At 32.0% G+C, this 60,738-nt stretch overlaps 1 protein-coding gene and 5 long non-coding RNA genes across 7 annotated transcripts; 4 read left to right on the forward strand and 2 right to left on the reverse strand.

Moving 5' to 3' along the window:
• The first annotated feature begins 1,443 nt into the window (after positions 1–1,443).
• On the forward strand, positions 1,444–8,918 carry LOC136271189 (uncharacterized). The gene is made up of 6 exons (XR_010709054.1): positions 1,444–1,572; positions 5,874–6,005; positions 6,214–6,309; positions 7,110–7,241; positions 7,458–7,553; positions 7,659–8,918. It is a non-coding gene; the product is annotated as an uncharacterized lncRNA (long non-coding RNA).
• Positions 8,919–15,849: 6,931 nt separating this feature from the next.
• LOC136271289 (uncharacterized) lies at positions 15,850–16,766 on the forward strand. The gene is made up of 3 exons (XR_010709210.1): positions 15,850–15,990; positions 16,149–16,204; positions 16,661–16,766. It is a non-coding gene; the product is annotated as an uncharacterized lncRNA (long non-coding RNA).
• Positions 16,767–32,596: 15,830 nt separating this feature from the next.
• On the reverse strand, positions 32,597–33,886 carry LOC136271262 (uncharacterized). Its single transcript, XR_010709173.1, has 2 exons — positions 33,627–33,886; positions 32,597–33,128 (listed from the first exon to the last, which is right to left on the reverse strand). It is a non-coding gene; the product is annotated as an uncharacterized lncRNA (long non-coding RNA).
• Positions 33,887–37,701: 3,815 nt separating this feature from the next.
• On the reverse strand, positions 37,702–43,464 carry LOC117686144 (uncharacterized). 2 transcript variants are annotated; one of them, XM_066070888.1, is made up of 3 exons: positions 43,241–43,464; positions 38,397–42,742; positions 37,702–38,208 (listed from the first exon to the last, which is right to left on the reverse strand). In XM_066070888.1, coding segments are annotated over exons 2-3 (3,516 nt in total). In that variant the 5' UTR covers positions 41,912–42,742; positions 43,241–43,464; the 3' UTR covers positions 37,702–38,207. The 2 variants fall into 2 exon arrangements, with proteins under 2 accessions (XP_065926960.1, XP_065926961.1); XM_066070889.1 differs by having other exon boundaries at positions 38,397–43,136.
• Positions 43,465–51,003: 7,539 nt separating this feature from the next.
• On the forward strand, positions 51,004–53,623 carry LOC117691365 (uncharacterized). Its single transcript, XR_010708999.1, has 4 exons — positions 51,004–51,108; positions 51,432–51,563; positions 52,334–52,429; positions 52,659–53,623. It is a non-coding gene; the product is annotated as an uncharacterized lncRNA (long non-coding RNA).
• Positions 53,624–56,398: 2,775 nt separating this feature from the next.
• Positions 56,399–58,054, forward strand: LOC136271148 (uncharacterized). The gene is made up of 4 exons (XR_010708994.1): positions 56,399–56,698; positions 57,099–57,233; positions 57,386–57,475; positions 57,689–58,054. It is a non-coding gene; the product is annotated as an uncharacterized lncRNA (long non-coding RNA).
• Positions 58,055–60,738: the final 2,684 nt, after the last annotated feature.

Raw genomic sequence — 60,738 nt, forward strand, 5'->3', positions numbered from 1 at the left:
TCCCTAAAAGTGTCTCTGTACTGGTCAGAGATATATCGATATTAAGACAGTTGAGAGTTTAGGACTTACCAAAAACAAATTTCGAGTTTTATCTGAATTATTTACACAAAAGCTACCTACCTAAGCTACCTTAATGTCAATTTCGTGCGATAGACTGGATCAAACTGAGCTGTTGATTGAATCATAGTACATGTATATGAAGTTTTTATATCAGTTTTATATATATTTATTTATATGGCTATTGATCATTGCATTTTCGCCGATTAAATCGAGTCATCTAGGTGGAGCCCTGGTCCATAATCAGGTAGGCTATAGATGTATAGAATTATATATTCTGTTTAACACATATATTTTTTAATGTGTACGTGGTCTGTTCATTATTGATTATTGTTATATATGGACGTGTAATACTATATCACTTTGATATAAGGAAGATAAGTCTTATTTTTATTTTGTATTTATTAAGTATATTCTCAACTGAAAACATTCAATTCATGTGTAATTCCATAAAGATAGCATTGTGTTGATTTGATAATATGTCTGTTTTTCTGATGTATGCTAATAACTATTGTTGACCTTTTTAAGGTTCTAAGAGATACATGGCAAAGTAGGCAACATTCCAGGAAAACTTCTTGTTGAAAATTCCTTTGTATATATTGTATATATATATATATATAAACAGATTTTTAAGTATTCCGTAAATCATTTATTATTGTTATCAAAAATGAATTTATTTTAGATATTAATACATTAAAGAAAAATCTGATAGAGCTTTAGACTTTGAAATATGTTTGAAGAAACAAAATATTTGAAGAAGTGGTTCATTTTATAAAGTATATACTTCTGGTTTTCAAGGTCCAAATTGCAGCCAGAAAGGTCGTTATTCAAGCTTTGGCATTAAATGCCAATCGAATTTTTGTGTAAACAACACCGCTACAGTCAAGTATCAGGATGCAGAGCAGTAAGTAATATTTTTCCTTCAGCTGAAACCCATCATATACTAGAAACCAGTACATTGAATTGAACCTTAGCCTTACGAGTGACATTTGTATCATGAATAAAAAAGATTTATTTTACATTAAATGTGATCAACAAATGTCAACAACGAAAAAAATCGTAATGTATTCAAAACATTTTCTATTTAATTCCTGACAATTTCGGGCATTTTATCATATTCAAATAAAAATAAGATATTATTTTGTGCATTACCTTGTTTAATTATGCATATTAAATGGCTAGCTACGTGTACTTTTGTAGTATTGCAAGTATATAGCAAACTTGACGTACTTCCACAAACTGGTGATACTCTAAATTAATTAATATTTGTGATATCCGTATGTTCGATAAAATTGATATTTAGGGAAGTTGGAAGAAATCAAATTGAACTCACTTAAATGTTTCCTTTTACAATAAAAAGGGAAACTAAATACATTTCCACACATACGCAAATCACCGACGGTTTTTAATTTTAAATCAGAGAATAGATTACAAAGATGAGATCTTCTGTTATGAATCTTTGGATAACATTATTGTTAATATCACTTGTGGATTTAGATGTGGTCTCTACAAACAGTGCGTATTGTAAAACAGAAAGATTTTAAATTTTTATTTGTATTATTTAAACTAATGGCTTTTCACATTAGTTGTTATCATTGGTTCTTCATAAGATAAACATAAATAAACAACATGTGTTTTTGTGCATGTCTTCCCTTTTGCCGTTGAATTAGTTTAGTTTAAGAAATATTTTATTCAAAAATTTACATATAAGTATATAAATGAATCTGGATTGAGCAGCAGGCAAAGATAGCCTATATTAGTTCTCTCCATCTGAGATCAAGGTATATATATTTATAATACTAATAGTATATACTTTCCAAAGATTTACGTGGATATTTACTAACTTATAAAGAATATAGCAATAAAGGATTTAGATGAATAATAAGATAATGATAGAAAAACAAAACAAAAGAGAAAATAGAGATAAATATACACATATATAGTAGTTATAATAAAATAGGCTCAGTAATTAGTATATGTAAAGTACATTTAGCACAGTGTTACTCATTGTTAATTTACATTTTAAAATCTTTTACTGTTTTTTTTTTATAAAATGATGAACTTGGTCAAAAAATGATATATTTTCTGCTAGAGATAGACAATCATAACTATGTAGTAAAATATTATTATCTTTTGATATGTCATGTTCACGCATGTATCTAAACAGAGAGTTTCTCTGAGGATTATAACATTGACAATAAAAGAAAACATGAAATGAATCTTCATAGGAGTACCCACATCTTAAACATTTTGATGATTCAACTAAATTATGATTATACAAGTCTGCATTAAATGTTACTTGAGAAATTTCTTAACTGGCAATGAAGTATATTTTAATGTCGTTGTCCATGGTTGTATAATTTAGATTTTATTTTATCTACAAGGTTATTGTTTTGCAAGCCTTGCTTAAATTTGGCTATACTTGTTGCAGATTTTAAATTGTTTGGCAAAGTGTTCCATAACTTAACTGTCGAGGGTAAAAAACTATTATAATATGCAACAATTCTGGTAATTGTAATGTGAAACAAGTTATTATTACGTAATGATTAATTGTGTGAGACTGGGAGACACTGTTCAACCATATCATACAAATATTTTGGTTTATAATTATTAAGTATTTTATACATGAGTGTAACTTTGTGTTTTTCCTTCTATCGCTTAACGTTTCCCACCCTAATTCATTATATAAGTTTTGTCTTGAGGAAGTGCGCCACAGTCCTGTAATGATGCGCCCAGCCTCTACTTGTACACTTTCTAACAGATTGCTCTGTTCATGTATACAACTATCCCATACTACATCACCATATTCTAAACAAGGACAAATAAAGAAAATGTAAATTTTGGTTAAAGACTCCCTGTTTAATTTATATTTAAAAGTACGAAGAATATTTAAACGTTGACATGCTTTATCAAAAATGTTTGTTATATGTTCAGACCAGGCTTGGGGTAATGCTAAATGTAATGGTAATGCATTGCAATGCATTACATGTTTTCAAGGTAATGCTAGTAATGTGTAATGCCACAAAATTAGCATTACAAGTAATGGTAATGTAATTCATTACTTTCCAAAATCTAATGTAATGCTGGTATTACATGGCATTACTTTGCATTACTATGCTTATTTATGCATGTTCACTTTAAAAAAATGTGATGAATAAATGAATAGTTGAAATTGAATTTGACTAAATTTATTTTTCAGAAGAAAGAAATAATTCTTGAGATAAAAATGTTTTAATTGTATTATTAAAAACAGATTTTTAAAATTCATTTTTGAATTGTTAATATTACTAAATATAACAGCACAATTTCATAACATTTTAAAGAGTGTTGTTATTAAGAGTTTTTAATCATTTAAACAATTTACTCCAATTAGTTTGCACTTCAAGAAGAAATGTGTTAACACTAGGATAATCTAAGTATCAAAACAATCTATTGTTATAAGAAGTGCTAAACACCCCAATCCCCTTCCCTTCGCTATGTCCCAATAGAATAGGAGACAGACATGCACTTTTGAAAGCAAAATGAATGCACTGTCCATCCATGATGAAAATCAATATCACTTCCAATATTACAACCCATTTGAAAATAATTTTACTTACTTATTCTCTCTCTCTCTCTCTCTCTTGTATATTAAGTACACTGTACATTAGTTTGGACTGATAGAAAATACAAGATTCATGTATTTGTTTCTATTATTGCACTTAATATATCCTAGTAAGATAAAGATCGTCAAACAGTACTTTTCAGTCCAAGCTTCGACTGCTCCTGTAAAACATTTATTTAGTATAACTGGGAAGATTTTCAAACTAACAGGATGCAGTTAAAAGATGAACCCTTTGAAACTTCAATCATAAAGTGCAACAGCAATCTTTTGTCTTAAAGTGTCCTCAGTAGAAAGAAATACGATTCAAATACAGTATCTTAGGAAATATAACCCGGAAAAACCATCTGTTTATGAATTAATACAATTAAGTGTCCAAAATTATAAAGATTTGTGTAATCTGGGGAAATATCTCTATTTAGCTTTTGATGACCGCAACATTATTCCATAAATAGTTTTTTGTTATGCATATATTTCTGTGTCTCTATTTCGTATCCTACATTGTATCATGCCAAATGTCTATAAATATCATTTTACTTATGTTATATGTTGTTCATAATGCCACAAGGAGATTATATATTGAGCAAATAAAGAATGACTCTTGTAAAGTCAGTGAATTTGAACCTGATACTGAGCATGAACCTGTAGATATGTTAAAGAGTGTTTTATATTTGAAACATTTGCAAGGACTCTTTATTAGCTTTACTTTTTAAAAACAAAGTACTGGTAATGGTAATGCATTACTTTACTCATGTAATGGTAATGTAATGCATTACTTCAAGACAATCAAGTAATTGTAATGGTAATTTAATGCCCAAATTCATGAAGTAATGGTAATGTAATGCATTATTTTACAATGTAATTCGCCCTAAGCCTGGTTCAGACCAACAAGCAAATGATTGGAGAATTAATCTGAGATGACAGTGATTTTGCTTAAAATCTAAATAGTTTATTGTATTACCAAAGAAGATATCTGGATGTGATTTATCTGACCGAGTAAAGTTAACATTTACAGTTTTGTAAGGGTTAAACTCCACCAGCCATTGTGTAGACCATTTAAAAAAAAAAATTCATGATCATTTGTTAAAGATATTGCAGGTCCTATTGTATCAGCGTCTACAATTACAAAAAGAGAAGTATCATCTGCAAATAACCGAATTTGATTTTCAAAATTAAGAGTGATATCATTTATATATACCAAAAAAATAATGGACCAAGTACAGAACCCTGCGGAACACCAGCATTTATACTTTGTTTAGTAGAAGAATATCTCTCTAACAATACTTTTTGTTCGCGGTCAGTAAGATAATTTTCAATCCAAAATAATATGTTCCCATTGATACCATTTGGTTTAGCTTATATAATAGTCCCTTATGCCAGACCTAATCAAATGCTTTTGCAATATCACAGAATATAAATCTAACATCTTTTCCTTCGTCTAGATAGCTAATGATAGTATTATATATTTCCAAAAGTTGATTCACGGTAGAATCTCTAGGTTGGAAACCCGACTGGTTTTTAGATAATAATTATGCTCTAACATGTAGTTGTAGAGATATTTAAAAATATTTTTTCCCATAATTTTGCATAAAATACTAGTTAAAGCGATTAATTCATAGTTTGCTGACTCTTTAGGGTTACCTTTGTTTTTATAAACTGGTGTGATATTAGAAACCCTCCACACATGAGGGAGTTGTTTATTACCTAATGATGAATTGAACAATTTTGTAAGGGGTCTAATAATGGAAGGGATAACATTTTAAAGTATATGTGGAGGAATATAATCGGGTCCTGGATGTTAAGATGGATTAATATTTCTTTGTTGATCTTCTACATCCTGGTCAGAGATGCAAAATATGTTCATAGAAAATAGGGGACCAGGTCCCGGGGTGGGGGTGGGGGGTAAAAGGGGTTCTGAACTATCATCAACTCGTGAAACATTTGCAAAATAATTGTTAAGTATATTAGCTTTTTCAATCGGATGAATAAATTTTTACATTGAATTGTTGAATTGCACTGCATTCATGAAAATGTGCATGAATATTGTATTTTTAAGATTAGTTACAAACTTATTATAACTTATACTTAAATCAAAAACTAGAAATATTCTGTTTTTTCAATGCGTATATCTTCTAAAAGCTAAATATAATCCGACAAAACCCCCAAAGAAATGCATTCAACGACTAGCTTTGTGTATTTCATATATAAATTAAAGATTGCTTGACGGGATACCAAGGACCCTTCTGTAACATTACATGCCGTTATCCAAACTATGGAGAAGACTGCCAGTCAAAATGCGTGTGTGGGGAAGAACAGTGCAATCATATCACTGGATGCCTTTGGAATAGTAATGTTTTTGATATGTTAACTATTTCAATCACAGTTAAATAAACTATCTATCTATCTATCTATCTATCTATCTATCTATCTATCTATCTATCTATCTATCTATCTATCTATCTATCTATCTATCGACACATCTATCCATTCATCCATCTAACCATCAGTAACAGTTTGTCTTTCTGATTGAATCAATTGATTATGTTTTGTTTCAGATGCAACGAATGGTATGCCTGTTAAAGACACGTCGCATTTTCTACTTAATTCAACATCTGTCAATAACTCTTCAGAGGAGGGTAATAATTCAACAGGTATGTTTTAATCCACTCATAAATATTTGTAAAATAAGTTTAGAAAACAAGTAGATAGTTTGTATTAGTCTTAACCCTTCACCGTTTAATAATTTGTTTTTTCGGGTATGCAGCCGAGCTGTTCATTGCATAAAGACAAAGGAGTGTTAATCAGTATTTGCATTTTGGCAGCTGTTTTCTTTGTCATTATGACCACTTATCTAAAAATACAAAAAACGCACTATCATAAAATTAAATACATACAACATTATAGTGAACAAATGTCAATACAAGAAATGAAAATTCGGTTCTTTGAAATGATAGCATATGTATGTACCGTCGTTTCGTAAATCAAAGTGTCGTTGCTAACAAACCATTAAATATCCCATGAAATATATGGGATGTAACTTTGTATAAGTCAAGTACTAAATCTAATAAAACCCTCTATACTTTTTTTGGACATAGAAATCCGCCTAGATAAGATGTCGTAACAAAATTAGCTCAGCAATTGTTGCAAGAATTTAATTAAAGAAGAAAGCAATACAACAGTGTTCGACAAGACAACATATCTTATTTGAAATGCTACAAACGTCCAAATATGACTGTATATTGTTGAATTGCATTGCATTAATGAAAATGTGCATGAATATTGTATTTTTAAGATTAGTTACAAACTTATCATAACTTATACTTAAATCAAAAACTAGAAATATTCTGTTTTTTCAATGCGTCTATCTTCTAAAAGCTAAATATAATCCGACAAAACCCCCAAAGAAATGCATTCAACGACTAGCTTTGTGTATTTCATATATAAATTAAAGATTGCTTGACGGGATACCAAGGACCCTTCTGTAACATTACATGCCGTTATCCAAACTATGGAGAAGACTGCCAGTCAAAATGCGTGTGTGGGGAAGAACAGTGCAATCATATCACTGGATGCCTTTGGAATAGTAATGTTTTTGATATGTTAACTATTTCAATCACAGTTAAATAAACTATCTATCTATCTATCTATCTATCTATCTATCTATCTATCTATCTATCTATCTATCTATCTATCTATCTATCTATCTATCAACCCATCGACACATCTATCCATTCATCCATCTAACCATCAGTAACAGTTTGTCTTTCTGATTGAATCAATTGATTATGTTTTGTTTCAGATGCAACGAATGGTATGCCTGTTAAAGACACGTCGCATTTTCTACTTAATTCAACATCTGTCAATAACTCTTCAGAGGAGGGTAATAATTCAACAGGTATGTTTTAATCCACTCATAAATATTTGTAAAATAAGTTTAGAAAACAAGTAGATAGTTTGTATTAGTCTTAACCCTTCACCGTTTAATAATTTGTTTTTTCAGGTATGCAGCCGAGCTGTTCATTGCATAAAGACAAAGGAATGTTAATCAGTATTTGCATTTTGGCAGCTGTTTTCTTTGTCATTATGACCACTTATCTAAAAATACAAAAAACGCACTATCATAAAATTAAATACATACAATATTATAGAGAACAAAATGTCAATACAAGAAATGAAAATTCGGTTCTTTGAAATGATAGCATATGTATGTACCATCGTTTCGTAAATCAAAGTGTCGTTGCTAACAAACCATTTAATATCCCATGAAATATATGGGATGTAATTTTGTATAAGTCAAGTACTAAATCTCATAAACCCTCCATACTTTTTTTTTGACATAGAAATCCGCCTAGATAAGATGTCGTAACAAAATTAGCTCAGCAATTGTTGCAAGAATTCAATTAAAGAAGAAAGCACTACAACAGTGTTCGACAAGACAACATATCTTATTTGAAATGCTACAAACGTCCAAATTTGACTGTGTATTCTATTTAGAGTTTTTTAAAAAAGAATACCAAATGCATCGCTACATGCCAAGCATATATTTTTAAGAATAGTCCATTCTGAAATATGCTAATTCAAATCTACGAAAACCTATAAGCATTTATAATGTAACTGAAAATAGGTTAAAATGCTCAATTACCCCCTTTTTAAATGTGTTATATCGCAAAAAGGGGTTATTACGCGCATAAAGGCATTATTTATGGAACCTTTTGGAAAAGGTTTTATAAAGCATAAAGACATTATTACGCCTTACTGTAATGCGTAATAACCGCTTTTTAAAAGGCGCAATAACGCAAATTAAAGCGCTATTACTTAATTTGAGAAGATTATAACACCTTTCTTAAAGGCATAATAACAATTTAAAAAAAAAACAACAAACAATATTTACATGAAAATGGAACAGGGGCGCACATTAATTTGTTGTGTTTCAAATTATTAAGAAGGGGGGAGGGGGTAGATAATCGTGTTATTTTAAACCCATTTAATTTCTTTTAAATGAAGAGCTTTTTGTAAAGACAGAGGAAATATTCAAGTTGTAAATCTAAAATATTTCACACTCAATAATAGTTTATGGCTGAGGAAATAATGTCACAATTTGAAAGGAATCCGATAATTACTTTGTTAACTTTCCAGCCTACTGAAAATGGTTTCCCATTGATAGGGCTCGTTTCATCCATCTGTTTCTAAACTCATATTGTTCGAACTCGAGCAATATAACTGGATAAAAACCCATCCTCACTTAAAATGTGATTGTTGTATTAGGATATAGATTTGTAACAGATTTTGAATGCTTAGTTATTAAAAGATATATTCATTTTTTACTGTTTGATTCCTTTATTGTGGATTAAACTTTGTAGGGCCCTTTTTCTTGAATTATTTTTTATATAGCTTAATTGGCAAAAAAAAATTTGGACCGGAGTTAATTGTATACATGTAATTACTGAGTCAACATTATTTCTTATAATTTCTGTTGGGATCTATGAGATTCATGATAATTGTGACAACAGGAATTCCAATGACTCAACAGTATGTGTTAATGTCAGCCTGCTGGCTAGAACTTGATTCAGAGGAAGATGGCGTACCATTAGAATACCACCATCCGCAGAATTAATTCGACAACGACATTTTTAAATATATCCAAAACATGAAATACGTTTATGTTGATATTTGTTATTCTGTTTCAAAATTTCTTTCTACGTGTATTAATGCTATACAGGGGGAATAAAATTACATTTTGCTTTAAATATTGGTAAGACGATACAAAGAATATCAAAGGATAATTTGTAACATAAAAAGGTATGCCCCTATACGCTTCCGTAGAAAAAAATTATTACACTTTAGAAAAGGCGTTATAATGCCTTTTGAAAAAATGTCATTTCGCATTTTGGAAAAGCGTACGCGTTATAGTGTCTTTTAGAAAGCGTTATTACGCCTTTCTAAAAAGCGTTATAATGCTTTTTTGAAAAGGCGTTTCCATGCCTTGCTAAAATGCGTTACAAGGCCTTTTTTTGCATTATGATGCCTTTTGAAAAGGCGTTATAACGCCTTTGATCGCTTATTTACCCTTTTTGAAAAGGTGTTGTACGCCTTTTAGAAGGATGATATAATGCCTTTTAGATGGCTTTAAAATACTTTGGAAAATGCATTATTACGCCTTTGCCTTTGGTTTTAAATTTCAGTTACATAAATGATATAAATAGGGTTGAAAAATCAACATAGTACACCCTCGATTTAGTACCACAATAGCTGTAAAGAGAATTCCCTCGTACTTTTGATAAAACAATCAAGCCATGAAGGATTTTACTGCTTTTATTGAAGTTAAAGTGAAAGAGCTATTGAGAACAGACATGCAAAGGATTTTTCAGAGGAATCGTACCGTAGAAAGAAGAATATTATGTTTTTCATTGGAAATTTTAGAGACAACTATTTATTTATATACGGAACAAAGAGGACCGAGTTGTTGAAAGTGGCGGAATTTACAGGGTACACTGCATTGTGAATGGACTAAACAAGAAATGTTGGAAATATTGTAATTTTGACCGGAATTTGCAAGAAAAGACAGATATGAACAGAGTGATCTTACTACTTTTGCAAATTTCGAATTTTAAATTTCCCAGTGACGCCTTGTTGTTACGATGTTGACCCGTACACAGGATATTTCTTAAATTTTAATCGTAAAGAAAAAGAAAGAATCAAATTTTATATGGGTATTTTATAGTTAATTTAACAGTTCCTTACTTTATTTTAATAATTATACTACAAATCGTTATTTCAATACCGTGCTATATCATCACATTTCAAATTTCTCGCTATATATTTTGAAAGCTTTAAAAGCACTTTAAAGTTAGGTTGTAATTGTAATTATCAAATTGCAATTATAAATATCAACATTTGTTATATGACATTGACGCTCGAATAAAAGGTTAGTTCTGCTATGCTTCAACGTTATGAGTGAACACGGGAAATCAACAAATTACACGCACTTGACAATATAACTCCAAATGAGTTTAAAACATAAGCTTTTGATTCTGACCATAATACCTTAAACATATAAGGACATTGAAATTAACAAGAGGTTTCACGCGTACACTATTTAACTTAAAAATGTAAAACTGCACTAAAAACTGGATTCTTAATAAACCTGTTTTTTTAATTTGAATTTGCATCGAAGTTGCTATTGTTTTCGATAATGGTGACAATTAATTTGAAATAGTAAGAATAAACCAAGATGAACTTTGAGGTAATATGATTATTTAAGTTGACAATTTGCAATTAATAGAGAATTTTAAAGAATGTTTTAAACAACATCGGTCATGTGGGCATAGTAGCTACCGTGCTTAAGTCTTAAATGTCCATTGTGCCTATTTCTATAGAAGCAAAAGGGAGAATCAGTATTTTTGTCCTGAGCCTGACCATACTGTGGTTTCATTAATTTTCGTGGGTATCAATTTTCGTGGATTTTTTGAAAAACACAGTTTCAAGGATACGTAATTTCGTGGCCAATGATCCTATCAATACAAAATGTTAGTTGATATTGAACTTCAATGAACATTTAATTTCGTGGATCAACTTAACAACGAAATCCACAAAAATTGGTATTCAACGAATATTGATTAAACCACAGTAATTCTGTTTTTGAAACGTGATTTGTTAAGTTTTAATCAGCGTATATATCTTAATAAGAGAAATGACAGTTTATTAACAATTTTTATGAACGGTGTAAAAGATTTAATTGTTAAAGGATACGTGTTTGTTTTTGCAGTCCTCTCATCCGAAGAAGGGGGCACTATGTATAGTGTCCAGAAATGGCTTAGCAATGAAAGCATATTGGGTGCATTGTGCATGATTGATCCACGATAAAATTCTCGGAATTAATGAGAGGGAATATATAGCTAATTGTGCGATTAGTTCAATCGATATATCTAAGATTAAGAATACATGTAACATAAGAATAAGCTGCAAGATAATTTCGGCAATTATGATTTACATAAGATTTTTATAGAACATTACTCCATAAATATTTCAAGAGGAATATTGTTGCGAATGGACTTGATGGTGTCAACAACTCTTCTCAAATGCGGAAATAAAATTAAACAGATATTTGCCATTAACTATATCATAGAGGGAAAGCAGACGTTCCTCCTGAGAAAAACATCTGGCTTCTTTAACATTTGCCCATTATTGTTATAGGCTGACGATACGGCATTAAGCCTGTTAAAGAGTCCCGTCCTGTAAATGTCTATAAATCCGGATCGTAAAACGTTTTTTACAGGAAAAATCTTTTAAAGTAAAATTGAAAGAGCTTTATATAATTATTTAATAAAATCTTAAAGGGTCAATTTAATGATTTGAAATAATGTCAACATAAAGAATATTTTGGTAACAATAGAAATGTTTTAGGGATTTTTCGATAAACTTTCAAAGGCCTTTAGCAAGAAAAGTATGTAATAGGTCTAATCATATAAAAGTTAATTTTCACACTTTAATAGTAAGGTTACATTGCACAATTGTAGGTTTCTATTAGTGTCATTTTTGCGCCCCTTGAGTAAACGTAATCCTTTACACTAGTAAATTATTTACAATTTTCTATAAATATTAATTCTCTTGTAAGAACTTGTTTATAAATATATTTTCCATAGCAATGGTGTTAACGTTCCAACAGAAAGAGGGCATTGTTTACAAATCGGGTTTTTGTTATTAAGTTTATAAAGAGGCTTATTGGAAGACAGATAATCCGAAACCTTTGAAGACAAAACTATATTTCATGTATGTTTTATATATACAAAAGAACTTCGGAGAAAGGTAAATCTATCTATCTATCTATCTATCTATCTATCTATCTATCTATCTATCTATCTATCTATCTATCTATCTATCTATCTATCTACAGTAAAACACGGTTATAGCGAACATGCTTATAATGAATTGACGCTTACAGCGAAGTGAATTTCATTCCCCAAGTCTCTATTTCATGTTGTAAACTTGACGTATATAACGAATTACGCATATAACGAAGTCAAATTGGCTGTCCCTGGGACTTCGTTATAAGCGTGTTTTACTGTATCTATCTATCTATCTATCTATCTATCTATCTATCTATCTATCTATCTATCTATCTATCTATCTATCTATCTATCTATCTATCTATCTATCTATCCATCCATCCATCCATCCATCCATCCATCCATCCATCTATCTATCTATCTATCTATCTATCTATCTATCTATCTATCTATCTATCTATCTATCTATCTATCTATCTATCTATCTATCTATCTATCTATGGGTTGGTCCTATGATAAAACACACGGAGTGAAAATAAATTCATTGTAGATTTCATAACTATCAATCAATATTTTCATCAGTTAAGCCTAATAAATGTTACATATCGAAACCTTTTTATTACATTTACCAAAGTTTAAAACAACGCTCCCTATATTCTTATATGTAACAAAAAATAGTTCAACAGCGTAACTGTTAGTTAAAGCATTAGTATACATGTACATGTAGCCGTGTAAGGAAAAAAATAACCAATATTCTTGTATTGTAATCTAGACATGATTTGATATTTCAAGAGGTTCACAGAGTTTTGCAGTGCAATTGTTTTAAACGTTCAAATCTTATTAAAATATCACTTTTTTAAAAATAGGTGTTAATGTCAGAGGGTAGTTTAAACGAACTCATAAAATAACAGTGCTTTATACACCAATCTAAATAATATCGTAACAAGGGTCAACGGAATGACGATTTTTCCTAGGTATTTTCGCGATTTTATTTGTTCTCGTGTTGGAGCTGACAAAAAATTATGCAGCTGGGGTTGACATGATGGATTCACTTTGCGATAGGTTTGTGATCCTACAAATTCGTTTTGAATCAGGAATTGTATCAAAGGTTTGTACAAAAAGGACACCTTTAGCTTATGAAGAGTATTTTCTCATGTAACAGACCAATCTGTCAATCAATTTAAGAGTTTATCAAGATAAAATGACTGATTTTGTCCAAATAGTTGGCTGATAGCTTTCTTCGTCGTTCCAGATATTGACAGTAAGTAAAAAAATGTCCATTATACAAAAAAAAATATTGTTTTTAGTACAGTAATAAACAAACAGGGCTTAAAAAGCTTACTAGATGTTGAGTAACAATAAACAGCATAAAATACAAGAATTAATATTTCAGATTTGTTTTTTTTTTTTAAATGCTAGTTTCAATCCAATTTTAAATAAAAGAAGAAGCAATTATATAAATGATATCTTTGTGAAAAATGAATAGTATGTATCATTTACTTTGAATTGGTTTCAACGTCTCCCTTTGTATGAATAAATTGGTAAAACAAATTCTATATCCAAATAATTATCCGTTATTTTATGAATGGAAATAATACTACGTAGCTTGTTTTAACACATCTGAATGTTAGACTTTTTTTTACCTCTGAGTCTGCGTCATCTGTTTCATATTTGGATATTTTACTTGATATGAACATTGATGGTTACCTAACAACAAAACTTTATGATAAACGCAATGACTTCAAATTTTCTATAGTCAACTTGCCTTACCTATGTAGCAACATACTTTCATCACCTGCATATGGTGTTTTTGTCTCTCAGTTAATTCGATACACAAGGGCATATTATTCGTATGAACAGTTTCTAAGGCTAGCAAAGCTACTGACAAGTTGATTAAACAGGATTATCAACAGTCTCGTTTGAAGTCATCTTTTCGTAAGTTCTATGGTCGATACAACGACCTTGTCAGCAAATACAATCTGCGACTGGGTGGCATGTTGACTGACTTTTTTCATACTAATTGTTAGACCATAAATAGTCACATAATTGTCTACGGACTTTTCCGTTTTTCCCCGATTACGACAAAGAGCACACGGCGGGTGTGACCGGTCAGCAGGGGATGCTCACTCCTCCATGGCACCTGATCCTACTTATATCTTTTTAGAGGTCCGTGTTGCTCTGCTTTGAATTTTGTATTTCGTTTTATAGATTTTTGAGATGGTTGACAGTTTATTATTGTCATTTCTTCACGATACAGATCTGTGGGTTACTTTATTGTTTCTATAGCAGACTTCAGGAACATTTCATGTAACTGTGATTTTAGTGCAATCTGTAACTGGCAAAGTGGAAATGACACCTTTGATATATTGCTCAATTATATCACCACCCTAAATCAAGGAACATGACCAGGTATGATCATACTCTGGTTCGAAAAAAGGAGACATAACTGGTTTTATCCAAAAACGTGTCTTTTTGCTATAATACACAGATGTTGGAAATATTTTTTATCCCTTCCTGCAGTAAATAGGATTTCTTTAACTTTAAACGTGCATAAAAGCTTAACAATGTATTTTATCTTCTAAACAGTGTTGCCAACTGTTATCATTTAAACCACTTTCTTAGTTCCATATATAATGTAAGCAAATTATAAAAAAACAGACATGTCTTTTACCATATTACAATCAAAATTAATTCTTTTTTACGTAAAATGGGTTTAAACATAAATATTTACCTGATTAATAAAAATATGAAGTATTTTAAAGTTACAAATTACGTTAAGAGGTGTTCAACTAGAAAAAGATTCAAGAAGAAATCTCAATTTTAATTTTACTTAATTATGTTTTATATGAAAAAATAATTTAAACCTGAGTTTAAAAGGTTTGTTTTGAAACTTGTCAACATCGGTTTACTATATTACAGATCCGTTTTAAATTTAACCTGAATTAATTAGATATCGAATATTAACTTTAAACTTTAAATTTATACTGAAGTTTGCGTTTATAGGTAGCTTATCCCCTTTTCTCCATAACCCATTGAAACATTTTATAGACGTAGTACATAGGTGTTAAGAAATACTAATAGTCTCTAGTATGTACCATATTCAAATATTTTTAATCAAATATATTTCAGGAAGAAGTGATATAACAGTTCACATGCGCAGAAAATATGTGTATGGTTTCAATTAATTGTACACTTGGGTGCCTGGAAATGAAAGTATTTTTAGAATTAAGGAGTCGTTGTGGAATGGTACGAATATGTGGTAATAATGTGATCAACATTAATTAAAATGTATTTTAGGAAATATGTTCCAATAAATAAAACTTAGGAAATGAAAACTTTACTTCCTTGTCTAAAAAGACATAAATTGAAAGCTTAAAAACACAGATTTTAATTTACGTGCAATGACATAATCATTGAATAACATACGCTTGTTATCATTTGATATTTGAGAAAAATTCACAAAATCGTTTTCATGGAGTTTATTTCTATTATATTTTCCCTATACATTTTTGTGGCTTTAACGATTGCAGAGAGAACATGTGGCACGTAAGATATCTTTATTTTTTTCAGATAATACAATATCTATGTTTTTTTTTTACAATATTTGATATTAGATAACAAACAATTTTTTTCTTGTTCACACTCAATAAAAAAATATTTATAACACTAATGATAGTATATGATATCATGAAACTCTTTGATAGACCTCCAATGTGCTGTCCGTATTTCCAGATAAACAAGAGCGATAACAATTGTAGCGGTAAGAATCCAAGCCATTCCAAATCAAAACACTACAACTTTTAATAAGTAGTTTTGTTGCTGATAATTAGGTACACTTCATCAGCATAAAACTTTTTCACTTGTATGCTTTTGGTTAATTTCTTTACTAAATCTCGTATTCAATCAACAATTGGATAGGTTTCAAAGGTGAGTAAAGAAACTAATGTCACCGTCAATTTAAGTACTTATAAAACCTTCAATTTCTTAACGACCGCTTTATTTATCTGGTATGTAATTGAAGCTCTGCTATTTAGTCAACTGAATGCCAACTGTAATCGTGACTTACTGGCAGAAATATGTCATTTAGCCAGTTTTAAGTCACCTTTGAGTTGAAAAATTTGCATAGCTTTATGCTGTGACTACTCAGAATTTACAGATTTAAAAAAATCATTTTAATTTCATATTCGTAGATTTAGTTTCACTTGCCATTCAATAGATTGTATACCAGGATATTATGGACCTTACTGTAATTTTACCTGTCGCCAGCCAAACTATGGACAAAATTGTCAGTCAGAATGTTGGTGTACTGAAGAACAGGAGTGGATGTGAACCATTAAGTAATGCTTACGTTGATATGTTGCAAAGTGTTTATCTATATACAAGCGAGGCATCTATCTATCTATCTATCTATCTATCTATCTATCTATCTATCTATCTATCTATCTATCTATCTATCTATCTATCTATCTATCTATCTATCTATCTATCTATCTGTGTAAAATAATAAGAAGCAAAGTTTACCAAAAGTCTATTATGTGAACATTTATTTTTTTCAAATAAAAACATTTAAAACCGAGTTAAAAAAAATTTGTATGCTATGCGATGGTATGCTATGATATGATATGACGAATGTGATTCTATGAGATTGTAAGCTATGGTATGAGATTCCAATGCTATGCTATGAGATTTCAATGATATGCTATGAGAATGCAATGCTATGCTATGCTATGGTGTATGTTGTAAAAGATATGCTTGAACTGACTGTATGACAAGGCAACTCTCAGCGATCGAATGAGTAAAACATTCCTCTTATCGATATGACGTCACGATAAGCAGGGTGATTTCATATTTTACTCAGAAACATGCCAATTTTAACCTTATTTCTGGTTTAAATAATAAAACTACAGACGTATCAGGTATAATTATCATTGTTGACGTCACAAGCATGTTTATATGAGAAGAACAATGTTGGGAGACAAATCATCGGAAAGCAGTGTAAACAACGCCGAAATAAAAATTATTTAATACAGATACCTAAGATTTCGATGAATGTCAGGTTAGGATATAATCAGGATAATACAAGCATCGATATATTGTTTTATCAACGAGTGTTATGAGGTAAGCAGAATAGACATTTATATTGCTTAAACGGCCTTTCCTCTGTCAGTGTGTACAAAAAAGGCAAAAGTTTAACACTACCCCGAATATCATGAAATATGAATTTGGCAAATATCAAAAGTATATGAGCTAAAATACTTAAAAAGTGCTGCTAGAAGCCTTTGCTATATTGCTGTGAATGAAACATACGTAGTATTTTCAATGAAATTGAAGGGTTTTTGATAAATAATGCCAATATTTATTTTATGCGATTAACAATTGAATTCTAGCAGTAATGCTTATAATGATGAACTAATTGCCGATCGAATTATTGTATCATACATACAAATGAACTTCTTGGTAGTGTTACACTTTTTAATTTTTTGTTAAAGTAAAAAAGTGTCTATTTTTAACTGTCACGTGATACCATGACACGGCAGCTTCAAAGATTGAGTCGATTCCGAAAAAGAATAATATCTCAGTTGTTATTATTATTCAGCACTGTTTTCATAAAAATAACAGTTTTTAAATTGATTATAATTTTGACGGTCATTAAACTCTGAGTTGCCTTAACCTAGCCGTGAAACTCTTTTACAGTTAAGCAATTGTAAAATTGTTAGTTTTTGAGAATCAATGAAGTGTATGCATGTACCTTTGCCAACAAAAAGATACAAATGGATCACTACTTTTTGTATTAATAGATAATTTTAATCATGCATTCATCATATATTGTCATATACATAAGGAAAATCAGTAAAGTATTTTCTATATTTGAGAAAAATGTTTTGATCAGCTATATATGTACGTTCTTGTTTTGTGAGATACAACTTGACTTTCACATGAATTGTGTTTTATAACCTATTCAACAGACAAACATCTGAAGATATATTCATATTCAAGCTAATATATTTTTTTACATTTATCATAACTATAACATTCACAACATGATCTTGCTTGTTAATATTTTGATACAATAATGTTGTGATACATTGTTTTCATGTATAATTCTGTTTTCGTTCTTTAATATATATTCTTTATATACTTTTTAGTTCTTATAATACAAGTACAGTTGACCTGAAAATATGAAACAAAATGTTTTAAAGACATACTAAGTAATCTGGAAATGTGAACATAATCTATGGTGACTTAAGCAAGGATAACTTAACATTGAATCAGGTGATATTATCGTATAGAAACATCGATGCAAGGAATAGGTAAATATGAATGTATTTCTGCACCATTTTTGTTTTATTTCCTCGAATTGTACACACTGTTTATTAGATAAGTTGATATAGCTTGGCTTGCCTTTTTTTTACCTTTCCCGTTTTATTTCTATTTTTTTGAAATTTGCAATTCAAATGTTTACATCATCATATCAAAGTATTAAGTTGCAATGCCATGTTTTTTTAAAGTCGTATTTCTTTTTTATGTCAATTTCTATGAAAATCCATTTTTAATAAGGTAAGTACTTAAATCATGATAAATTAAAAAAACTACCCGCAACAGTAAACTTAATGATCTGTAAACAATTGAATCTATCTATCTATCTATCTATCTATCTATCTATCTATCTATCTATCTATCTATCTATTTATCTATCTATCTATCTATCTATCTATCTATCTATCTATCTATCTATCTATCTATCCATCCATCCATCCATCCATCCATCCATCCATCCATCCATCCATCCATCCATCCATCCATCCATCCATCCATCCATCTATCTATCTATCTATCTATCTATCTATCTATCTATCTGTTTGTTCACATGCCTTTACTGTACCGTACACAATATTTACCAGTAATTTTTGTTTTGATTAAGATACAAGGAATGGTATGCCTGTTGAAGAAACGCTTCATTTTCTACTTAATTCAACTTATCACATGAACTCTTCAGATGAGGGTAACTGTGCAACAAGTATTTTCCATCAAATCGTAGATACTAGTAAGATCAGTGTAGTAAACATTGTTGATATGACACCATTTGTGTCTGACATATAAGAGCTTTGGCATTTGTACAAAAGTGAAAAAATGAAATTTCAAAATTGTTTATTTTCTTTTTATCAAATAGTAAGACTACTGGTGGTACATTGATTAATTATGCTTACATATAAAACTGTTTTTGTTCATTACATTGTTGTATCAGATATGGCGCCAAACTGTTCATCACATGATTACAAAGCAATATTGAGCAGTCTGTGTGATTTGATGGCTGCTTTTATTGTCATCATGAGCATTTATCTAAAACAAAATGACAAGACAAGAAATGAAAATTTAGTTTTTCAAAATGATTGAATATGTTTGTATCTTCGTTTCATCAAAGTGACGATGCTTACAACCATTTTTTATATCTTGACTTATTTTATCTATCTATCTATCTATCTATCTATCTATCTATCTATCTATCTATCTATCTATCTATCTATCTATCTATCTATTGTTTGTTTGTCTGTCTGATTGCATCAGTTGCTTATGTTTTAATTCAGATACAACGAGTGTTACGCTGGTTGAAGAAACATCTCATTTTCTATCTAATTCAACATGCGTCAATAACTATAGAGGAGGATTATTATCCAACAGGTACATGCACATTTAAGTTAAAACGTAAGTATAAGTATGATACTTGTAGAAAAAATAATCGATAAGACACCGACCTTGTGAGAGTCACATTACAGCGTTAACATTTGTTTTTATGAGCGTACAATAATTAAATTTAAAAAGCGTTTATTCTCATTTTATCAAATAGAAAAAAAAGTTTAAAACATATAAAAATATAAATATGTATATAATATGTATTTTGTTGTTTCAGGTCTGCCAGAAAAGTATTCACCTATGCGCCCTCTATTACGAAATTAAGAAATGTTAATCGGTATCTGCATTTTGGTAGCTGTTTTCTTTGTCACCATGGTCATTTATCTTAAAGTAAACAATACAAATTATCATAGAATACAATTCACATGTTGTAGGCCAATAATAAAGAACAAAGTGCCAATACAAGAAATAAAAAATTCAGTTCTTTGAAATAATTGCCTGTGTGTACCATCGGGTCGTACATCGAAGTGTCGTTGCTAACAAACAGTTTTCATATCACTAAGGTTATAATCGAAAAACTCACACGAACGGACATACTGGTTGTCGTTCGTTGATCACAAGTATTTAAATTTGATGTATTCATATTTGTCGGCAGATATATCCTAAATATAGTTTTTTATAGATCAAAACATAAGAAAATCAAATGATATTATTTTGATGTCTAAGAAATTGTTTTCAATAATGCTGCATTTTAAAGCTATTTTTAAACACATTTTGCTCAAAGTGTATAATAAATGATAAGAAAGAAAAGAAAAAAAAGTGTTGTTTTTAATTCTAAAAACAAAATAGAATATTACACATGCGTAAGAGATGTCTAATTTCTAAACACTTTGTAAGCGAGTTAATATAATTCACATACGTGTATCCTATAAAGTTCAATAGCTGCAACGCATGTTTCAAAATGAAGTCTATATTGAAAAGGTATGCAATAATCAATTAATAAATTTAGAAACTATCATTGCTATAATAGTATCGTTATATCTATCATTTCACCGATATATACTCATTACATACATTTGAATGTTTGTAAAATTTCGAAAAAATATTCAAACATTTTATTGTACGATATGAATAACCACATTTAATTTTATTTTACTCTCAAGGTACAAACTCTTCGTTGTTAAATATTATATTTTTTTAAGTAAGCCACTAAAATCTCATCTTTTTTTGGCATTAAATACATTCTAATTTTATTGAAGCCCTTTTAATCAGATAGTGACATAGCGTTCCCCTCAACAAAACAGAAGATAGAAAAGACACGATGAATAGTATAAAAACAATCACAAATCACGGGGAATTTCTTGATAACGCTTTAAGAAGCTATTATGTATGAATTCCTATTGAATAGTTTATTCAAAAGTTCCTGACTTTATTTCAATAATTATACGTAAAAAAATTTTACATTAAAAATTTCTGACTATATATTATGAGAACATTTTTAAGCAATTTATCCCCTCGTTTTTGGGTTACTATTTTATGTCACTTCTTATCGAGTACCGTTACTGTAGCCTCTTAATTCTTAGCGCAAACTAAACTTTCAGGTAGGTTGTGTATTATGATATATTTACATCTACAAAGTATTATTCCCTCTATTTCTTACGGAAACCTATAGTTATTCACAGCTCTATAGAAACAGCCAGACTGAAATCTACACGCCCCGTTTATCGATTGGTCGAAATCTACAGCTGCTGAAACTGATAAGAATCTGACAGGACAGATATAGACACGCCCTGTTTATCGATTGATCCAATCCTACAGGGACCTAGAAAAAATCAAGGACTGCAGGAAATAATCATGACGATGTCAGACTCAAAGTCTCACAGGAGGCGATTTGGTTGTTTCTTTTAGCTAACGTACTTACGTACATTGACAGTAATTTAGTAAATTTTACATACTTTTCATAATCAATTTATCAATTAGCTAAAAGAAAGATGTTAATATAAACAATAAAATGCTTTCTTTGATGATTCAATCGGGTTATGAAGGTAGCGATCAATGCAGAAAAAATTTACAAAACCCGCTAACGCCGTTTTTGTATTTTTTCTGCAATGTCGCTACCTTCATATCCCGAATGAATAACCAAAGAAAGCATTTTATTGTTTAGATATTCATGTTGTTCTGAAAAACACTTTTTTTAACAATATTTTGATATTTCTATCAATATATTTTGGCATATTTAGCTTATATTTTATAGAAGTCAAGAAAAAATTAACTCGAAGTTTTGCCAAAAACAAGCATATCATGTCATTTCTCAATTATTTGAGTTATGGCCTCCTGCTTTTTTACTTTTAGATAAGACATTAAATGTTTGTCTTTTTGTATGCACAGTTTTGAAAAGATGGCATAACTTTATATATTTTTTTTATTTGCGTTATAATTTGATTACTCCAAAATTTGTAATAATCTCTGCATTTGCTGTTATATTCATTATGTACTGGCATTTGACGCCATCAATAAAGCAAGGACTTTTAAACTCTGACTTGTATATTACTTTTATAGGTACTACATGTGTTCAACTTCATACTGTATTGAAATCTTCACTAAATAATAGTTCATATTATAAATATTTGTTTGAATTCTTCAATTAATCAACTTCCATGTCAAATTTAAGCAATGATGTTAGGAAAATTATCATTATTGTTTGGGGCCCCATATTTCAAAGTCGCATGTGACATACAGGTCACAAATAAAAAAAATGAACATGTTAGGTCCTCATGTTTATATCAAAGACGTTTTTTGATGATTGAAATTACTAATATTTCAGGTGCCAACCTCCATAAAGATAAGTTATGGTCAAAACTTTTTAAGATAAAAAGATATAAGATTTTATTTCTGACATTAATAACTAGAAAATATATACTTAAAAGTGTTCGTTCAAATTGAATAGTGTAACGTAGTTGTTTTTGCTTTCGATAATGGTAATAAGGAAATTGACATAGGGAGAATAAATCAAGATGAAACTTGAGGTAATTTGATTGTTTTAGTTTAAAACGTGCAATTACACCGAGCATTTTGAACGATTTTAAAGACAAAATCAGTTTGAAAAATGAAAAGGTCCGTCAGGTGCACATAGTAGATGTCGTGCTTTCAGTGTAGATGATCATTTTGTCTTTTTGATTATGAAACAAAAGGGAAAATCAGTATTTTTGTTTTGAACCTGACAACAATTCTTTTTTAAAACTGGATTCTTAAAGTTAAATCATTGTTAATAACTTTATAAGAGCATGAATAATTTATATGAGCAGTGTGAAATTTTTCAATTGTTAAAGTATAAATGTTTGCACCATCCATCCAATCGAGGAAGGAGAAACTGTGTTTAGACATTAAATTATAAGGGGCAAAAATGGCTCAGAAATGGATGAAGAACATGTTGCAGGATCCACAATAAGAATGCCCGTTATCATGTGGGCGAAAAGTATAGATAATCGTGCGATTATTTAAATTTATCTATCGAAGGTAAGGAGAAACATGTAACATAATGTTCTGTTACAAGATTTTTTTTTCAATGACGCTTTGAATTTGGTTTTTATGAAACAATATTCAATAAGTATTTCAAAAGGAATTGTTACTGCACTTAAAGGTTTCACAACTCATTTCGAATGTGAAAAAAATAAACATTTTCTTATAACTATAGCAGAGAGGAAAGGCACATTATTCGTCCTTAGTTATTATGAGGTCATAATATAAGTTGAAAGTTCTTGCCAAGTTCTGTTTCAACCATCCTGTCAATGTCCTTTACTCCTGAAACGTACTTTACATTAAATACATAGTTGAAATAACTTTACAAAGTCAGACAAATATCTTAGAGGGCAAAACTAATGAATATATCATTCCGTTTGATAACTCATTTCACTACCAGTGCTTTGAATTTAGTGAATATCAGACACATTCATATTTTCAAAACTGTTTTATGTAATTTGTGTTTTAGTTCAACGATTATTATTGATATGCCAATTTTTTTCACAAATAACTCATTTCGATGGGATTGTTTGTGTGTTACAAAATTTTAAGAGGAAAACCTTTCATTGGTAAATGTGAAGCAAGTGAGAGGTCTTAAGTGTCAAGTAAAAAGAATGGTTATGGTAAAACGAGTCGGTTATGAATATTGTGTTTCTTATTACATCTGTATATATTGTGTTTCTTCAAGTGTTTCATTTTTATAAGATTTCGATGATTTTGGACAAAGCCTGTAACATATCACTTTTTATTTTAAGAGATCAAAACAATGTGAATATCTTTATGAACCCTAAACTGTAAAATTGAATTATAGTAAATTATGTCATGGTAATGGCCATGTAAACGTTTTTATAGGCAAATGAATTACGGGATGTAAACTTTATAAATACTGAAAACAACAATGCGTGATACTTTATAACTTTTAAAAGTTTATTCAAAACCAAGAATCAAATTATTTATGTACCGCTAAATGAAGGTTTGCCTTTTAATGCCTATTTTTTTTAACAAACTTCCACTTTTTTTGTAATTTATTTTAGCTTTAAAAATAATAGAACAAAGAAAAATATTATTTTATCAACCTGAATATTACTTTTTTGTCTGCATATCTATGCTAATTTAAAGTATCGATTACCAAATCACTCTCTGTCTACACTTCAATTGATTCATGACACGTAATAGCGAGCGCAGCGAAACGAGCTCTACCGGCAAGGCGTGTGTGAATAGAAAAGAACTTGATTCAGTCGATGTGATATTACGCCCTCAAAACTAAATTTATTTTGATAAATTCTTATTCTACACGTTCTTGAGTCGATATTGTAAAAAAATTAGCTAATTTGAAAGAGGGTCAATTTTTAAGGGAAGTGAACCAGGTCCTTCGGACTAGTTGCACGTTGTTTCAACGGATTTTTTGACGTCAGTTTCGCAGACCAGCAATGCCCTGTTTTTATCGGACCAGCAGTTCCCTGTAAATATGGTTTCCTATTTCACACTCTCACGAGAACAAGATAAAAATAATTAAAGACTATGTACATGCATTGTAAATATACTGCTGAAATAACGTACATAAGACTAACGGATTTATCGTCCTTTCGAGTGACATCATAATGGATTTCTTACCCATTGATCCGACAGAATTTTTCGGCGTCAGTATATTTCGACCCACAATGCAATTCATCAATGGCGTTCGATCTCACTAGACTGGATACCTTCTAGCGAGAATCAAAGTCAAACTTTTGAGAAACAGATACAATGCGTAAATTCAAGAACATCATGCTTTTTAAGTAAATAAAACAGTATATGTCACGTATTTTTTTTCAGGGTAGTTTTTAAAAAGACAGACGACACTTGACCAACGTGAACTTTGACATCACAGTGAGGGGATATTACTTTAACTAGTTTTTGTAATATAATGAAATATGCTGAAATATAAATACAATAATCTTGCAGACCTAACGAATGGGGAAATTTCTTCAGAGATAGGAAACAGTTGTAACTCGGTGTCATTGGAATGAATGTTCACATTTATTTCATTTACTATTTTTACGGTAATTTTCAGGAACGTTTTTTAAAAGGGGCGTGGCACCCTCATTCAAAAAATCTTCATAGTCTCGCTTGAAGTTATCTTTTCGTAAGTTCTATGGTCGATACAATCTTCCACTGGGTCGCATGCTGACTGACGTTTTTCATTATAATTGTTAGACCATAATTGATTACCAAATTGTCTACGACTTTTTCCGATTTTTTCCCGTTTACGTCAAAGAGCACACGGCGGGTGTGACCGGTCAGCATAAGATGCTCAATCCTCCTAGACACCTGATCCTACCTCAATCTATTTAGAGGTCCGTGTTGCTCTGCTTTGAATTTGTATTTCGTTTTATGGATTTTTGAGATGGTTGACGGTTTGTTACTGTCATTTTTTCATGCAAAAAAAGAAAAAAAATATTCTCAAAATCAGGAAAATTATAATCTGGGGTGAGGAATGGGGAGTGAGTAGTATGCCTTTAGCTCTTTAGCTGCTCAATGGTTTCTTTATTTTAACTTCTATTTATTACATGCTCCCAAGGAGGGCGGGTGGGGGGGGGGGGGCTCCATTTTCCTCATATGATCGGCAATTTTTTTTATACGTAAATCTAAACAAAAATTATTTTTTTAAACGGGGAGGAGGGCAACTCTGTGAGAAGTCAACTTTGTATATGTAAGTTTAAGAAAAATGTCTGCTGCAAGAAAAGAGGATATACACTGCAATGAACATTTTTTTTTAAAATCTTTATTATTCAAAATCATTGTTTCTGATTTAAATTTATTTATAAATAAAAAAAATCTTTTAATTTCTGAATTATGAAAATTTACTGAAAACAATAGGTATGTTTTATTTTCATTTTATTTTGCATTCAAATTCATTTACGTTACGTTGCTACTTTTATGTTTGTTGATCAGGATTTGATCACATGCTGCGCTAGCCTCAACGGTCGCACCGTAGAACCTCTTAAATATAAGAAGGTAATCGGTAATCTTAAAATTTTAAACAAATCCTTGATTTTATATGGCTTCCTTTGAATAAGGAAGCTATGTCTGTCTTGAATTAAGTTAATGCTGTTTCAGATGATATTCCATATGAAAAGGAATATCGTTGAATTGCATGATAATACATGTGATTTTGTTATTTGTTATATCACACTGATATGTAAAATGAAAATTCGTTGCTTCTTCTAACTGATATAATGACACGTTTCATAGAATAAAACATGTTTATCAATTTTGATTGTCAACGGGTGACGGTATTTTGATAAATCTTAGATAATATAATAGATACCAATTCCTGAATTTTTTTTGTTTTTAAAAAAGGTCACATGAAATTATTTTGATGGTTAGAAGAATTGAACAATTGAACCCCCAGTATCAATTTAAGGTGGTATATGACACCTCAATATTATGACGTACTCTCCTTTTAAAACAAAAAAAATGTTTTATATAAAAAATATTGTAAAATTTTAAGATTCTAAACCGGCGAATGTATTTTGATTATAATATACATTTGTTATCTACATTAATACCGACAGGTGTTCCATACAAACCTATTAAAATATGAATACTTAATGCACACATCATTCTAGCTTTGGCATTGTTGAAACTCATACTAGTCATAGTCATCAACGAAAAAGATTTTAATGAACATTAAAAAGCACCCAAGTTTTCTTATCTTTAAACAGTTATTGAAGTAGATAATATATTTTATAAAATCATTACCAATGTTTTTGACAAATTAAGATACAATCTATTGAAAAGATACACACTTACACATGTACATAATGTATATATTCAAAGCTAAGCAATTTTGGTACATATCATTTAAAGGAAACAATTGAGGCATCACTACTAGATACTATAAGATATATGTTTGTGGAGTTCATTGATTTATTTTAAAGACGAAATGTTGCATTTCTGCGAAGTGTTTCCTAGTTGAGCTTGAACTGTCTTATGAAAGATACGATAAAGCTTTGTTTATACACATATTTTTTCATCTACAAGCTTCCCATCTATAGATGTCATTGCTAACCTTATTTGGATAGAAAAGCCTTTCTGTATGTTTCATCTCAATTTTACAATACTCTTTCAAACTTAACAGAGAAAATATGTAGAGTTGTATGTGTGTGTTACTTTTCATCCGGTATAATTCTGGCCTTGCTCAATGAATAAGGATTTTCGACCAAGAATACCTTTTAAATATCTTTTCCTGCATATTTTGTTCAACTATCAAAACTAAACAGTTGCTTATTGCTATATGCATGCAACTCGTTATCTTACCTTGATATTTGAGGTGTTTACATTACCCTTAGAAAGATTACAGGTCTCTTTACGATTTAACACGTATACCGAGATCGATTATTCATTTCATGATGATTATTTGACCTCACCTCTTGATATTTTCCGACCAGTTATAAAATAAATTTTTACTCGACGTTTTATCTGTAATAATAAGAGTCATTATAAAAAAGGGAAATACTCATATACTAATCAATACAGTCAATTTACATTATAGCGAATTAAAATAAAAATTTAAAATTAATATGTAAAACAATAATGCTACTGAAACGATCTGATAGCTTTTCAAAATAATTGCAATAATCGAACTTTTTCATTTTTTTTTATATTTCTATTCCAAAATAGAATGTTTATCAGGATACTATTTTCCCGGATGTAACGTACCGTGTCGCTTTCCTTCCTACGGAGACGACTGCCAGTCGGCATGATTGTCGTGTACAAAAGCACACTGCAATTTTATCACAGGATGTACAGGAATAAATAATGTTTACATAATGTTGAAAATAACTTTTCAATTCAATACCGGTAGTCTCTGGCTGTCCATTTGTATATCTGTTTGCTTGTCTTTCTTTTTGTTCCCACGTTTCTATTGAACCACTAAATCTATTGATAAATAACGTTTTGATTCAGATGTAACGGATACAATGGCTGTTGAAGACAATCAACCTTTTCTGTATTATTCAACATCTGAAACATCTGTCAAAAACTCTTCCGAAGAAGGCGAACGTTCAGTAGGTGCAAAATGCAGCAATCAAGTTATAAATACAAAAATAGTTAATCAGATATCAACGTTTTGTCAGTCATTTAACATTGTTTCTATTTGATAATCACAAACATGCAATAACGAAATAACGATTTAATTTCTTTACGTTTTTATTTTGTTTTGCGGTAAAAATTTAATGGTAGGATGACTGTTTTCATTTACTTATTCCATACGTGCGGTGTATACTACCTGTGTGATAAACCTTTGCTTTCTCAACGGGTGACGTAAGTCAAATACTTCCCGTAAGAACTATTTTTGAGGAGATCCTTGCTTCAACGCCCCAGTTATCCGGGTTTTTTTTTTTAAAGATTTACCTGTATACTCCACATCAATATTTTAAGTACATGATATTGATTGAAAATTAACTTCGATGAAGATTTTTTTTTTAAAAAATGAAGGAAAACACATGAGTATAATATGTAGTTAATATATATGTAGTTAACAAAACTGTTAGTTACATTAACTATCAAAAAGTCCCTACGTGACGACGTGACGAAAACTGAACGCTGGTTTTTCTAAACAACTGTTAAAGCATCGGCGACTTTGTACATGCCAACAAACGTGACTATTCAAGTGTTCAATATTTTCATTTAGATAATAAAACTAAGAAAAACATATTTAGAGATCAAAGAATTATTTCAAGGTTTATGCCTATTTCAGTGATATTTTACATTAAAGCGGCTATATTTATCACCGAAAAGACATACTATATTGTGTTTCGCAAGTTTAAAAGAAATGCTTTGCATCATCCATTATGTTAGAATAGACGGATTCGTGTCATTTTAGAGACTGTCTCAAAAGTTTGACATAAAAATCGTTTGAGATGCATGAACATAGAACATTTATAACTGTGTGATTTTATATCTGCTTTATCGACCTCGTTGAAATGGATCTGTATTGCTCGGAAAGCCTCGCAAATATATATATACCATTTCAACTCCTGGAAAAAGCAAAACACACAAAATATATATGATTGCGCCCATGAAAAAAGGGTGCTTATGACATTTTTGACAAAACAGAGAAATAACGTCACAAACATATGACGGTGCGTCATAACGTCTGAAAAGCGTAAAATTTACGAAGCGTCATTTTCATCGCGTATAGTTTTTATACCTTTTTCAAAATTTATTTTCACTTTTTTTCGAATCATCTCTTATTATACTTTATTTGCACACAAATTTGATTAACTAGATGTATTTCTATTTTTCCCCGATATTAGCTCAATGCTCCAAATTGGCTATGTTTTTTTGCTATTAATTTGCAATTAATTTTAGGTGTCTGTTTCACCTTCTTTTTTTTTTCTTTTTTCTTTTTTTTTTTCCTTTTTTTACAGTGCATTGATATTAACATATTTACATCACAAATAAAAAAAAAATCTTATTTTAAAGATAGGAAATAATTATTCAGACGACATACTGTAGATTCCTCATTTTACGCGAGTACTTAATTCCGCGATTCAGCAGTTTCCACCGAATCGCGAATGCCGAATTTTTATATACGGAATAAGGAATCATTCTTTGAGTATTATGAGGTGATAATTTTGGTAGAGGCGTGATCAAATCCAATAAAGCCCGAAGGGCTTTATGATAGATTTGAATATAATATTCTTATTATTTCTACTCTATTTATTTTGATGAAATTTCCTGCATTAAGTTTTACTGTTGTATAAATTGTTCTTAGATAAAAAAAAAAATTAGTGACCCCGATTTCCTGTGTAGTATTGAATGTTGTTATACTTTCATGTTAAATACTGAAATCTGATTGGTTAAGACGCAGTTAATAATATTTACTATTACCCTCAGCGTTAGCAACGCACTTGGCAACGGGTAACATTAAAAAATGTTACATGCGCGAAAATTATGCGCGTACGGTTCGCTGTAGAATTCACGTTATTCCTATATAAAAGCAGTAAAATTTTCTTTAAAATTTTAAAAAAGACATTCAGTATAACAAAATAAATAGTGCCTGTTTGGGAGGATAACAGTTGAAATTGACACCCCTCGAAAACCATTGTCAACCTCCGCTTCGCGTCGGTTGACAATGGTTTTCTCGGGGTGTCAATTTCAACTGTTACCCTCCCAAACAGGCACTATTTATATAGTATCAATTTCTTTAGAAGGCCCTATTGAAATTTGTTGAAAATGCGCTAAATCTCACTTTTTGCGCATATTTTTTGTATCTCTGCCCATGATTTTTTTTCGACCGATCGATTTAATGTCTGAAATGGATCGTGAGGATTTCAGCTATGTTTCTATAGAAACACCTGTTTTTCTTATGAATTGGAGGGGCAAAATTGGGTATGTATGATAAGCGCGAATCTTACAATTAAATGCTTTCTCTGGTGATTCATGCACGGTATGAAGGTGACAGCATTGCAAAAAATAAATAAATAAAATAATAGAATTAGCAAAACACGCCCTAGCAGGTTAAGTATTTTTTTCTTCGATGATCACTACCGTTATAACACGCATGAATCTTCAATGAAAGTATTTTATTGTTTATATTTACATCCTTCTTTTAACAATTTAATGGATTTGTCGTTAAGAGTAAGTAAAATTATTAAATCATTGGTAATGTACATCAATACGTTAAATAAACCGAAAAGCAAAGTCGTCTTAAATTGGAAGGTCGAGTCTGACATTATCAAGATAAGAATAAGACCACCGACTTTTAAATCAATTAACATTATCAAAAGATATCTACTATACACGCGTTCGGTTCTGTTGCATTCACTTATATGTATAGTTTTTACAAAATACTTTTACGATAAAAGAAGACTGTACGCTGTGGTTTTTTTTAAAGAATAAATGATAATGCATACAAAAAGGTATTACAAATTAAAGTTTGTGTCGCAATTTGAATTTCTCTCATGCGTGTTGAAGATGCATTCCATGCACATATACCACAAAAGGAGACATCTGCAAAGTATGTCAACAATTTTTGTAAGGGAAATAAAACCATTAAACAGGTACGTTTAAATCAAATTTGTTATTTTCAAAGTAGTGGTCATGGAGAAACTTAAAACGCATGCATACATTTTATGAACTAAAAGAGACGACATCGGATTATTATTCTTATCTCATTTTTGCGATTTATCGATTTTAAGATATCTATGATAATAATAAATTAGGCGGGAGAATTGAAATCTTAAAAATGTCACGATCTTTGAATTTGTTCAAAAGTTATGCTATAAAAACACAGCATGCATTTTGTCAATTAAGCAACCAGCATTCTGATGGGAAAAAAAGATATTTGCTTATCAATGATAAAACTGAATGTGATGAGAACCTAGTAAGTTGCAAAAACTTGTGTTCGAACCCTTTGTATATTTTATATACAATAAAATATGTTCAAACCAAAACTGAATGTAAGCGTTTTCTTATGTTTTATCTTGATACATGTGTTTTTTTAATCTGAAGTAGTTAGACATTATTTCTTTTTACATTAATATCAGGAAATAACAGTATATCAATATTCCCACATTTCCTGATAAATAATCACATGCACATGCATACTGTCAATGACTTAACTTTTTTTAATAAATGTATAATTTCAGTGCTTTAATATTATAGGAATGTACCTTCCAAGTCAAGAATCAATGTATTAGTTTGTTCTGTTATAGGACTCTCCAGCATTAATGGAGCTCTTTGTCTTTGATTTTGTTTAGTAGATGTCTTTATCATGTATACTGTAAATTTCAAAGATAACTACAAGAAATTGTATATATGAAAATCTTTTTGTACATTGAGAACTTATGGAAATAAATAATGTTTCCCTTTAAACGGCGAAAAAATGCATCCTGGTTAGTTAGTATCAAAATTATATATTTCATGTTGTTTATTCTGTAAAATAAAAAAAGAAGCAATTTCCCCCTGTAACGGGATGAGCGGAGGCTACTCCAAACAACAACAAGACATCTTAAATTTAACAAAATTTAATAACAAAAAAAATAAGAGAAAGAAAGAAAAGATAGAAATATAAACACTAAACCACACAAACACTCACACAACTTTCACTCAACAAGAAAAAATATGATGTTTATACAAATGACCAAAAATAAATTAGAAGAGTGTCCGAATCTCCGGGGCTGTAGTCCTGGACCAACTACGGACAACCACAACTAGAGTAGTTTCGTCACCACAATCATCATCATCACCATCGTCATCATAATCATTGACACTATTGTCAACATCATCGCCTACAACACCATAATCATAATAGACATCATCGCCATCACCATAATCATCTACTTCATCATCATCGACATGACCATCATCATCGTCGTTATCACCATAACATCATCGTCGTCATCAACATGAACATCGCATCGTCATCGACTTCACCATGAACGACATCATCTACACCATCATCATCGACATGACCATCATCATCATCGTAGTCATCGACATCACCATAACATCATCATCTTCTCAACATCAACAATATGACACTACAATAAGTGTACAAGTGACACCATAACACCATAATAAAAACAATATTGTATAATACATCATATAAGTATCTCACTGATAGTATCAAACTATGATAATGTATAAATAGTATTATATTAAAGGCAACATCTCAAAATATTGTAAGTATATGGTAACTAAGTTATTTGTTTACAGTAAACAATATGGCGTCTGAGACTTCCGGTGACGCACTTCCGCCCAAGTAGTTAAGTGGAAAAAGTGACAATAAATTGTAAAATAAAATAACGCATAGAAAATAGCCCTTTAAATCACCGTTTCTTTATACAGCAATAGCAAAAACTGTACTATAGAAAAAGACGAATTCCATTTAAACACTCTCGCTAAAGTCACACATCAGTGAACACACAGGTAACTCTACAGTGAACAATGGTCAAGGTGACTTTATAGGACGACTGCGTAATACTAATAAAAAGGCAAAAATTTACAAATAAACTACACCAAACTAAATAAATACTTACCACGGTCAGCTATCCGTGTCCGCGTCAAATGCTGAACTTGTGAAACTAAAACATGCCACACAGGCTTCTAACACGATACCCCCTTCACACACTAAGCACGTCTTTATCGCTGGACAGCTCGGCCGGGTATAACTTAGCGCCTATTGTTAGGGTCGGCCAAGCACGTTGCAAAGAATTATGGGAAAAATAAAATCGGGTGTGTTCGATATGAACAGTGATTGTCACACACCTCCCCCCTTAAAAAATTGTCCTGCAATTTCAAACAAGAGGCCCATGGGCCACATCGCTCACCTGAACAGCAGTTCCTTGTAACATTACATTTCATAGCATATGCTTTTTCTATTTTAAACATTGAACCCCTTTCTGGGGACCCAGTTATGGTCCGAGGTTTATGGTTGGCTTGAACAACATAAATAGTAACATAGGAATGAAAATGTGTAGCACTGCGGTGGGACCGCACGTACACAACCTGAAAAACTGAACGTAGAAGAGTTCCACTTCAAGAGGAATAACTCTCAGACTGTACAGAACATCAAGAAAGATAACTCTTGGTTCCACTACATTAGAGTTTACACAATTTGAGGATCCTTGCATTGTAATCTCACAAACTGTAGCATTATAGTTCTCGAGAAAAACTTTTTAAAAACATTTTCAATATATCTTTCTATGTTAAACTTTGAACCCCTCTTGGGGCCACAGTATTAGTCCAGTGCTAAAGTTTTAATTATTTAGAATCTACACTATTTAAGGATGCTTGCATAGTTATCTCACAAGCTGAAGCATTATAGTTCCCTAGAAAAAGATTTTTCAACATTTTCCCTCTATATTTCTATGCTAAACTGTGAACACCTCTTGGGGCCCCAGTATTAGATTGAGGTCACGGCTTTTATAATTTCGAATCTACATTATTTGAGGGTACCTACATAGTTATCTGACAAATTGATGCATTGTAGTTTTCGAAAAGAAGATTTTTAAACATTTTCCATGTATACCGGTACTTCTACATTTAACTTTTAACCCATCTTGGGTCCCTAGTATTAGTCCAGGGGTCACTTTTTTAAAACTGTCGAACCTTCATTATCCAAGGTTGTATGCATGATAGTAATCTCACAAATTGAAGCATTGTAGTTTTCGAGAAGAAGATTTTTTAACATGTTACCTTTATATTTCTATAATAAACTTTGACCCCATCTTGGGGCCCCAGTATTGGTCCGGGGGTCACGATTTTACCAATTAGGAATCTACATAAGCGAAAGATGCATGCATAGAAATTCCACAAACTAAAACATTGTTGTTCTTGAGAAGAAAATTTTTAAACTTTACCTTTATGTTTTTTAAAATGTTTAAAATTTGAACCCCTCTTGGTGCCCATCAATTGTCCGGGAGTTACAATTTTTTGAATCTACATTATTTAAGGATGTACATGTATGCATAATAATATCCCAAACAGTTGCACTATAGTTCTGGAGAAGAAGATTTTAAAACATTTTCCTATATATGTTAAAATCTAAACCCCTACTGGGGCCCCACTTTTTGTTCGGGGGTCACGATTTTTACAATCTTCACTTTATATACAACCTTTTGTGTATGTATTGGCATTTTTGGTGAAGTGGTTCTTGAGAAGAAAATTTTTAAAACATTTTTCATATGTAGTTCTATGTTAAACTTTGAACCCCGCCTGGGGCTGCAGTTTTGGTCTGAGGGTCACGATTTCTACAATTTAGAATCTTCATTATACATACAAGCTTTTGTGTAAATATTGGCATTTCTGGTGCAGTGGTTCTTGAGAAGAAGATTTTTAAAACATTTTCCTATGTATTTCTATGTTAAACTTTGAACCCCGCCTGGGGCCCCCGTTTTGGTCCGAGGGTCACGATTTTTACAATTTAGAATCTTCACTATATATACAAGCTTTTGTGTAAATATTGGCATTTCTGGTGCAGTGGTTCTTGAGAAGAAGATTTTTAAAACATTTTCCATATGTATTTCTATGTTAAACTTTGAACCCCGCTTGGGGCCCCAGTTTTGGTCCGAGGGTCACGATTTTTACAATTTAGAATCTTCACTATATATACAAGCTTTTGTGCAAATATTGGCATTTCTGGTGCAGTGGTTCTTGAGAAGAAGATTTTTTAAACATTTTCCATATGTATTTCTATGTTAAACTTTGAACCCCGCCTGGGCCCCAGTTTTGGTCCGAGGGTCACGATTTTTACAATTTAGAATCTTCACTATATATACAAGCTTTTGTGTAAATATTGGCATTTCTAGTGCAGTGGTTCTTGAGAAGAAGATTTTTAAAACATTTTCCTATGTATTTCTATGTTAAACTTTGAACCCCGCCTGGGGCCCCAGTTTTGGTCCGAGGGTCACGATTTCTACAATTTAGAATCTTCATTATACATACAAGCTTTTGTGTAAATATTGGCATTTCTGGTGCAGTGGTTCTTGAGAAGAAGATTTTTAAAACATTTTCCATATGTATTTCTATGTTAAACTTTGAACCCCGCTTGGGGCCCCAGTTTTGGTCCGAGGGTCACGATTTTTACAATTTAGAATCTTCACTATATATACAAGCTTTTGTGCAAATATTGGCATTTCTGGTGCAGTGGTTCTTGAGAAGAAGATTTTTTAAACATTTTCCATATGTAGTTCTATGTTAAACTTTGAACCCCGCCTGGGCCCCAGTTTTGGTCCGAGGGTCACGATTTTTACAATTTAGAATCTTCACTATATATACAAGCTTTTGTGTAAATATTGGCATTTCTAGTGCAGTGGTTCTTGAGAAGAAGATTTTTAAAACATTTTCCTATGTATTTCTATGTTAAACTTTGAACCCCGCCTGGGGTCCCAGTTTTGGTCTGAGGGTCACGATTTCTACAATTTACAATCTTCATTATACATACAAGCTTTTGTGTAAATATTGGCATTTCAGGTGCAGTCGTTCTTGAGAAGAAGATTTTTAAAACATTTTCCATATGTATTTCTATGTTAAACTTTGAACCCCGCCTGGGGCCCCAGTTTTGGTCTGAGGGTCACGATTTTTACAATTTAGAATATTCACTATATATACAAGCTTTTGTGCAAATATTGGCATTTTTGGTGCAGTGGTTCTTGAGAAGAAGATTTTTTAAACATTTTCCATATGTAGTTCTATGTTAAACTTTGAACCCCGCTTGGGGCCCCAGTTTTGGTCCGAGGGTCACGATTTTTACAATTTAGAATCTTCACTATATATACAAGCTTTTGTGTAAATATTGGCATTTCTGGTGCAGTGGTTCTTGAGAAGAAGATTTTTAAAACATTTTCCTATGTATTTCTATGTTAAACTTTGAACCCCGCTTGGGGCCCCAGTTTTGGTCCGAGGGTCACGATTTTTACAATTTAGAATCTTCACTATATATACAAGCTTTTGTGTAAATATTGGCATTTCTGGTGCAGTGGTTCTTGAGAAGAAGATTTTTAAAACATTTTCCTATGTATTTCTATGTTAAACTTTGAACCCCGCTTGGGGCCCCAGTTTTGGTCCGAGGGTCACGATTTTTACAATTTAGAATTTTCACTATATATACAAGCTTTTGTGTAAATATTGGCATTTCTGGTGCAGTGGTTCTTGAGAAGAAGATTTTTAAAGACATGCACCCTATACTTACTGTTTTGCAATTATCTCCCTTTTGAAAAGGGCTGTGCCCTTTATTTTAACAATTTATAATTCCCTTTCCATAAGGATGCTTTGTACCAAATTTGGTTAAATTTGGCCCAGTGGTTTTTGAGAAGAAGTTGAAAATGTGAAAAGTTTACAGACGGACGGACAGACAGACGGACGGACGGACGGACGGACGACGGACAACGGGTGATCAGAAAAGCTCACTTGAACCTTCGGTTCAGGTGAGCTAATAAACAATCACTGAATTTTGAAAATTCTCACGTATTTACAATAAAACCTATATACATACCTGTACTGTCTACTATACATCTCACTGACGACTCAGGTAATCCGCACCCACATTGTCGCTTCCTTTGATCGCAATGATCCTAAAGCGGTATGGCTGAAGCTGCAAAGCCCAACGAAGTTTCCTACTGGCGTACGCTACGGGTAGTTTCTCGTCATCCTCCATCTGTAACAGCACGGCACCTATCCCATCATCTGCAGCGTCCGTGCGTAAAATGAAGGTTTCATTAAATTCTGGCAACTTCAATATTGGCCTTTCTGATAACATGTGTTTCAATGTATCAAAAGCTCGTTGCTGACTTTCAGTCCAAATAACTTTATTTGGTTGGCCCTTCTTCGTAAGATCAGAAAGTGGAATGGCTATCGCAGAGAAATTCGGAATAAACTTTCTGTAGAATCCTGCTAAGCCTAGGAAGGCACGAACCTGTTTCTTGGTTTGTGGTATTGGCGCATTTCTAACTGCATCAATCTTGTCCTGTTCTGGTTCTAGACACTTGTTGCCCACCATATGTCCCAAACAGTCAATCTTGTCAAATCCGATGAAACATTTTGTCGGTCTGGCCGCAAGTCCCGCATCTCTGAGTCGTTCGAACACAGTCTTCAGTATGTGTAGATGTTCTTCAAAGGTATCTGTAAAAACAATGACATCATCGATAAAGTTTTCTACGCCGTTCATACCTTGAAGTAGTTTTCTCATCATACGACTAAATGTTGCCGGCGCGTTTACAAGACCAAACGGCATTGTCCTGAATTGGTACAATCCGGATGGTGTGGAAAAGGCTGTGAGCGGCTTACTCTCGTCAGCCATCGGTACTTGCCAGTATCCTTTGCTTAAGTCTATCTTTGACACAAACTTCTTTCCGGTCATTTTGGAAAATATGCTTTCTGGACTGGGCATTGGTTCTGCATCAAATACCGTAGCACAGTTCAGTCGTCTATAATCAATGCAAAATCGATTCGTTCCATCTTTCTTCCGAGCTATGACAACTGGAGCTGAATAAGGGGAAGATGATGGCTCAATCACATTCAACTGTAGCATTTTCTGAACTTCTTCTGTAATTGTTTTCTCTGTACTGAACGGAATTGGATATGGTTTCACACGCACAGGTTCAGACGACGTCACAACAATCTTATGCTCCACTAAGTTCGTCATTCCAGGTATATCCGTAAATACATCTGAGAACGAATCACACAGTGATTTAGCAGTTTCCAACTGATCTGGTGTTAGTCTGTCTGCAAACTTTATGTCCTTTGCTGTTTCGGTTTGAGTAACAGGTGGCATAAGAATAGAGTCCTGTTGTTCATCATCATCTAGGTCACTAAAGTCTATGAGTGAAATTGCACATGTTGACAAAACACCACAGTTCAATGTATCTCGTTCAACATACTTCTTAAGAAGATTTGCGTGGAAAGTTTTCAGCTTGCCTCCCATATCGATCTTGTAGTCCATATGTCCTATCTTCTGTATTACACTATAAGGTCCCTTCCATTGCATGAGGAGTTTGTTTGACTTTGTCGGTAGAAGAACCAGCACTGTGTCTCCCTCTTTCATCTGACGACCTTGCGTTTTCCTGTTGTAGTACTTGCGCTGACGTTTTGAAGCTTTCTCCAAGTTTTGGCGAGCTATGTCACATGTTTCTTCCAATCGTGTGCGTAAGTCAAGTACGTATTGATACGTTGTCTTAACGTCCTCGTCAGGAATTTCCTTTGTCCAAAGTTCTTTAAGAATTGTCATCGGACCACGAACAGTACGTCCATAGAGAAGATCAAACGGCGAAAAACCAAGGCTCTCCTGTGGTACTTCACGGTATGCAAAGAGTAATGGGTTGATGTACTTATCCCAGTCTCTTGGTCGCTCAGCACACATCCTCTTTAGCATCTGTTTCAACGTACCATTGAACTTCTCGACGAGTCCATTACACATGGGGTGATACGGAGTAGTAGTAATCCGTTTAAATGACAACAGACGGCTCACTTCTTTCATTACGTCCGATGTGAATTGCGATCCTTGATCTGTTAGCATCTCGATCGGAACTCCTAATCTACTAAAGATGTCTACCAGTGCCTCCGCTACTCGCTCTGTCTCAATTCCAGGAAGTGGAATAGCCTCGGGATAACGGGTTGCGTAATCGACAAGCGTCAGAATGTAACGATTCCCTTTGTCGGTAACTGGTTGGAGAGGGCCTATAAGATCAACTGCTACTCGTTGAAACGCTTCTGTAATTAGCGGCATTTGTCCTAACGGTACTGCAGGTACTTTTCCTTTTGGAATAGTCCGCTGACACACGTCACATGATCTGCAAAACCGTCTAATATCTGACTGAATTCCTGGCCAGTAAAATTCGGACACTACTCTGTCGGTTGTTTTCTTTGATCCCAGATGACCACCCATCAGCGTTTCATGTGCTATCTTCATAACGATAGTTCTGTATTCCCGGGGAACGATTAACTGTCGGAAAAGTTTTCCACTGGACACTTTGGGACTGCAAAATTCTCTGAACAACATTTGCTTCCGTTCACACATTTTTGAAAATCCGCCGTCACTGAAATGTTTAAGCTGTCCACTCTCAGCTAAGCTCCATAACTTTTTCAGTGTCTCGTCGTTTCGTTGTTCTTGTAAGATATCCTCCGGCGATACATCCCGTATTGCTTCCGGTACTTTCAATGGTTTGTATGGAGACTGTTTCTTTTTCAGTTGCGCACGCGTTTCAACAGCTGCTGTGTTTTCAACGGAATGAATCCAGGCTGGATTTGGTTCATGTGGTTTCCTTACTCCACGAATATTACCAAGAATAAGATCGTACGAAGGCGAATCAAAGCACCAAGCATCAACACTTCCGGTAAAGTAAGGAGTATCGACATCAATTCTAGCCACATCTGAATCAATAATACGACCGTCTGCTAACTTGCATCGTTGAGATGTCCCTGTTAGTTGATCATCGTTTACCAGTTCTCTACGAATAACGGCACCACTACAACCTGTGTCTCTTAGCACAGTCACTAGTTTATTGCCAACACATCCCTTCACAACTGGCATTTCCGTTTCACAGAAAGCAACCGAATCACCAACACACGGTAAGTTTCCATGTTTCTCGACGACACTCGCGGCTCCTTGGCGACCTCTACCGCGTCCTGGATATCCATGGTTCCCATTATTGTACGACCCACGTTGAAAATCACTAGGGTAAGTATGTTTCGGTGTTGTTTCTTGTTTCTCGCTCGAATTAAACGGCCTGTTATTCGGACTTTTGCGGAAGTTGCAGTTAAAGGCTTTATGTCCTTGTCGTCCGCACTCATAACACTTTACTGCATTTCCAGATTGGTTTTGTTGCACGGAATCTTTGTACGGCGGTTGTCTATCGGACTGCTGTCGTCTGTCAAAGAGCGGTTTTTGCGTAAGTGAAGAGGATGTCACTGTTCTGGCCTCAGCAAACTGGTCCGCGTATCGCGCCATGTCTTGTATCGAAGTAGGAATCCTCTCCTTTAGGAATAAGGCAAGTTCTTTCGAGCAACACAATAAAAACTGTTCACGTAAGAACAAGTCCTTCAGATCATCGAATGTCTTGTTAGTCTTAGACAGCTGAATCCACCGCTCAAGGTAACTGTCCAGTCTGGTAGAAAATTGCATAAAAGTTTCACTTCCGTCTGGTTTTGAAAATCGGAACTTCTTGCGGAAACCGTCCTCCGTCATGTCAAATCGTTTCAACAGGGCGTTCTTCAACTCGTTGAAATCAAGTGCTGTTTCGGGTGAGAGTCTTGCGAACACATCCAGTGCCTTTCCTTTGAGTAATGCGCTAAGATGAGTCCCCCACGTGTCTTTATTCCATTTCTGCGTTGTTGCGTATATCTCAAATCTTTGAATGTACGCATCAATGTTGTCTTTCGAATCCTCAAACGGAGGAAGTTTTGGTCCTTTTATCACTTGAGAAGTTTCTTTCTCCTCTTTAGTCACAACACTCGGCTTCATGTGAGATCTCTCGAGTTGCAGTTTGTGATCAAGTTCCAGTTCTTCTAGTTTTTGCTGATGTCTCTTTTCTTCTATCAATCGGGCGTGCTCTCGCTCATCATGTTCTCTCAATCGGGCGTGCTCTCGCTCATCATGTTCTCTCAATCGGGCGTGCTCTCGCTCATCATGTTCTCTTGCGGCGCGCTCTTTCTCCATCTGTAGTTTGAAGTCGCGGTCTCTCTCCTCCTGTCTCTCGACTCTATGTTTCTCACGTTCGTCCCGCATTCTGGCCTGTTCGTCCTTCACGAATTGTTGAAGGTCTTCATCCTTCATCCCCATCTTGGTCCCCACTTCAAGTAGCTCCAGCATCTCCTTGACAGTAGACATGGTGCATTGACTGACAGACCAACTTACCTCAAAATTATCTCATAAAGGGACTAACTTCTCAACTTTTAACAAAACAATCTGCCTAACGTAATGTACTCACCAAGGGAAAAGGAAACAACGACCTACACTTGCTCTTACATGTACTACAAAAAAGATCAAAAAATGAAAAATAAAATAAACCTTGGCAACTGTTCACTTATAAAGATATCTTGTAGTATCTGGAGGAGTCAACTCATCCCACCGCTGCCACCAATTGTAACGGGATGAGCGGAGGCTACTCCAAACAACAACAAGACATCTTAAATTTAACAAAATTTAATAACAAAAAAAATAAGAGAAAGAAAGAAAAGATAGAAATATAAACACTAAACCACACAAACACTCACACAACTTTCACTCAACAAGAAAAAATATGATGTTTATACAAATGACCAAAAATAAATTAGAAGAGTGTCCGAATCTCCGGGGCTGTAGTCCTGGACCAACTACGGACAACCACAACTAGAGTAGTTTCGTCACCACAATCATCATCATCACCATCGTCATCATAATCATTGACACTATTGTCAACATCATCGCCTACAACACCATAATCATAATAGACATCATCGCCATCACCATAATCATCTACTTCATCATCATCGACATGACCATCATCATCGTCGTCATCACCATAACATCATCGTCGTCATCAACATGAACATCGCATCGTCATCGACTTCACCATGAACGACATCATCTACACCATCATCATCGACATGACCATCATCATCATCGTAGTCATCGACATCACCATAACATCATCATCTTCTCAACATCAACAATATGACACTACAATAAGTGTACAAGTGACACCATAACACCATAATAAAAACAATATTGTATAATACATCATATAAGTATCTCACTGATAGTATCAAACTATGATAATGTATAAATAGTATTATATTAAAGGCAACATCTCAAAATATTGTAAGTATATGGTAACTAAGTTATTTGTTTACAGTAAACAATATGGCGTCTGAGACTTCCGGTGACGCACTTCCGCCCAAGTTGTTAAGTGGAAAAAGTGACAATAAATTGTAAAATAAAATAACGCATAGAAAATAGCCCTTTAAATCACCGTTTCTTTATACAGCAATAGCAAAAACTGTACTATAGAAAAAGACGAATTCCATTTAAACACTCTCGCTAAAGTCACACATCAGTGAACACACAGGTAACTCTACAGTGAACAATGGTCAAGGTGACTTTATAGGACGACTGCGTAATACTAATAAAAAGGCAAAAATTTACAAATAAACTACACCAAACTAAATAAATACTTACCACGGTCAGCTATCCGTGTCCGCGTCAAATGCTGAACTTGTGAAACTAAAACATGCCACACAGGCTTCTAACACGATACCCCCTTCACACACTAAGCACGTCTTTATCGCTGGACAGCTCGGCCGGGTATAACTTAGCGCCTATTGTTAGGGTCGGCCAAGCACGTTGCAAAGAATTATGGGAAAAATAAAATCGGGTGTGTTCGATATGAACAGTGATTGTCACACCCCCATCTTTTTTAAGATGTTTATTTTGCTTATGTAAAAAGCAACGATACATGTATTTAATGTTGCACCATAAGTAGCACAGTGCTCTATTGCGGTAATTGTTACTTTAAAGAAAACCCTTACACGGATATTTATCAGACTTCGTACACTTATTTGGCATAGTAACAGGACAAACTCTATTAATTTTCAAGTCAGTTAGTTGAGTACTTTTTGATATATCGTTAAAATAACACAATTTTTAACAGAAATTTTATGTACGACTTGACAATTATTGTCAAGTCGTACATAAAATTTCTGTTATTGTCAAGTCGTACATAAAATTTCTGTTAAAAATTATAACTAATTCCGTGAAACAAAATTAAAAGTAACCAGTTAAAATCAACATCTAGATATTTTTGGATTTAGATCTAGTACAGGTAAAGAAAAAGTTTTTTTGGATTTAGATCTAGTAAAGGTAAAGACAAAAATAGTTTTTGTTGTAATAAAGGGTTAGTAGAATGTTGTCTCCTCATTTACATTTGCATAACTATATATTCCTAAATAATGCATCCCCCACACAACAACTTATATCGCGAGAGGATGCTCCGCTTAGTGGTGCCCTTGTATGATAATTATAATAATGATTTTTTTCATCACTTACTTCTATCTATTAATTCTTTCCAGAGGAAGAGTGGTTTGACTGTAATGTAAATAAAGACAATAAATTAAATACTGAAAACTAAAATTTAACTTATGATGACTTCAATATGGTATATACCACTTATAAACTGGCAGAGGCTTTGACAGCGATTTCAAAAAACCATGAAATCGTGAAATTTTACGAACTGGTTCGCAACAAATATTATTTGCAACGCCTGGTAAATCTATTGAAGTGACATTAAATGTTTGTTGTATATGATATATTTCCTAGACAATTTATCACACGCAAAATATCTTACTTGTATATTACATCAACAGCAAAAAATACATCACGATACACATAAACAATATAGAAATGAAGAAATGGAAGATAAATGGCCAAATTATATAAACCAGAGGGCCCAAGAGGATATCTACGATACCAACTTAACAAAGTATTTCAGACAAACCGATGACCTTACATAGACATTTATACCAAAATCAAAAAATTTGAACACGCCACTCATCTGGCTTTAATGAGTCTTTAAATTATCCGTTTGCCTATTTTCCCGGATTGCTCCTGGTGGGTGATGCAAGTGGCGTGTATCCCTTGACTAAGACTCTCCTCCTGAGTTTAAAGGTGGAGAGGGCACGAAGTATGTGGAACTAGGGTGGCCCAAATTTCAGATTGGGTGGCGAATCCTAGGCGACAAAATTTGAAAACTACCCATTAACACCCTAAGACATTCCCCACAATACAATGCGATAAAAAGAATAAAATTCATTATCAAAAGAGTCCTGAGAGTCTTCTGTGAAAAGTCCAGCCATATTGCGTTTGTTAAGGTGGTATGTATGGACAACAAGGTTTTGTCTGTAATGAGAGCCCATATGCCTAAAAAAATGCTCACAGCAGATCATTGCACATTTCAACATTTAGGTTATGTAAATTAAACAATGGGCTAGCAACTGAAATTTAAGGTTATTGGAAGGGTGAGAGGGAACGCTGTGATTCGGCAGTCTTAGCACGAGGCGTTAAACGAATTCAGGTGATAATTTAGATACATTGTACACAATAGAAAGGGATGTTAACTCGAACCTATGTTACTTCGGCACACTATGCTGACAACCCTATGAACCGTTGTCAACTAAATCAGATTATTCAATGTGATAAAGAAATAATCTGTATTCATGACATAAGTTAAACACTATTATTTTAAAACGACCAAGATATGATCATGATTTAGCGTAATGCGAAAGTTAGCTAGACGATTTGATTCAGTAAACATTTCATTTGCCATAAATTTGGTTTATTCTTTTGTTTTCTTAAAACGTTTTCATTATAAATTATAATTGCTGCAAACTTACAATATATTTTATTAATAACAGATCTAACAGACTGTTTAAGCTAGGTTACCAAGTACATTTTAAAGTATTTAATCTTACGATAGAAAAATTACCAAGGAAGGTACCATACTTTTAATGATAGTCGGTGAATCTTGTTATCATGGACCGAAAAGTAAAATTAAAAGTCACTATCCAAGATTCAATGTTAAAAATGTGTTCTTGATTATGCGTTTTGTACTTTTCTTCGCTTCCCTTTTCAGTATGCATCACCAGCAAAAGACAAGGTGTCAAATTTAATAGCATGAGAATATAAACATTATAATATAACAAATGTATGGCAACAATCAACAACAACCAAAAAAATACTACAACCCCCACAACCATGGTCACACAAGTATCCTCTAGTATTCTCTCGTATCAAATATTAGTATTTGTTGATATCGCAAACCTTAGACCTGCACGATGCATTCTTTTTTTTTTTTTTACTTTATAAAGAACCTTTTATTTATATAGATGAGCTAACATTGCTCATGTCAATCATTCATCATATAGACATTAATTATGGTATATTTTTTCAGATTTTAAATTCATTTGATACATTAGCAAATAATATTATCATCTATCCTTTACGTTGCCGAGATATGTTTCTTCAGTCTATTGTCTGTGACTGATTAATCCTTAAATTAAAAAAAAATCATCTAAGCTTTGGTAAGTAAAGGGAAATAATACAAAGCAATTGCATAAGAATAACAACTGAAGATATCTGTGTGCAGATGCCCACTAGTGACACCCCGCTCTATTGTTAATAAACAAAATAAGCAAAGTCGACATTTAACAAGAAGTTGACATCGAGTTTTTAGAAAAAATATTTCAACATATGGCATGCTTAAATATAAGGTGTATTAAAATTTCAAGCATCTGCCACAAAAAGTTGTTGACAATTTGGATAAACATATATAAAGTTATCTCATTACAGGAAGTTGACGTCTGATTTTCACAAAAAAGATCCGACCACAAGTCATACCCAAACAAAGAGTGTGTTAAAAATTGAAGCATCTGCAATTAAATAAACAAATTCGGTTTTTTTACAGGAAGTTGACGTCTGATAATTACAAAAATAAATCCCACCATATGTCATTTCTAAATGAAGAGTGTGCAAAAAATTCAAGCACCTGCAATTAATAGCTGTTGAAAAATCTTTCAAGGAAGTTTGTTTAAAACTTTAGGCAAAAAACAAACAAAGTTGTTAATTAACAGGAAGTTGTCGTCTGATTATTATAAAAATGGATTCCATCGCAAAGCATGCTTGAACAAAGAGTGTATTAAAAATACAATCATCTGACATTAATAGTTGCTGATAAATCTCTGATGAACATTCGTTTGAAAAATTTGAGATAAAAGCAAACAAAATCGTCATTTAGCAGAAATTTGAAGTCCAATTTGTCAAAAATGGATCCCACTATATGGCAAACCTAACCAAAGGTTGTGTTAAAATATAAAACATATATAGGCAATAGATAGTTGCTGAGAAAAACGCAACTTAAATTTGTTATGGACAGACACAATAACCTAAATACATACACACAAGGGTAAAACAGTATACCTCCTTTTCTTCTTTTTTTTTATCTGAATGCTAACAAATTTACACCTTTATAACCCATATAAAGGTTGAAATTTTTTAGCATTCAGGTAAAAAATAAATAGATGGAAAAACGATCAAAAGCATTTTGCAAATAACTCTAGAATATTTAACAAGGACATTTTTGATACTTCAGCAGTGGGATATAACGCAATTATTCACAATTACAAAGCAGTGAATTTACGGGAAAATAGCCATAATTGGCTTGATCAACAGTTTTGCAAAAAGAGTCACATTCATATATAAACTACTTTATGCATTTTCAAAAAAGTCAAATAATGGCAAATGATTGGGTTTAAGATCAATTATAAATAAAACATCATTCACGAACCTTGTGATGTAAGATTAAGAATTTTGATTGGTCATGGGGAAGTTGTACATTATTAGCTTTCGTCAGGCCAACATAAACACCATGATGGTCAATCCTGTTATAAGTAGTTTCTTTTCTGCATTTTCAACACTTAAATGTGAGAACAAAAGAAATTTCAAATCACTGTAATTTGAATTTTGAATATAAAACCGGTTAATCTCCGACTAACAATGTATTTATTGTTGTTGAATAACATTTACCCTCAATTTAAAGATAATGGTATAATCTCCTATCAATAATAATTAAGTTATGATTTGTTAAAAAGATGTGTTTACAAACTGCTACAGATCTCCACTGAGTTGTCAATGTTTTCATTGAGGTAGTAGGAAGAGCAGTGTGCATGGAATGAACTCATGATTATGAATTAAATATAACAATATAATCACTAGTTCTTCGTATGTACTTCACAGAAAAAATGTTTATATTTAGTGAAAAATTATTTAACTAGATATAGCGCTTCCAATCACAATCTACATACAATCATATACAGAACAAACTAGTGTCGGATATTATTAAAATTCATCTAATATGTTGTTTGGCAATATTATTGAATTTGTAGCATTAGTTGATTCATAGTGTATCTAAATGCAATGTTCTACCTATCTTTAAAAATATCAGCCGATGCTGGCTTAATTTAAGGTAACATTGTTTATTTGCTTCTCTTGATGGTATAAATATATTGTATTCACTTGGTAATTTGCAGGCAATTATGCGGTGAACTACTTTCCGTTGAAATCTCCGAAAATTGATAGGCAAAGATTTCCAAGATCAATATGATTGAAAAAAAGTTGTGCAAATGTTTATGCTAGTCAGTACATAAATTTAATATACTCAGTATTCGGATATTATCAAAGATGAAATACAGAAACAAGATTAATTTGAGGAATCGCCTAATGAAATGCTAACTAAACAGTATGTTATATCAAGTTTTGTTTGGCGATGATTGGCCATGGCTGTTTATATATGTGGGAGCTATGCATCGATTCTTGCATTTCAGGACATCCTATCAAGCAAGCAAAGCAAAAATTTGAGTCCTGGGACCAGATGCTTTACTGTTTTATCACCCAATCTATAATGCATTGTATATATGTAAATACAAATATCATACTTTGGTCAGACAAGAAGCGAAGCAAAAATAAATCATTGCCCAGTTCAGAAAGATCCACTTTGTCTGCAGCGAACAAATCAGGACTGTCTATGCGAAACTCTGGAAATCTTACATGTATATGTATTCTCTATCCAACCTTTTTTGTAAAAATGCAACAGTCCTATCTGTTCGCTTCCTAAACTTTTTTGAAGCGATTCCCGGGACAAATTCTGGAACCTAATTAAAGTGGTGATTGGCAATTGTCTGGAAATGTTTTGCAGTTTGAATTATACTAATGCACAATTTGATTAATTTAGCCGCATGTTGCACAAGGATATTGTTGCCCCCGCAATATATGTCCAAAATCTGAGGTGGATCTTTCACCTTAAGCCATGTTTTAATCTTAGAGTAAAGAAGACCCCCACCTTACGGCTTCTTTGCTTTGCCAGAAAATTAATTAATGTGTCTATCTATCTGAAGACCAGTGTCATGGCAAGTCTTTCTTGCATGACAAATTTCCTAATGATCTAACACATGAAAAATACATTAAACAAGATGTTCAACTTCAATAATTTAGGTTTATTATGAAAGCACCTACCGTCTTATATAATTAAGCAAAGAAATATAACTTATAACTATATATTACACTTAAATTAAATGGTTGCTTTCCTATCCGCCTGCCCACTCTTTGAATGCTGAAGGACCATTTGAATTGCGTTATTAAGTGGTGAATACGAAACATTTTGCACATGAATAGCATGCCTCGCATGCCTCGCATCCAGCTTTGTGTTTTGTACTAATTCATCAATTCTGAAAAACCTGATTAATGCTGTTCTAAATATAGTTGAAAAAAAACCCCTGTAGACTCATAATATGAATTGAAGGTGCTTAGGGGTGTCTAAACCATGGTGCCTAAAATCTGTTTTATTATTTTTTTTTTTAGATAAATGCAATTAAAGTTTTAATTGGCTGAAGCTTGTGAAGTAATAAATATGACAAAAATGTGACTCAATTTGACTGGGATGGAGCCAGACCGACATATGTATTCTAGGTCATCTGGGCTGCTGAAGGTTGACAAATCATACAGATTGGTGGGACCAACAGAGCTGGCTGTCGCGAGGCGCTTCCGTCGCATGGCTTTGCTGCTGGTGTTGGTGAGGACTCTCGACGTTTTCTCTTTGGCATAATGATAAGTTGACTCATTAAAAACAAAAAACTAACAAATCAAAACTGATCAATGATGTAAGATAAAATAAAATAATTGTCGGATGTTTTCGAAAACACTTGCACGATCGAGTTATTGCTGTATTTTATAAGAAATGATTTTTTCTGTGCCGCATTATAAGCTTATTAAATCCATAAAAATAATCAACGCTTTACATTTCCATCTGCAGTTGAAATGCATAAGAAATTGAAACACATGTAATCGCAATAAAACATTTTTTTTGGCAAAACGACATCATAACTGTAACATTAGAAAATGGATAGCAAAACCTGAAACAAAAGCACGTCTTACATGTGTCTCTTGAATTCTGTGAAGGATGACTAATGCAAGTATATAAAGACGTAATATGTTTTGATAAAAGCCTAAAAGTTCGAGGCCGATAGTACGAGTAAAAACCAGGAAGCACTATAGAACATAAGTGATGCAATATATGCCTAGATTTAAGAGCGCTTAGAGAAAAGAAACGTTAATATGACGAAATTCACACAAATCATTTCTTTTTGATAAATTAAACTCTGATTTGTTATAATCTATAATTTAACCATGTGTCGATATCTTCTTTAGAACTACAAGCTCAACATTTTTGGTATTTGTTAATTTCAAACATTTGTAAAACCTTTTTGTGGCATTTTATGTACATTTCGTACATTTTGTACACATGAATTTTCAATAGTTGTCTTGTATTTATAATTCCAGTCAAAAAGCATTTAAGTGTAAGCGCTGTTTATATAAAAAGCCATATATTATTTTATCACAATTCTTAAAGAATTCGATTGATATTAACCTTTCTCGTACAAATTTTAAACCTACACGACTATATTTCATGTATATTTTTCAAAATGGACGCGAACGGTTATTCCAATATTTTTGTTGCATTTACTAGCTATAGTACACTTAAGCAGGAGAGGGATAATTCCACACAATACCAAAGATTCTTTCATATTCCAATAACAATTAATTAATCCTGTGTGTATTATTTATTTTTAAAATTAAGCATATTACTTGGCTAACTACATGTACCTGTACGCTTGTAGTGTTGCGAGTATATAGCCAATTTCACGTGCATCCAACAAACTGGTGATACCATAAATCAATTAGTATTTCTCATGTCCATAATTCTCCATTTACAATATAGTTGAATTAGGAGAGGGGGAAATATATCAATTTTGAAACCACTTATATGTATCTATTTACAATTAAGGAGGAAATTAGATACATTTCAACAAATACGTGAATCACTAATGGTTTTTTATTCTATATCAGACGGCTGATTTCAAAAATGAGACCCCTTTCCATGAATATTTGGATAATACTCCTTTTCATATCACTTGTGGATTTAGATGTTGTGTCTACAAAGAGTGCGTAGTGTATAACAAAAAATGATTTTTATTTTCATCATTTAAATGAATTACACTAAGTAAAAAAAATTATATATGCTATTCATATAAAAGAAAGAGATATTGATAAAAAAAAACACATGTGTTTTCTTACACTTTCCAATTTGCTGTTTAATTGTATTCAATAACAATAACGTCCATACATGTTGAATTTGTAAGATTTGTTGAATGGCAAAGGTGACAATCCTCTGAATGCTCATAATTTACACCTGTCCATTTTTTGTTGTTGAAAAATAATTTCTAATTCGTATTCGTACATGTTATTTTCACTTGCCATTTAACAGATTGTGTACCGGGATATTATGGACCTCACTGTAACTTAACTTGTCGCCAGCCAAATTATGGACAAAATTGTCAGTCAGCATGTAGGTGTACTGAAAAAGAGTACTGCAATTATATCAGCGGATGTGAACCAAGTAAGTAATACTTACGTTGAATTGTTAAGTTTTTATTCGTAAGAGTAAAGCGTCTATCTATCTATCTATCTATCTATCTATCTATCTATCTATCTATCTATCTATCTATCTATCTATCTATCTATCTATCTATCTATCTATCTTTTCATCTATCTCTGTTTGTCTGTCTCGGATCAATTACTTTTATTGTACCGCTACTTATTTTGCACTATATACAATGTAAAAGTTATTCGATATATTTCGCTGATTCCCTGAAAATCGCCGGAAACACACTGATTCTCTGCAAAACTGACTGATTCCCTACAAAAAGGTGCGTCGGTTCGATGAACTGATACAAACCTATTCTGAACACCGAGTAATTTCTGTTAACCAAATGGCAAAAAAAATAAAAATCCGAACAAAATCATGAATATTTATAATAATATGATTTAATTCTAGTTGCTATGTCCTTTTTCTTTGGCTATACTTATTCATCTTTATCGTATAACATAACTAGCCTACCTCACAGTACGACGCGCGTGCAGTTTAATTTTATTTACTCTGACGTTATATTAATTTTATCTTGTTGGATACACGAAGAATCATGTAAACTTGAACCTTTTTGATTGATTGTATTGGTATAATAAAACAGTTAAAGTATACCATTGAGGGAGTCGGCAAGATTCTCAAGCAAGGCGGCTTTGCCTCGGGAAATAGACTTGCTCTCGGGGAACTGGAATCTTGATGATTCCCTCAATGATGCACTTAAATTGTATATTGTTTTGATTCAGATACAACAAATGTTATGCCTGTTGCAAACACGACTCAATTTCTACATACTTCAGCATCTGTCAATAGTTTTTCAGGGAAAGGAAATAATTCAACAGGTATGTTTTAATTAAATCATAAATACTGATTTAATAAGTGTAAAAATGTAGTTGATATGACAACTTTATGTCAGTCATATAACAGCGTTAATATTTGACATTAAAAACGTTTAATAATGAAATTTCAATAGTGTTCATTTGTTTATCAAATGGTAAGAATATTGATGGCGCGATGTTAATTTACTCTTACATATTAAAGCCATTCATCGTCAGTAATTTCTTGTTTCAGATATGCCGCTAAACTGCATAGTACATAAAAACAAAGCAATGTTGATAAGTATTTGCATTTTGGTAGCTACTTTCTTTGTCATCATTGGCATTTATCTAAAAATAAAGAAAAACGAACTATCATAAAATAAAATACAACCGACAATATATAAAACAAATTGTCAAGACAAGGAATGAAATACGATTTTTTAAATGATTGAATATGTATGTACTGCACCATTGTTTCGTAAATAAAAGTGTCGTTGCCAACAAATCCTTTTTTTTACCAATAGACTCCTTTACCGATGTATATTTGGATATAACTATAGGTACATCATGTGATCAAATCCCATAAAGCCCCCATGCATAATTTTATGTGTTGACCTAAAAAAGACAATTCGATTCACATGGCGTAACAACAATTTTCAGCAATGTTGCAAGAATGTTATTAACAGAACAAATCAATAAAACAATATTTGACTAGAAAACTTAATTTATTTCAAAGTTAGAGTCACAGAACAGTTAGAAATTTGGAAACAAAGCCATTGAGCACTGGCTTAGAGAGAGGAATTTACGGAGAAAACCGTACCGTAAACAGAAGATCATGTTTTTTTATTTAAAAATTAGAGACAGATTACTTAATTTGTTTACGGAAGGAAGCTGGTATACGTGCAGAGAAGTGTTAGATATTGCATGGTCGACATGCATTATGACTGAACTATATACAAAAAGTCGGGAAATTTGTGATCGCGTTGAGGACCGGAATTTTAGGAAAAGATAGCCATGAACTGAGTGTGTTAATTACTTTTTTAAATTGCAAATGCAGGTTTTCCAGTGATGCCTTATTACGATGCCAACCCTTACACATGATATTACTTGAATATTTTTTTCGGCGGAAAAAGAATGAATCAAACCTTGTTTGGGAAATTGTTATATTTTAAATGAAACTTATCATTTATGCTTAGGATATTGTGATTTCCTGACGATAGTCGGGACTTGATCACTTGATCTTCTTAACATCAGTCAGAAAGTTGTGCGTAAAAATAAAGATAATTCATGCGCAATGGTGACCTTTTGACCTAATTGTGTCGTTATGTAGAAATAATAACAATTTGCTCAAATAATGTAATATAATAAAACATTTCCAGATGTAAATATTTTCGTATTACATGTACTCACACAGAAGAGCAAACTGGTGGCTTTTCATTGACAACAAGTGTTAAAGTACATGCATAAATCTTTTTTTTTTTTTTTTTTTACAAATCATAACATTGTAAGATAATCAAATGACATCATTTAAATATCCACAAAAGCAGGTTCAATTCTATTAGCATTATTGATTTATTTTGTAAACCCATTTTGCCAATCAACTCTTTCATCTAATAAAGAAGAAAAGAATATATGTGTTTCTGAATTTTTAAAATAAAATAAAATATTTCATACAGATTAGCAGCACATACGTAAAAGATGTCGAATTTCAATAGTTAAAATAATCCACTTCCATTTATTCCATTAACTTCAATAGCTGCAACACAAGTTTAAAAATCTTAAGAGGAAGGTTTATGTTGAATTGATATACATTAATCAATTATAAATTTAGAAACTATCCTTGATAAAAAATTGTTGTGTCACCGACATTAATTTATCACAAACATGTGCATGTTTGTAAAATTTCGAAAAAGAATTAAAACATTTATTGTACGATAAGAATAACCACATTCCACGTTATTTTACTCTCATCGTACAAACTCTTCGTTCATTATTATATATATTACATATTATGTATATTCTTTTTGGTATGCCCCACAAGTTTTAACGATTTTTGTAATATATACCTTAAAAATCAATTTATTAAAGCCTTTTTTATCAGTTATTGACAAATGTTTTATAATGAACGTTTATCATGATCTCTAACAAAACAGGAAAAAGAAAAGACACAATAAATAAGACAAAAACTATCACAAATCACGAAATATTTTTTTAGATAATGCTTTAAGTTATTATTTGTGTATGAATTCCCAATGCATAGTTTATTGAAAAGTTTCTATGTTAATTTCAATCATTATACGTACACATCTATTTATATAACAATCCAGTGCCTTAACATTACTTTGAATTAAAATATTTTCAATATATATTATGAGAACTTTTTTAAAGCAATTCAAAGTTGAGTTCTGGTCGTAGTTATTAAAATATGTTACATAAAATTGGCGCCAGAATGAGTGTTTATTTCCGCTATGGTGTGAAGTTTTGAGTGATCTCGGGAAATCGGCGGATGGGCGTATTTGACACCCCAATATTATTCCGTACTTCCCATCAAAATAAACCATAAAAGTAACTGTAATATAATAATTAATTTTTCCCTAGCGCAGTGATATAGAGCATAAACTTTGAGTCTGTTTGTCTTGAATTGAATCCTTCTTGAACTTTGTTTTTTTTTACCTTTCCAAAAATTTAAAAACAAAACCTTTTTGTGTAAAAGTATTGTAAAATTTTAAAATTATAAACAGGCAAAATTACTATGATTATGATATACTTTTTGTATCTAAATTAATATCGACATGTATCCCATACCAACTTAAGCAAAATGTGATTACTTAACGCACAAATCATTTTAGCATTAGCATTGGTGAAACTCATTATAATGAACGAAAAATATTTTTCTTATCATTAATCATTTATTTAGGAAAATAATACATTTTATAAAACCATAACAGATATTTTTGAAAATTATAAAGATATAACCTATTTAAAAATATTTACATATACATAATATATATATATTCAAAGCTTAGCAAATTTATTTTTTGTAAGTATCATTTAAAGGAAACATTTAGACCTCACAACCAAATAATAAAAGATATATATTTTTGGAGTTTATAGATATATTTTAAAGACGTAATGTTGCATTTCTGCGAGGTATTTCTTAGTTGAGCTTGAACTGTTTTGTGAAAGGTACGATAAAGCTTTGTTTATACATTTATTGTTATTTTTCATTTACAAGCTTCCCGTATATATATAAGTTATTGCTCACTTAATTTGGATTAAAAAAAAACCTTTCTGTATATTTCATCTGTATCTTACAATGCTTATTCAAACTAAAAAGAACAAAATATGTATATTTAGAGTTGTATGTACGGTAACATTTCACCCCGTACTATCATTGCTCAATTAATAAGGATTTTCAAGAACACCCTTTAAATTTTTTGATCTGCATCTTTTTATCAACTTCCAATACTGCAAATTTGCTAATTGAAATATTAACATGTAACTTGTTATCTTTACTTGATATTTGAGGTGATTACATGAACCTAAGAAAGAAAACTGATCTGTTTACGATTTAATACGTAAACTGAGACCGATCATTTAATTGGTAATGTTATTTTGAGTCTGACCCCCCTTAATACCCCCCCCCCCCAAAAAAAAAGCAACCAAAAAAAAAAACCAAAAAAAAAACCCCATACAAACAAACAAAACTGACAAAAAACAACAACCAAGAACTTAGCTTGTAAAAGAATAAGATCCTTCCTTTTGAATAAATATAAGCTGTAACTATAAAGATATCTTTAATTGGGAAAAACCAGTAAGAATCATTCACTTTAAATTGTTTCAAAGTTTTCTGTCGTATGGTTTTACGGATATTTGAATATTTTTGTCAAAATGAAAATAGTTTTTTTTTATGAGAGACATGTTAATTATCGTTGAGGTTGCAATGACAATTTCGCCCTGTGCTTTTTTTCTGAATTGAACAATATTTAAGAGTAACACTGGAAACTAGATACATTATAGAATAGTTAAGAATCGTTTAACGTTCCATGTGCTAACATCCTTGATGTTCGGAAGTTCCTTAACTTGAATCTCACGTGTTTCCTTTTGCAGGCAAATTGAAAAACATTTGCCCATATACATGTAAATTAGTCCTCGTGTATTTTCTTCCAAAGACGTTCATTCATTTCAGACATCAGTTGTGAAATATGGACCTCTTTTTAAGGACTTTGAGACTACAATTCGTTATATTTCCCGTCGAGTTACCGATGATATATGCAGCAGAATCATTTGAAAGTAAGAAACCTTCATTGCATCATTTTTATCAATTTAGTTTCATGCTAGCGATATTATATTTATGTGATGAAACTGGACACCACAAGCTAGAACTTGTTCTTTTTAAAATATCAGAGACTAGATATTATTGCGCAATTAAATTTGGTTTACATGACTTGGTATAGGTTCCAATAGCTTGTGATATGTCATTGAAATAATTAAAACATATTTTAAACTAAATCGTCGTTGAGATTCAAGATAATTTTTACATGTTATAGTTATACATTTTTAGGGAATAAATCTTTAATATTTCCCGACTATTTATGCAATAAATTGTTATCATATCAAACAATATCAGATGATACAGACTACGTCAGTTCTCATAGTTAATCAATTTCTTTTAATTTCTATCCCAAAATAGACTGTTTACCAGGATACTATTTTCCCGGATGTAACTTACCATGTCGCTATCCTAACTACGGACATGATTGCCAATCAGAATGCTTGTCTTGTACAAAACAAAACTGCAATCATATCACAGGATGTCCAGAAAAAAGTAATGTTTATTTAATATTGACAAAAACCTTATCAATACAATACCAATATTCTTTCTGGCTGTCTATTTGTTTATCTGTTTGCTGGCCTGTCTGTTCGTTCCCACGTTTCTATTGACCACTGAATCTATTGATGAATAACGTTTTTATTCAGGTGTAACGCATAAAAGGGCTGTTGAAGACAATAAACATGTTCTGTATAATTCAACATCTGGAACATCTGTCCATAACTCTTCAAAAGAAGGTGAACGTTCACTATGTATGAATCACTCAAATCTAGTTGATGAGATATCAACGTTGTGTCAGTCATTTTACATTGTTGATATCTGATAATCACAAACATGCAATAATGAAATAACGATTGAATTTTTATATTGTTTATTGTTATGCGGTAAAAATGTAATGGAAGGATGATTATTTACTTTTATAAATATAACTGCAAAATATATTATTTCAGGTATGCCGCCGAGCTGTCCATCTATATTAAAACCATACAAAATAAAAGCAATGGTGATCAGTCTGTGCATTTTGGCATTGACTTTATTTGTCATCATTTGTGTCTATCTAAAATTGAAAGAAGTAAATTATGTTCAATTACAATTCATACATAATTAAAGAGAACAAGATGTCAATCCAAGAACCAAAAATTCGATTCTTTAAGGGAATACTAATGCAAACAGACTAAATCATTACATCACCAGAGATATTCTCATAAAACTGACAATGCTGATTGTCTATCGATATAGAGCGATCGATTTTTTTTGTCGGCGATGTTATTCAAGATGGAGTTCTCAACAAATTCTTTATAAATTAAAACATTACTAAACCACTGACTAAATCAACTGACAATATTTTAATGTCTACGAATTACGAGATCAGTTTTGTTGCATTAATAATATGCGTACAGTGTTAAACAACTATTTCTATCAAGAGAAAGAAAAATATAATATTAGCTGAGTGGTGTTTTTTTGGTTTAAAAGACAGAATATATGATAATGCATAACAAATAAGATGATATGACAATTGAAAAAAACCCATTCTATCTGTGTTGAAGATATACACATCGTATAGTGCAAAATGCAACATCTTCAACATCTGTCAGTAACTTTCAAGGGAAAGGAATATATCTTCATCATTTACATATTATGTTAAATATAATGGTAAAAATATGTTTATAGATATACTCGTTGCGTCAGTCACAACACAGAATGAAAGAAAGTTATTGTAAAGCTGTCCAAAGCTACTTCTCTGTTTTAACCCCCCCCCCCTAAAATACTTTTTTGATTTGATTTTACTGCAATTTGTAGATAAGATCATTATTTAAGAGGTGACCGACACGTAGCGTGAATATTTGCTGTGTTTGTATTTATGTAGATGGATAAAAATCATCTGTTCAAAAATGTTGTTTGTTTTAATTTCATCGCCTTCCAAAGTAAGTTCGATATTTTGAAGCGACGCTAAACGAAGAATATAATTTGGTCGGCCTAAACTTGTGACAATCAAACTACAATAAGGTATGCTGTCATTTTATTTACTTAATTGTAGGTATTTTGAAGGTTGGCTGTTTTATTTCTATACGCACAACCTTAATTTTTCTTATTTCGAGTATGTCACTTATAGTCTGTCCCATGATATCTATGCTGGAGATTTGGACGATTTTTAATCAAAATACAAATACCTTTGAAAAAAAAGTGCAATTGAAATCGATAAAAAGGACATTTTCCAAGATAACCTCATTTACACATTATAATTTCCCCTCGTAAAAATTCAGAACGAAAAAGGATTCCCTACGAAGATTCATAATGGGAAATGCTGACATCTTTTCTCCATTCGGTAGTCACTCGGAATACTTCGCACAATTTTTCAACGTTATCATCCGGGCTTAATTATAGCTGATGCTAAAGTGTATGCGCTAGCCAATTGTTCGATTCGTTTTGCAGATGAGAAAAACGAATCGGACACTTGGCTAGATGCACCTGAGTAAGCGTAATCCTTACGGTCTAAATCTACTAAATCATTTCATAGATTATTTTGGTGTTAGCTCCATTATGACGTCATCATTTGATGTATTTATTCTCGTACAATATGACTTTAAGTGAATTATGTAGGAAATAAATCTTATCCTGTCAATCCGTTAACAATCATATCAAGGAAACTGGTCTCCATAATCAATTAATAATTAAAAATGTTTTTAGTATATGCATTTAATTAAATACTCATCGTTTTAAGCTACAACTGCCATTCAAATATTCCAAATTAAATATATTACAGAAAAATGAAGTGATAGAAGAGATAATTTATTAAGAAAATAAATGCATGAGATAAAGAAGTCGTTATGGAATGGTAGGGATATTGCAAGTGTGGTAATAATGTGATCAATCCTAAATCAGGAAATATGTTCCAATCGAGGAAGTTTCTTTTCACTTGAAACTTCACTTCCTTGTTTAACAGGAGGTAATGTGAAAGTTTTAATTTTAACATTTTTTTCATTTACTTGCAATTATATTGACATTGAATAACCTAAGCTTGTTATCATTTGATATTTGAGAAAATCAGTGATATGGACAGGTGCTTTCCTAAAAGTGTTTTCATGGAATTTATTTATATATTACACGTATTCATTACTGTGAGTTTAACGACTGCAAAGAAAACGTGTGGCACGTGAGGTTTTTATATATTTTTTTCAGATTATACGATGTTTTTAACCATCAATATTAGATATCAAATATTAAACAAAATTGTTCATGTTTACACTTTATATAAAAATGTTTATAATACTAATGATAGTATATGATATCATTAAACTATTTGATAGACCTCCAGTGTGCTGTCAGTATTTCCAGGTAAACAAGATCTTCAACAGTTGTAGCGGTAAGAAACCAAGATATTTGAAATCAAAAGACTACAACTATTGATAAGTAATTTTGTTTCTAATGATTAGGTACATGTACACTTCTTAAGTATAGAAAAATTTACTAGTATGATGACCGTTTGGTTAATATCTTTAACTCAATAGTGTAATCAAATAAAAATCTATAGGGTTTGAAAAGTGATTTTATTTTTAATCTGAAATAAGAATAATGTGTCTATCCAATTGAATAAGTGTAAAACTTTCAATTAAAAAAAAATTCTATGTTAAGAACAAATGCTTTACTTATCTTCCGTGTAATGCAAGATAGTTAAAGGTTTGGAACGGTGACTAATTGGCAGAAATATGTCATTTAGCCACAGTTATTTACCTATTAGTCCTCTTTCTGTTGCCTGAATGGCAAATGTGTATCTCGTGAATGCTCAAAATTTACACCTGTTCATTTTTTGTTGTTGAAAAATCATTTCAAATTTGTATTCGTACATGTTATTTTCACTTGCCATTGAATAGATTGTGTACCAGGATATTACGGACTTCACTGTGACTTAACATGTCGCCAACCAAACTATGGACAAAATTGTCAGTCAGAATGTAGGTGTACTGAGAAAGAATACTGCAATTATATCAGCGGATGTGAA

This window comes from Magallana gigas, chromosome 9, assembly GCF_963853765.1.
Source record: "Magallana gigas chromosome 9, xbMagGiga1.1, whole genome shotgun sequence".
Taxonomy (NCBI): Eukaryota; Metazoa; Mollusca; class Bivalvia; order Ostreida; family Ostreidae; genus Magallana; species Magallana gigas.

What these genes read in the sequence shown, in the direction of transcription:
- LOC117686144 (XM_066070888.1), bottom strand. Translation starts at nt 41,911, where the DNA reads ATGTCTACTGTCAAGGAGATGCTGGAGCTACTTGAAGTGGGGACCAAG.